Consider the following 72089-nt stretch of genomic DNA (forward strand, 5'->3'; position numbering starts at 1 on the left):
GCTGGGGAACTGGCCGGCACAGGCCTTCAGCACGCGAGGGCTGATGTGGTCCGGTCCAGCAGCTTTTCTCTGACTGAGCCTCTCCAGCTCTCTCCTCACCTGGCTGGCTGTGATGTTAAGTCCAGACTGGGGTGTGGGATGTAGTGCAGAGTGGTGACTGCTGCAGAAGTTTATAGGCAGCAGTGGGGGAAGTGCGAGGGTCCTGGGGGAGGGGGGTGTGAGACGGTCTGTGGTGGGGGCAAGCAGGGAGGTGGGGCGTGGGGGTGGGGGAGCAGGAGGTGGTGGAACCTGGTGTCTGCTGCGGGGGTTGGTGTGGGGTTGTGGGGCTGGTGTGGAGCTGTGGCGGGGTTGTGACCAGAGATAGTTGCTCGGAGGAGCAGCAGGGGGCTGCTGGGGGAGCTGAGGTCGAACCTGTTGAAAAACAGGTTAAACTCGTTGTTTATTTCCCTCAGCTGTTCCTCCTACTTTTCTCTGGAAGCCAGTGATCTCAGTCATCCCCCTCCATACATCCCTGGTGTTATGGAGGGGGATGGTGTGGGGTTGTGGGGCTGGTGTGGAGCTGTGGCGGGGTTGTGACCAGAGGTAGTTGCTCAGAGGAGCGTCAGGGGGGCTGCTGGGGGAGCTGAGGTCGACCCTGTTGAAAAACAGGTTAAACTCGTTCGCACGCTGTTTATTTCCCTCAGCTGTTCCTCCTACTTTTCTCTGGAAGCCAGTGATCTCACTCATCCCCCTCCATACATCCCTGGTGTTATTCTTGGGAAACTGGGTTTACATGTTTCCAGTCCTGTATGGGACAGGCATCCAACAAACCACTTACCAAAACACATAAATCTCACCTTTGTGTGGCTTGTTCAAGGAAGTTGACAGGTTTTGTGTCTTCAAGTGAGCCAAGCAGGAATATACTCAAAAACAAAATTTGACATGCTTTATCAGAAGTATTTTCAAACAATATATTTCATTTAGATTTCCAGTGAGAAGACAACAAGGATGAATTTATGGAGATACACTGGATCTGTTGACTCCGTTGAGCAGGAGATCCAGCAGAAAACAAAGCACCAACAAGGTAGTAAGTAATCCCGGAGTTTATTAAAAGAGTGTTTTAAAGACTTACTGGCTGTACCAACTCCTCTTGTAGTAAAGTCCATTCAAATCGATTACCAAAGTCAATCCAAAAGGAATGAGCCCATTCGTGCTTTATTTTCTGTTACTTACATTACATCAATTACTGTTAGTGACTCTCCAGGATATTTCCGTTAATAGTTGGTACGCGAAAAAAAATTGTATTGATGGCTTATTTGATGATTGTATTTGCAGAAAAAGTCCATGGGATGATTTTAGACTAGAATCAGGCTTTAAATTTCTGGATTTACAAACAAAATGTCACATCTCTCACCTACTGAAATAGTTAAATATCAGTGCCAAACAGCCCAAAAAACTCAGCATCTGCTTTTAAGACTGCACTGAACACTGTCTCAACCATCCACCTTTATTCAGCCTCCCTCCTACTCACTATAATAAATTCCTTTGTATGCTCTCATATTACTGCTGAACCAATTTATTATGAAGGCCAAAAATATTGTGGTATTCAAAATAGTTTTACCTTTGTGGTCAACTAAGATTAACCTTTCTTCATGTGACAGCTCCAGGAAGATGCTGGACAATTAAAATCCTCAAAACCCTTTGGCAGTTTAGTGTTTCCCTCTGCTCCTTTCACAATTGTCTTTTATATCATAACATAATGTAACATTTGTCTCATGTCCTTGTTATTGGACATTCATTTCTTGCTTTTGCCTCAACTCTACAGCAACATGCATGTGAACTCTTTACATCTCTGTTCATGCAGAATTGTTCCAGACAACAATACGATGTCACTAGCGGCCAGGGGTTAAGTTTGTTGTGCAAGCTTTCCCCAGGGGAGCTATTTTTTTCTTGCCACCTACATCTATACCTCTCTAATTTATGACCTGTCTGTAAATGCTTTGTGAGTAACAATACCACCCCCAAAGCTACTGGCTTAAGGATCAGAGAAGGAGCACAGTCATTTGCAAATTTCCTTTGACAAACACATAATTACAGGAATTAGCCCGCTATTTTGTCATTAGCCTTCACTTTCAATGAGCCAATAATGAAAAGAGAAAAAAGAGTCAGAGACAAAGACGAATGTCTTTAGAGGGTTTCAAGACACTTTCTCCCCCCACCTCTTAGCCCACACATTCAATTTGATGTTTTATTAATATTATTAATGTAGTCAAGCTTGAAGCTTTGAAGCCATGAGTTTTTCCTTCTGATTGGTATTGTGTGAGCACTGATGGCTCCGCTCAGGGGGAAGTCAGAGCCATTTCAAATGCACTTTGTTATTGCCATGATGAAAATGGCAGCTCGCCTTTTTAAAGCTGTATATTTGTGAGCATGATTACGGGGTGTGTATTCAAATAAATGAAGCCCAAACAATGACACACAATCAGGACTTCATAAACCAGCGAGAGGCCATGGACAGATTAATAAGTGCTTTGCATGCACACACATACAGGCACACAAACACATGCAGCAAACACATGAACATGTAGAGACCTTTTGGAATACTCATATATGTGACACATTAAACAAGACTTTTTCCGGGATCATTTTGTATCCAATGAGCAGGAGAAAGTAGTGATCTCACCATGTAATTTACTGTTGATTTGTGTTTGCACCAATGCAGCCTGATGTCTTTCAACATTAATAAGGGTAATATTTACCCTCTCCTTGTCCTGACAGGCTGTGGCAGTGAGGAACAGTCAGCTTTGTGAAGAGAGAGAAAGACAAGGGCCGCTAACAGTTGGACATATGAAGTATCCCTTGTATTGCTGCTCTTGTTGAGCCTGTTAAAGTGACAGTAATAACACTGAAGTACTGGGGGGACTATAAATAGCAATGAAGTTGTCAAAGATGTGGGCTTTTGTGTGAATTCATGTGACTGCTAAATAATAAATGGAGATTGTAAGCTTAGACTTGAGGATGCACTCCCTGATTTTGTCCCAGCTCGCCTTTTGAGAATGGACAGTGTTTGCACATTGACAAGCAATATATTATACATATCAGTTTGTGTGACTATGTCTAATTCCTGCTTTGCCTGAAAGTGGCTTTGAAGGGACTGTGTTTTGCGTGGGCACATGAACGGATGAGACAATTGGCACAGACCCCCACCCCTCCTATAGAAGAAGCAAGACTTTCATTTTCATCTTATTGTGCTAGGGTTGTGTCTCTTTGTGGTAGTTATGCATTCCTTTGTGGATGTTTTGTGGTCTTTTACATGACTTTTCCTTTGTAGTCATTTGGTGTCCCTTTGTGATCATTTGGCATCATTTTGTAGTCACATCTCTTTGTTGTCGTTTTGCAGTTCATTGGTATTTTTACATTTATTGGTGGTGATTTTTTTTATTATCTTTGCGGTCGATTTCTTAATCTCATCGTGGTGGTTTTGAGTGTCTTTGTTCTGGAGTTGGGTCCTTTAGTGCCCATTTTACATCTTTGCAGTCATTTTGCCTACTATATCTTCTAAAGTGCAAATAAACCTAGTTTTTGCCAGTTAACTTCTGTCACTCACTGCTCAACCAGATGTAGATGCTGATGGAGGAAAGGCGGGACTAACACATACTACATACATACTTCATATATACTTCCCTTTCATGATGCTCCCTTCATTATCTGAGCTTCATATAATGCACATCAAACAAGAGAGCTGAAAAGGTCTGAATGCAAAATCTTTATTGACAGACCTAGAGTAACATGGTGATGGTGGCTGTTTAAATTTGGCATGGAAGCACGTGCTGGATCGCATTCTCCACCACATTCTGTGTTCCACAGAAGAAGAAACTGTGAAAGAAGAAGAAGAGAGAAAAGAGAAAGAGGCTGAGTGAGACAAACAGCAGAGTCTCATTTAACTCACCTATATTATTACTGAGGAATAAATCCTATTTGAGCTGATTGTTTGAAATCTGTGGGTTGACTGTAAGAATGTATGTACAAATAATTCCTAAAATAAATGCTGAATTCAAATAGTTTTCTACAGTTGTATACAGTTTTGATCCTGCACAGTCAAAATCTTCACTATATCTTTATTTCTATTGATAGATTAATTGTATTGATATGAAAGTAAATACCAAAAGGAGAACCCCAGCCCCCAGCTGCCCTCACCACTACAGAGCACTGCAGGAAGTCTCTTGCTGCCCTCTAGTGGCTAAAGCTAGACTAGTACATGAATTTAGCCAAGCTCTGTTAATCAGTTATTATAAATGTAGGCGACTAGGAATGTGACAGATAGGAATGCCTGCCTTTTCATATAGTTCCCCTAACTCATGGGATAAATAAAAGTAATTCTTCTTCTTCTTCTTAACTCCTGGAATGTGCAGAGCAACTTAAAAATGATTACTCTTCCTATTTTTGGTTCATTTAAATCTACTGTTCAATTCAGATTTTTACACATTCCACTGTAACTGTTTTAACTGAACTCATTATTCGTCTAGTTTTTCTTTCCATGTTATTATAGAATTTTATATATTTAAATCTGTTTTATAATACCGTATGTCATCCTTGTAATTGTGTGTATTGTGTGCTTGTCACCACTGTAAATGAGGGAATCCCAGTGTCATTGATTGATTGATTGATTGATTGATTGATTGATTGATCACAGCTCAAAATCAATACAGGGTTTATGAAAAGCATTAAGTAAGCATTATATTATACATAGCCCATAACACTAAACTGTCTGAAATTACTGTGTAAGTTTGCCTAATTTTCACTCGGTCAACTCTTTGTTAAAGTATGAGAGGATCACCTGACAGTCTTGTTTACAGAAAACAGTCAGAAAAATATAACTTACGTCTTATTGTCTTTTCCTCTCAGCAGCTCCACCTTGGATGCACCGTACTTGGGGTTCAGGATGTTAATGATGTGGTTGTTCCACCGAAACTTCACCTCTGTCAGATTACCAACATCCACTTCAGTGTTGATCAGCCCCTCGTAAGTCCTTCCAGGCTTCAGTGTACCCCTGCAGAAATGTCACAACAGATTACAATTAAAACACACTTTAAAATAATCTTTCTCCTTGGGAGGCTTTGACAGTGCATTATGAGCACCATTACAACAGAGTTGGGTGGTGATGTGTCGCTCAAATATAATACTTCATGCAATGAAAGTACTTTAAAGACTTTGCACTTTCAATTTAGTTACTATATACATATAGCACACAGAAACTATCCAACTGCTCTTTTTCCAGCCTTGTGATTGGCTAAAATGGCCTTCCTGTTAGGATGGCCATTTTAGCCAATCACAAGGCTGGAAAAATTCAGCCGGGCATATTCCTTCGTGTGAACTGACAGTGAAGCTGAGTTACTTCTCACTGTCACACATGAATTTAAAATCAGCAAAATTCAGGAAAATGTGGTAGTTGTTGTATGAGACACACACAAAGTGCTGATAAGTTGGCACCAGTATTTTGGCTTTGTCTTCCATAACAACTCTGTCAGCTGGTCACATCTAGAGTGCTCCACACGTCTCCATGGATACAACTTACCGCTGCACAGTTTGACGTCAAACAATGGCGACCAGAAATTGCGGTTTTCCTCAGTTTTCCTGTCCACACGACACTGCTGAAACTGGACTTTCCCAAAAAGTTCAACCTGAACTTTGGTTAACAAAAAAAAATCTGGTTTCAGGAGCCCACAACTGTGGTTACGTGTGGATGAAAGGCCAAACCGTGCAGAGAAACACACAGTTTCAAAAATACCCATGTTCATGTGGACGGCCCCTTTGTGTGGAATTTGATCTGTGTGAACAAAACGCTAATAAACTTCTATATCCTTACTTTATTTTTTTTAATGAAAACCTGAAAAGCAAGCATCACATCACAGCCCTTTTTCAATCAGCTGCTCTCTCCCACAGATTAGATGGCCAGATCTGTCTTATGGTTGTCAGTTCTTGAGGCAAAGGAGTCTTAACAATAATGACAATACTATAAACAATAAACTACTTGGCCAGTTCAGCTCATTATTGTCTGTGTTTCTACTGCTGTGTTCTTTGAATGCTTCACGTCTGTGAGACAGAGCCCCAAAACCTATCCTGCATAGGGCCCCCAGATGTCTATGGCCAACCCTGCCTTCCACCTTACATTCCCTTCCTCAACTCCTTAGAAGAATTATTTTCCCTGTGGAGGTAGACAATTTCTGAAGAGTCACCACATGATCAGATGTCCCTTTCTGGATGTCTGGACATATCTGCAGAAGATTGCTGGGGATGAATCAGGCATTCAGGTGTGTTGCAGTAGCGGACATAAGGTATGATCTGGATGAGAACTTGTGGCCAAATGCAGAAAACAGGGTTGACTAGCACTGTTGTATTTATGTGGCTGTTCTATACATGTATGCATGGTGGCAATCAACGGAATCTCATCAACAGGTTTATATGAAATCAGGAAAGAAAGTTCTGCTTAAAGTCGCAGTCGCAACATTTGTTTGATCGTATTCACTGAAGCCGACACTCAGCTCTGATAGAACAACATATATCATCCGGTTTTAGAAAAAAACGCCATCCTCATTTATCAGAACTAAAGTTAGATCATTATCATGGTGGTCTGATCTGATTAACATAAAATCTCAAGAGCTAACTAACACCTTCTCGCTGGCACTGTATCTAGTGATTCTGATGGGGAAGCTGGCAGGCAGCATGCATTAGATCCTGCACTGAGGCACGATTCACGGAGCCTTTTCACCCTGTATTCCAGGAATTGCGCACAGATATGATGCGCTGTTGGCCCGGCCGCACCGATGGGAGACCTTTCCCTGGTAATTGGAGATTTGCGACCATGCTATGTACCATCCTTCTCCTCTGCGGTGACATCCATCTCAACCCCAGGCCAGGAAACAGTAGGCTACCTCAGGATGAGTGTGAACATACTCCACTGGGATTTGGAGAGAACCAGCGCGGCTGCAGTGCACCTGGCGGCCTTGGGCCTGCTGCGGAAGCCGTGGGCATATACCTCTTCAATGGCGAGCGTCCTGATAATGCCAAAGCACAAGGTAACTCTGAAATCCATCTTGCTCTTAAACTGGGTAATACGAAATACAGACTGCTCACTTCAACGTCGATATCCCATGCACAACTGGGCAGTATCGCGACCACAAAACAACAGAAAACTAGGATGTTTCAGACTGTAAATAACACTAAAGTTCTCTGGGATCCGAAGCTAAAACCCAAAGGGATCTTTGGTGGACATTTAGATGTAAGGAGCTTAGTATCCAAAACGGAACAACTCGAACACTTGCTGACAGACTCTAATGTTGATTATCTGTATTTATTCGAAACGTGGTTAAATCCATCCACTCCATCAGGTGTTTACAATATACCAGGATACCGCGTCTTCAGAAGAGATCGTAACCATGGCAAAGGGGGAGGTGTCATGATCTATGTTAAAGCATCCATACAGTGTAAACTGTTAGATCTACCAAATGATCTTGAATGTGTTGGTGTCACCATTAATCTCTCTCCTGAAATGTCTATTAATGTTATTGTTTTGTATCGACCATCTGAAAATTATATATTTTTCGATAAACTGTCTGCTATACCTAAAACATTTAATGGTAAAGACGTTTTACTAATGGGTGACTTCAATCTGAATTCACTCATCTCATCACTCATCTTCAAATGCTTATCCGGGGTCGGGTCAAGGGTGCAGCAGCTCTAGCAGGGGACCCCAAACTTCCCATCCCCGGTCCACATTAACCTGCTGTAACTGGAGGATCCCGAGGCATTCCCAGGCCAGTGTAGAGATATAATCTCTCCACCTAGTCCTGGGTCTTCGCCATGGCCTCCTCCCAGCTGGACGTGCCTGGAACACCTCCCTAGGGAGGCGCCCAGGGGGCATCCTTACTAGATGCCTGCACCACCTCAACTGGCTCCTTTCAACGCAAAGGAGCAGCGGCTCTACTCCGAGATCATCACGGATGGCTGAACTTCTCACCCTATCTCTAAGGGAGACTCCAGCCACCCTGAGAAAACCCATTTTGGCCGCTTGTAACCCATTTCTAAAATACCAAGGAACAATATAAAGGGTATTTCTAATAAATTTCACTTAACTCAGCTAATAGAAAATCCAACAAGGATAACAAGGTCTTCAAAGACTATTGGATTTAATTTTCACAAATAAAACAGAACGCATATCGAAAACATACAACTTAATCACTGGGTTATCAGACCATAATCTCACACTGGTCACAAGACAGCTGTCAAAGAAGCGTCTTAGAAATCAGAATTCACCAGAAGGGGAAAATTACATCTCACTTATATCAAAGACAGAAATGCAGCACTTCGAAAATGAAATTGGGATAATGTTGTGAAAGCTAAAAATAGTCAAAAAGCCTGTAGAGATCTACTGGATACTATCAAACATCTTATATCTAAATTCACCAAAAACATTCCTTATAAACATCGAAAACAAACCTTACCCTGGTTTAACACCACATTATGGAAACTCATTAAGGAAAGGGATGCAGCTCTGAAAAAATTCCTAAAATCAGGACTTGATATTGATCACTTGATTTACAAAAGTCTCAGAAACAAAACCACATGGCAATTTAGAAAGGCCAATCAAATTATTTCCTTGAAATCCTAACACAAGCAAAAGGTATCTCTAGGCTATTATGGAAAAGCATAGATGAGCTCTCTGGAAAAGTACAACAAAAGAATGCACCCCTACAGCTCACAATAAATGGTACTACACAGGATGATAGCTAAATAATCGCCAATAGTTTAATGATTATTTTATTAATTCCGTATTAGAATTGGGCAGCAACTCAATGGATTTGCAACTATCTAAGGCTGTAACCAATAAATCCACCTCACTGAATTTTAATTAAATAGATGATGTGAAAGTAAATCAAATTGTATCAACAGTATCTAACTCTAAAGCAAAAGATATTTGGGGTCTAGATACTTCTCTTCTAAAGAAATTCAAGGACGTCTTAACCACTCCCATTACATACCTTGTAAACAAATCATTGGAGGAAAGTACTTCTCCCAGTGCACTTAAAACGGCTATAGTAACTCCCATCTTTAAGTCTAGGGATAGACAGGAAGTTAACAATTGCAGGCCAATTAGTATACTGCCTGCCATCTCCAAGGTGGTTGAAAAAACAGTGGCGGAACAGCTGATAGCACATTTCAATGCAGAAAACCTAATGCATCCCATGCAGTTTGGCTTTAGAGCTAACCACTCAACTGACACTGCATGCTGTTATTTCATTGAATACATTAAGACTAATTGACAAGGGAGAAGTAGTGGGTGCTGTGTTCCTAGACCTATTAAAGGCTTTTGACACCGTGAACCACCCAGTTCTTCTCTCCAAGTTAGCTCATTTTTATTCGTCCCAAAATGTACTAATCTGGCTTGGGTCCTATTTGTCAAATTGTTTCCAATGTGTTAGGATAAAAGATCATCTTTAAAAGCGTGTTCCATGGGGGTGCCACAAGATTCCATCGTGGGACCACTTCTATTCAGCACTTACATCAATGATCTTCCATATGTATGCAACGGTGTGGAGATCTTGATGTATGCTGATGATACAGTCCTATTTACACATGGTAAAGGCCCAAAACAGGTTGCTACCAAATTGACACTAGCAATGCAGAATGTCACCAAGTGGTTAAGTAATTCTTGTCTCACAATGAATACTGAAAAAACCGTCACCATGTTCTTCCGAATAAATACAAAAAAAGTTAGATTCCCAACATACATGTGGATGGTAAAAAGCTAAAAAAAAATGTTGATGAGTTTAAATACCTTGGAGAGACCTTAGATTCCACACTCACTTTTAAAAACACATTAAAAAGCTGGGTTATACATTGAAATATAACATAGCTAATTTTGGACACATTCGACATTCCTTAACAGTTGATGCTTCTATGATTATGTCACATCTGCATTTCTGTATGTCAAGCTGGTCCCAGGCTAACAAGACTGCCTTAAAATCCATTAGATCACTTCACAAAAAAGCTATTAAAGTTTTAGACAAAAGATCAATGCAATACCATCGCTGTTTGGTGTTGGTTACATTTAGGCAACAGATTTAGTATTATGTAACCGGTTATGTTTAGGCAACAAAAGGCGACGGTTAGAATAGAATTAGAATAGAATTGATTTAATGATCCCAGACTGGGAAATTATTTAATTAGTTAGTTAGGGATAAGCATGAAAACAACTTGGTTAGGATTGGACAAAAAAGGTTGGGGTTTGGCTTAGTTCTTTTGGGACATGAACACCAGCAGGAGACAAACCCTGTTGAAAGTCCTGTGTTTAGGACACATCCACCACCACAACCTGCCTCCTTAAGAGGAGATCAGTGGTCTTATACTACGTCCCCTGCTGTCAATATGTGGGATACACATAAATTACGGTACATTCTTTTTTGTAGTTATATGTATGAAAAGTGAATGAGAACATCCATCCATCCATCCATCCATCCTCAACCGCTTGTCCCTATCGGGGTCGTGGGGGGCTGGAGCCGATCCCAGCTGACATTGGGTGTGAGGTGGGGTACACCAGGTACACCCTGGATAGGACGCCAGTCTATCACAGGGCACATAGAGACGAACAGAGACAGACAACCATTCATACTCACATTCACACCTATGGGCAATTTAGAGTCATCAATTCACCCATGCATGTCTTTGGACTGTGGGAGGAAGCTGGAGAACCTGGAAAAAAACAGGCAGACACGAGTAGAACATGCAAACTCCACACAGAAGGGCCCCAGCCGGGATTCAAACCTTTTGCTGTAAGGCAACAGTACTAACCACCACATCACTTTGCCGCCCTGAATAAGAACAGCCTAAGTCAATATGGTTGTGTATTACTGTAAGTACTTTATTACTTACAAGATTTAATATCTGTTATTTTCTACAGCCAGTGATATTGTGGACAACTCTGAATGGGCACAGAATTGAAAAGGGGCTTGGAGTATAAATATCTTGGTAGCTAGCTGAACCATAAGTTACATTTATATTTCACATCGACACACTTGTCAGCAAGCTACAGCAATAGATTTTTGTAGAGAAACAACAGTAGGGAGCAGACAGTTGAGGCCATCTTCTTGCCTATCTTGGATTAAGGTGAAGTTATCTATAGACATGGCTCTGCCTCAACTCTTAAACCCTTAGATTCAGTTTACCACTCTGCCCTAAGATTTATTACCACACATTTATTGCATCTCGTATGAAAAGGTTGGGCAGCCGTCTAACAGTAAGACGTGACAGGCATTGGTTACTATTTACTTATAAAGCACCTAATGGCAACTTTTCATCATATGTCACCAACTCATCAATCTCAGAACACATCGGCTATCAGTCTGGTAATAATTTAGCCTCTGGTAGCAATAGCTAATATTTCGTTGGCTAGTTTTCCAGTGTAGCCGGCTGATAGCCGGATCAAGACTTCCTCTTCCCCTTACCCGTAGTCATTGTTTACGGTCCGACTGGCAACTTGAGAAGCAAAAATGGAGTTGGTGTTAAGATCTATAAACAGATGTCTGCATGTGAATGCAAATAAATAATAACAAAAAGCTAATGAAAAGCAAAATCATTACATTACATGCCATTTAGCGAAGACCTTTATCCAAAGTGCCTTCCAATAAGTCCATTTAACCATGAAGGTACAAACCCAGAACTGCAAGAATTAAGTAAGTGTGCATATAAGTGCAGGATGTGAGTGCAACTATAATGTTTTAAAAAAAATGAGCCATCATCTTCTTAGCCAAGGCTCATTCGAAAGTGTGTTTTTAGCCTGTGATGGAAGATGTGTAGACTTTCTGCTGTCCTGATGTTGACGGTGAGCTTGTTCCACCAATTGCTTAGCCTGGAAATCCAGACCAACATCTATCCAGACGTAGGGTCTGACAACGATCAATAGACCTTCCCAACTCAAGGGGTGGCACCAACACATGCATTTTAAAATACCACTCCACACAATTGGATAGCACTACGATCGACTACGACCAATCAGAGCAATGAACAAGATGACGACTTCAATGGCGCAGCACTGTCATTATCGGTTACGCCCGCCCATAACAGGTGAGTTGGTAACAGCTGCAGAGCAAATTAAAATTTGCTGGCTGTGCGTTTGGATTTCCAGGCTACCATTTGAGAGCCAGAACAGCAAACAGTCGGGACCATGTGCTTCTCACAGTTTGGGCGGAGCAACCGATTGGCTGATGCATATTGGAGTGGGCGGGCTGGGGTGTAAGGTTTAACCATGTCCTGGTTGTAAGCTGGGCCTGATCCGTTAGACGACAGGCCATGTGTTCCCTGATTGCATGATGTCCATGTTCCTCATCTTTTGCTCTCCACAGACTGTTAAACCTGCATGCAACCAAAGCATGCTCAAACATGATTGGTCAATACTACTAGGACTACAAACAGAAAGCAACCTCCTCCGCTGCCCAAATCTTATTCCAGAATATTTTATTGTAATAATTGTTGCTTTACACAGAATATTGCCTAAAGATTTGACGTTTATATGCAGAATCTGTTTATAGAAATTACCTCTTTGGTCAATTGTTATTGATATATAAATGATCCTTCAAGATTAAATAAAGTTTAAATGAACTTAAAATGTATTTTATGCATGTGGAATTATGCATTAAAGCACTATGCATTAAAGCATATAGGAGCCTGTCTGATTAATTTCTGTGACTATACTGTGAGGTAGCACAAGCTATGCAATGTGATGAGTGTGTCTGTTGTGAGACATCTTGTCAGTGTTCTGGTACAGGAGTTGATCCTGAGATGTGTATTACCTGTCTGACAAAGTGAACTCAGTATAGAAAAATGGGTTACCCTGTGTAAAAAGATACTGTAAAAGAGGAGATGAAAGGTCCTCCAGTGGCGAAGCTGCAAAATAACACTATCAGTGAGTATCTGGCAGCAGAGAGACATGTGGTCAGATAATAGAAGGTACAGTTGTTCAAACTCCCAGGCCTGATCAACAAAAGTCGCATTTCCATTTGGGTAAAATGTGGTCGCTGGGAAAGTTTCAGGGCACGCCCTCTCAAATGTCCTTGCACTCGGCATGTTTCCATTACATAAAAAAGGACCCCAGAGGGATTTGCCAGACTCCAGAGATGACATATCACTCTGAATGGGTTTCGATCGTTGTCACATATGCGACTCACCGAAACGACGCTCTGGCACTCCTTTGTCCAAGTGAGAAAAACAGAATAGTTGTAGTTTGAATAATCTGGTTGACAGTCAGACAGTTTCATGAGCACTTCAAGATCCAACCATTATTAAAATGTAGAAGAAAGACGATGTAAAAAAAAAAAGTATTTTTTTCCATTTAAAGCTTCAAACCAATCCTGATTTGTTTCCACAGAAAGCTCAACCTTACCCTTACCACCATCTCTCATTAGTATACATACAAACAAGAAGACAGGCCAGGTTCCTACAATAACACATTACAAAAAGAAAACAAAGTAAAGGGAGCAGCCGTTACTCAGCATAGGGAGCAGAGATGTGTGTGTGCTCTACTTCATGTCCAGCACTATACACTAAACAACTGAGGCACCACCTAGTGGCATTATATATAATAATAAAATAATAAGTGTGGCCATTATTTCACCGCTTTAGCTAACAAGCACATTGCTAGAATACAATACGTATGTTGCAGACTTTGTGACGTTTGTTTGGTTTACTTGACATGCTTGGTCTGCTTAAAAAAAAAGTGCAGTGTGAAAGGAAACCAAACTAAATTAAAAAATAAAACAATGTTGCAGCTTTGGGTGCGAAAGCAACCTAAGTAACATGAGAGAAGAAACTCAGGTAGCTGCCAAAAAAGCGTGTTAGTGACATCGACAGGCTGGCACTGGACGTTATACAGCATATCTCCATTCAGGAATAGCTCAGTAGTGTGTATGTGTTTGTTTGTGTGCATGTCTGTGCCAGTGAAGAGAGACAGGGGATGAAATTAGAGCAGACAGCTGTAGTTTGTGGCAGTAAATGTAGAGTGTAGTGTTTCATATTTCCTGTCACTGGTTTGTTTCTGTAAATGCAGCACCTGAGCAAATAGAATGCAGTAATCACCAATCAGTTTTTTGACCTTCTGTGCCTTCATTTGGACAGGACAGTGGGAGGTTGACTGGAAAATGGGAGAGAGAGGGTGGTGTGGGGGCGATATGCAGCAAATCACATCACATCACGCTAAGAGTTATATCCAATCAGCAACCAGGCTTTTTTCAGGTGAGAAAAAAGGCTCTGCTCTTCAACAGAGCCAACAAAAGCCCAGTCAAATGACCACTAGGGTCGGCTCACATTCAAATTAGGGGTGTTTCGGCGAGGGAGACCTGCCTTATACCAGGTATTCGACTGGGATGGAAACATACTTAAAGAGTAGCACAACATCCCAGACAAAAGAGGCAAGTCCACCTCAACAACTTTACCTCAATCACTGATTTTACATGAACTACAACCCCTAGGCGTGTTCCACAAAACACTGTTATAATGTTCTTACACATAAAGCTGGTACTCCTCTGTGCTGTCATCGCCTCCAACAAGTGCCACATACATGAAGCCAGGGTTAGGCCAGCTGGGACCATCCAGGGTTACCACCACTCTGTAGCTGTAACCTAGAAATGGAAAGTAAATAAATAATATAGTAAGCAGTCACATCATTTCACCATAGATATGACATAGTGTAATAACACATGAATCATTTTCCATGGGTGGGGAATATTAAGAACACAGGGAGACGATATCTTTAGTTATCTGTTATCTATATATTGTGGTTGGAGAGAACACCTTGAGCATTGAGAGCTAGTGCTGCCGTAAGCTACTGATACTTACTCAAGATTTGTATGTACCTTCTCTGCACTGGTACATTCCAGCAAATAGCCACAGAATTGCACTTCAACACTCGCTTTCTCCTGCCAACTCTGCATTGATATATTACCAAACAGCAATCGAAATGGAAGTATGACAACTTTTAACACTTTTCCAAACTTGAGTACTGTGTGAAAAAGTTAGTTTGCTTTAAGCAGTGCAGGTGGTGACTGACAGATGACTGATGGATGACTCATGTTTTCCCCTTGAGGCTTACCGTAGCTGTATGCACTCTCTGTTAAGATAATTCATGTTCATTTATATGTAGCCTACAACTTAACATGGCATTACTTTCACTTACTACTGTGGCACATTCTTTTGTGTATCCTGCACTCTGTGGTTTAAAAATGTACAATGCCTAAACTTCAAAGTTGAATATACTTCCACGCAAAGGCAACATGCACTTTACTAAGATGTAAACCTTTCAGGATGTTAGAAAAAAGGATTTTTGTTTCTATGGATGACAATGCATTTCTGACTCTGCCCAAATCCCATCAAAAACGATTTTATAAGCGTAATGGAGTTGAAAATTGTACCATCCCATGGACAACTTTGTATGTTATTCTTCAACTGAGCTTAAAGTAGTAATAAGGCCAATATACCAATTTTTCTTTTCAATAATTACATGAAAATGTTGCAGTGTTTCTTCCTAGGAAAATCTATTAAGATTGGGTTCTTCCAACCTTACAATGTGTATGTCACACTTACAAGGAAGGGCAAGGTACTTACGGCCAAAGGGCTTGGAACTGCCCGTGTTGAGGAAGTACTTCGTCTTTAAAATGCCATCAGCCACAGTGAACCTTTCAGCATAGTAGCCCATCAGAGGACATTTGTTGTCCGCACATGGGAAACACTTTCCCTGTAGAGACAAGGACATGTCGAAGTGTGAAGAATGAGCTCATCCTATGATGGAGTGTGTGAGTCTTTTCCTGTCAATGAAATTTTTCAGTCAGAGAAAAATGACAACGCTAAAAGATTCCCCCCCCTATACTCCTCTTAAATGTTGCAGATTGCCACCTTATAAATATAAAGGTGGAGAATGGTGCTGGTTTTGCAGTAAGTTACTGTGTGGGAACAGGCTGACTTAGGCTGCAGTAATAACACCAGTAAGCGTTTATGAGGTGAAGGACAAGGAGGTGCGATCATCTCTCAACAGGGACATAGTCATATGAGGTCATGCTCAGCGCTCCCCCAGCCTCCTTTGATCGGGACATGTGTCCAAAGCAGGGATAAACTGTCATTAACACGAACAGCTGCAGATACAAGCCCTCCCCATGGAAGACATGAGGGAAGCCCATTTACATCGCTCCCTCAGCTGCAACAAAAATCCCATCTTGCCGAATCAACTTCTAAAACCAAATAAATGGTTCACAGCCATATCAGTGTCATACAGCAACAGGTGGTAGTCCTATACCCATGCTGGGATGGTGGAGATATGGGCCCCTTCTCCTTCTGAGTCCTTTTTTGAATTGAGGACTGTGATGCCTCCTTGTCTGTGGCCTGCAACACCAGAAGCTTTGCTGGGATCATTAAAGCTGCTCTAGAAACTATTTGTATGTACATATCTATAGGGCTACCCCCTGAAAGACAAAGGCTCCAATCATTAGTCTATGATCTGGGGACATTTTGGTCCCAAGAAGTAGCTGCAGAGCTTTCACGCAGCTGCAGAACCAGGGTGAGTCTGTAGGAGACGGTGGCAGCTGCCCGAAGGAAGGGAGGCTTTGCTGCCCCAGGCTCAGAGATAACGTTTTTCTTCTGCCTTCTGCTTAGAACTATTGAATTAACAGCTCACAACAACTTAAAGTGTAATTCTGGCGTAAAATCATCCCATGGTCTTTTTCGGCACTTACATACATCAAATAAGCCATCAAGATAGTTTTTTTTGGAGAACTATTAACAGAGAAATCCGGGAGAGTCGCTAACAGCTGTAGGTGGCTAACAGTGATTAGCTCGGGGCAGTAAGGTGAAGGCATACAAACGTCTTTTTTAACCACTAATACTGCTCAAAATGGTAAATGGACTTGTAATGTACTTGTATAGCGCCTTTCTAGTCTTCTGACTACTCAAGGCGCTTTCACAGTGTTTGTCACATTCACCCATTCACACAGACATTCACACTGATGGCAGTGGACATCTACATACCATCTAATCTTAACATTCACACCACATTCACACACCCATGCACACGGGGAGCAATTCAGTGTCTTTCCCAAGGACACTTCGACATGTGGACTGGGGGAGGTGGGGATCGAACTGCCAATCTCTCAAATGGAGGAAGACCCACTCTTCCACTGAGCCACAGTCACCCCACCAAAATAACACCAAACCTCTGCAGTAGCATGAGAAGAGCCCCTACACAAAAAACAAAGCACCAACAACGTAGTTAGTGAACCCAGATTTTATTAAAAGAGTGTTGTTGTAAGACTTACCTACTGGCCCCTGTACCAGCCCCTCCTCATTCTGAGTTGGGTACAGACCTATAAATTCATCTAACTTTTCATACAAATGTGCGTGCAACTGTAACACAGACAAATGTCCTGTTCGACACTAACTGTTTGAATCCATTGACCCAAATTAATTTGGTTAATTGGATTTTATTTGGTCACTGGTGACAAAAATCTTTACCTATACAAACGCCTATTACCACCAGCAAATAAAACAAAGAATCAATCGTTTCAGTCTTGCTGCAATTAGTGGATTCACTCGTGGAGGTGAAGTCTATCAGTGCATATCTTTCACACATAATTCAACTTTGGTGAACTTTGACATGTTTTGGCAAATTTCAAACCATCTTGACTGTTCAAAAGTCCAAAATGGAAGTTTCATATTAGCTGTGTTGCACCATCCAATTTGATGCAACCCTGTTCTGTTGGAGTGCATATTAACATGGTTTGATGTCAGTTATCTTCTCCAGGAACCATCACCTTATCGTGGTGGAGAGGTTTGTGTGTCGTGGTGAACCTGAGGGCTCTGTTGTCTTGAGCCTGGTGCTCCTGGTAGGGTCTCCCATGGCAGAGTGGTCTCAGGCAAGGGGCCGGACTAAGAATGGTTCACAAAGACTCTATGGAAGAATGAGGAAGGGGAAGCATGGGGCTCCAGTAGGGGACTCCATAGTTCTGTTGGGAGACTTCAACACCCACGTGGGCAATGATGGAGACACCTGGAGAGACGTGATTGGGAGGAACGGCCTCCCTGATCTAAATCTGATTGGTCGTCAGTTATTAGACTTCTGTGCTAGTCACAGATTGTCTATAATTAACACCATGTTTGAACATACGGATGCTCATAAGTGTACGTGGTAACATAGCACCCTAGGCCAAAGGTCAATGATCTATTTTAATCATGTCATCTGATCTGAGGCTGTATGTTTTGGACACTCGAGTGAAGAAAGGGGCAGAGCTGAAGGTGCAGCGGTGAGCTGTTGCCGCAAGGTCTTAAGTGCCTCAAGGGACGGTAACCCTTGAACACTACGGTGGACACCGGTGGTCAGGGAAGCTGGCCGACTGAAGGAGGCCTTCCGGGATATGTTATCCCAGAAAACTCCAGAGGCAGTTGCAAGGTACAGACAAGCCAGAAGGGCTGCAGCCTCTGCTTTGTTAGAGGCAAAGCAGCGGGTGAGGGAGAAGTTCGGAGAAGTAATGGAGAAGGACTTTCGGGCGGCAGCAAGGTGCTTCTGGAAAACCATTCGACACCTCAGAAGGGGGAAACAGGGGACCGTCGAAGCTGTTTACAGTAAGGATGGTACGCTGGTGGGGTAATCCGGCGGTGGGAGGAGCACTTTGAGGAACTCCTTAATCCAACTAACACGTCCTCTTTTATTGAGGCAGAGCTGGAGGCTGATGGGGAATCATTGTCAATATCTCTGGCGGAAGTCACTGAGGTAGTCAAACAACTCCACATTGGCAAAGCCCCAGTGATTGATGAGAATCGTCCTGAAATGCTGAAATCTTTTGGTTGGGAGGGGCTGTCTTGGTTGTAAGGGCTCTTCAACATTGCCCCCGCGACCGGACCCCGGATAAGCCATTGAAGATGAGTGATGAGTGATGTCAGTAATGAGACAGGAGTTGATGCTACAATAAATAAACTGACTGACCGAGACAGTTAGCAAGCAAACTAGCTTGGCTTGTTTGCTTGCCAGTATCAAATGCACCGGGCATTCAACTATAAACCCATCTGCGGCATAAAGCACGTTACCTGTGTTTAAAACAGCTACCTTAGTAGAGTGTCATCATTTGGTGTGCAGGGCTACCCAGTGCATTGACAAGTCCTGACAAAACTATGTGATGAGTTGAGTTATGTATGAGTTGATGTTTTAGAAGGAAATATTGTGTGCCTTCTTTTTGCGCCATTTATCTGACAAAAGGAGTTAGACTTCTAGAATTGCTTGACATAATGATCACATACAAAACATACAATTTAATGTATTATAGGCCTAGATTGAAATAAAGTTAGTTCACATCAGTTACAATATTATAAAGCTACTTATGTGTCGGTTCACTTGCTAATAAAACTATAAATAGCCGACTAATAATGTCACAATCTGATAATTATTTTTGAAAGTTTTGTATATATTTTGCTGATAATACTTCCATTGTTAAAAGAAGTAAAATTCTGAATGCAATAGAATAGCAAATTTAGACATTTTGGTGTTAAGGTACTGTGTTTCTTATTGCATCGGTTATTTAGGCTAAAGGAGAGAGGAAAAGAAGGATTGAAGCTATATCTCTTAGTATTTAGAGAATTCTACGTGATCCGATCATGGCCACAACTTAAATACTTCCAGATCAACTTACTTAATTATTTATAAAGAAATTGAACATGCAGGGAGGGTATTAAAGTCTGTAGAATGCAGCATTTACTGATCTCTCATTATGTAAAGCTTTCTAAAACTAACGCTTGACAGGCAATAGTGGAACTTCCACACTCTTATTTGAAACAAAGACTTACAGCAGCAAAACTGTCCTTGTCAGAGCAGGGGAATCCTAAAAAGCCGCTGCGTTTAACCATGCTCTCGCTGTAGTACTCGTAAGCTCGGACATGGTTGCAGTCATCAAACTTCATGGAACCTGGTGAAAGATTGAATCGTATCATCATAGAGAAGAGGAGGATATCTGAGAGTGACATGGCTTTAAAAGAGGGGAGGGTCAAGAGGAATAGATATGGACAGATTTTAATGTCGATGTTTGTTGTAAAGCGCTATGACATCTGCTCTTGAAAGGTTCTACATAAATAAACGTATTATTATAGATTTGAGCCTTGAATTTCTTCAAGGCTACTGTTGCACTGTTGATGATGATAGTTTATTTATATTTATTATTATCTTTAAGAGTTGTGGTCACTTCATGGATATTTATTTATTTATTTATTCATCAGGAATGTGTTGAGATCACACTGTGTGGCACCGTGTTGTGTATTACACACCATTAGGGTCATTTAAATATCTGCTGTATTGTGTCTGTATCATGTTGTATATGTTGTTTTTCATGGCTGCAGCATGGGTGAAGTGCTCAAGACAAATTTCCCACTTGTGGGACAATAAAGTTAATCTTATCTCATAACTAAGCATGAACTCATGACTCTCTGACCAGGGTCATTATGCATCGCTGAGCACAAGAAAGATGTGGGTGTTTAGAAGCCTAATAAGCTGTCACAACTGAGAGAGAGAATTACTTTAATTATAATCAAATTTCCTACCAGAATTTTGTATTTTGTATGTATGTATGAAATCAGCACTGAACATAGTTGAGGAGAATTTACAGTTTTGAAAGTCAACACCAATCAAACAATAATGAGGAGAATCAAGAATGTGTGACATAAGAGTGTCAGCGAGAGACAGACTTGGAAAGAGGTCACAGTTTCTGTTCTTTTCTCTTCTAGTACAGAGCAAACATCAGGCGTTCCAAGACCTCCAGCTATGCAGCCGTGGCTCCTACTCTCCCTCTTTTATCTATAGGATCAAAAGTGGCAGATTCAGCTGTGCCAACAGCCCCCCCCCCCTCCGGACTCAGGCATGGCACCAATGCTGCTACTTGAGCCTTGCTACTGAGCGGCACATTTCTGAAGAAGGCCGTCGTCATCCATATTAGAAAATATTTGCTCAGATAGGTCCAGCAGGAATAACTCTGCCTGGAGTTTCTTTACAATTTTTCCGTTGGGACAACTCCAATATTCCACAGGGGCTCTGCATTGTAAGTTACATGGCTGAGAAAATAGGATGTATGAGTCATGGTGTTATGTATAGGAAGTGTGCCTGTGAAGCTGGTAAACTACACCGGAAGTGTAGTGGGTAGAGGATATCAAAGCAACGTATAAAAGGTCACATCATTTTTATTGCAGTCACTACAGAAGTATTAGACACAATACAACAGTATTAGACCACAATAAGAACTTGCAATAAATTCTTCCTTTATAAAGGTTCTAATTTCAGGTTTTTAAACAGTTTTTTTTTTTTTACATGGATGTAGTTTGAAGTGCTGAATTGATATTGTAATTTGAATTGTATGTTGTATTATGTATAACTTATATATCAGTGAGGATATGCTGAATAACAGAAACACCTCAGTATAATTAAATACAGTTCAACAGCAACTACATCCACCGACCTCTACAGTGTAAAAAATATTTTGAGCTCATTCTACTTAAAAACTGAAGTTAATGATGAATAAGTTAACTGAATAATTCATCTTGAATTGTGAAAATGTAAAGTCAGCGGAGTTACTGTATGTTCACTGAACTTGAGACAATCAATGAGATGAATGGAGTCAACAACTGTTTAGTTACATGAACACATATCACAGTATTCAGATCTGATTTTAATGTTCTCAGTTTGAAGTGAAGAATCAGTTCGTTTGACAATAATGTATTTGTTTCTAGGGAATTTGTAGAAGAAATAGTGCATTAGGTTGCACTTACAAAGACTTGGACTGAATTTGTTAAACTTCATTGTGGTTTGTATTGTTTTCATGAATATGAAAGGAAACAAACGTGAAACCTTTAGGCGAAAAAGTAGCTCTTACCTTGCTGATTTGGACTCTTTAAAAATATAGGTCTCAGTTCTAATTTTAGGACTCTTAAATTTTTGATGTAAGTGTTCTGGCACAAAAATTAACTCCTCAATCTGTGAAAAAGTTAAAAGTAGTCAAACGGACTCCTAAGTCACACAGAGCAAATCACAAACAATCTCAGAAGGCTGCTGCCCGCAATCTGGCTTGTGATCCCATCAACATTTTAAAAACCTTTAATGATAGTGGGAAAGCCGCATTTATTTCCATTCATATATTTCCCCTCACTACTTTTTTGTCTTTTGTAGTCATGTGACTCTTTCCTTTAATAAAGTCCTTCCTATAATGCAAAAGTTAAAAGAATATTTGCATGTTTGCACATCTCACTATCATCATGATATGGTAGTGTGATCATTACGAGGCTTCTTCCATGGATACCTGATCATTGGGTAAACGGCTGATAATCATCACACACATATACTGCACTAGTCAGTAGTCTATTACTCTTTGTATCATGTCATCAAAATGAATTGTGGCTCTATTAAAATCATCATTGTGATAATTGCGTTCTTATTTTGTTTCTCAAATGTGTCAATATGTCAATGTATCCTACCCTGCCAGATGGCATCCAGGTCAGTGGGTCTGCCTCTGTTCGCAGAGCAGCCAGGCATTTGTTCGCCTCCATTGGGATAGAAGTCAATGTGACCCATAGACTGGGTCATCCCAAGACCTGAGAAGATGGAAACAGAAATCACTGTTGACAGAGAAATATGATTTTTTTCTAAAATCTATTGATGATGATGATAAAGCCTCAGTTCCCTTCATTTTCAACTATATCATGCAACCTTTAGCAACATAAGGAGAGTAAAATGAAACTGCTGGATAGTGTTTTTTTTATGTGCACTGCATATTGTTTTTGATTTTTTTCTGTAAGCATTGTCACATAATCAAACTACTACAACTTTTACTATTACTTTTAGAAAGTAGAAGTATAGATATTGAGGTATTTCGACATTGTAAAGTATTACAACGGATACTTCTAATTTGGGCTAGAGTTTTCCTAGATAAAGTAGAAGAAGACATTGAGCTAATGTCCTTCAGTGTGATCAACAGTGATATAATCTGTGTATCTTCCGTTTAATCCATATCCGTTTGGAAATCAAAACATGAAAAATTAAAAAATAAGTTTGATTTCATGTTGTAATTTCTATTTAATTTTTAAAGTAAAAAAAAGGAAAAGTTTTATTCAAAATACGGCTGTAAAATATGAACTTATTGTCATTTCTCATTTCTCTTTTCCATGTTTCCCTTAACATAAGAACATGGGAAGACTTACAGCAGCAAATAAACACCACAAATCCCAATATTTTATCAATAGGCCATATGCTAGCCTATGAATGGATTTTTTTGTTGATTAGATTGATCCACCACGTCAAAGAGTGTAAGATGTAGTATTGTAGGTTCAGTGCTGAACAGTCCAAGGATTTGTCTCTGCACACAGTGTCTCACAGTATAAGACTTTTTGGACTGAAAGCCCACTCTGCAGTGAGCAAACCTCTCATCAGCAGAAAGAATGAAAAGGCTAGACTTGCCTTTGCTGAGGAGCATGTTGTGTGTACAGAGGAGAACTGGTCCAAAGTGACTTCAGTGATAAGAGGACGTTCAGTTTATTTGGGTCTGATTGAAACATCATGTTGGGCGTAGGACTGGGGAAAGACTGAACCCAAAGTGTGTAAAGAGGTCAGTTAAATTTGGAGGAGGAAGTGTCTGTACAGCTTCAGCTCTTGTACAGCTACATGGCAGGGTGTATGCAAATGTTTATGTGGCAACATTCAATACCTTCACTGCAATTGTCTCACAATCAGCTGCAATTTTCATGCAAGACAATGTCCCCTGTCACACTGTAAAACAGGTTCAGCAGTTCACTGAAGCTAAGAATATTGAAACAATGAAATGGCCAGATCTAAACCCGTAGAGAATCTCTGGAAAAGCCTTGGTGACAAAGTAATGTCTAAGAAACCCACTCCAGTTACTGAACTGTGAAAGATACTGAAGAAGAATGGACCCAGATATAGAAGAAAACATTGTTAAAATCCTCTCTTCTGACACAATGGTTACTGTTCTCAAATTTAGACCTTTCTTTAACCTTTCTTTTGTGAAAAAAAAACAGTGATCTAAATGTTGAAGTGCCTTGGTTATAAAAAAAAAACATGTTAGTACAGCAGTGGTAAAGCCACAGTGGCTCAAATTCTGAAAAAAAAAATTCCAAAATAAATGAAGTATTCATGATTTTCTAATTTTGATTTCTACTGTAGATAAAATATTATGATTTGTGGTGTTTATATGTCTCAACAAAAACAAAACCACCAAGCGGCTGGTCTGACCACCTAGAGACTGGTCTGGACCACCAAACGACTGGTCCCGAGTCACTGACAGATTGGTCCGTACTACCGGTCTGTGAACAGACAGGACAGACCACTGAATTGGCTACAACCCCCTCTCAGAAATCGACAAACATCATTCTAGAGCAGTTCTGCCTACTCATCTCAGTGAGATGGACATACAGTATGTGTCTCTGCATATGTCATTCCGTTTCGGAACAGATCAATTATAGAATCAACGAAGGGTGAAAGGCATATTTTAAATATATTAGTCCTAAGAAAATCAAATAAAAATGACAACATGAAATCAAACTTGTTCTTTTGTTTTTCATGTTTTGATTTCAAAACAGATATGGATTGAACGGAAGAAACACAGACTTGATATGTACCAAGATTAGAGTTGTAAGGAAGTCCATCAGTGTGAATGACATCCACAAAGGCAGCATCGCTAGTGTCCAGGCGTACAGAGGCATCAGTGTCCTGGAAGTAAGGTTCAGCTGGGTCCAGTCCTGAGCAGAGAAAGAAAGGCATTGATCACAGAGGGATTCATAGAAGGAATTATAAATATTTAATATTTAAGATGATGATTAACAGTTTCTTAAACATGTCACTCTCTTGGGATTACTTGACATAAAACCTTTTGACATACAGATTAAACTCTTTGCAGCGCCAGCACTGATCTACCAGGGTCATACTGACAATATTAATAAATGTATCAAAAAATATATTGGTTTAAGTGCGTCACTTTTTTATTTATTCTATTTTACATATATATTTTATAATATGTCAGGCCAGTTTCTCTCCGGGAACCATCACCTTATCGTGGTGGAGAGGTTTGTGTGTACCTTTGAACCTGAGGGCTGTGTTATCTGGAGCCTAGTGCTCCTGGTAGGGTCTCCCATGGCAGAGTGTTCTCAGGCGAGGGGCCGGACTACGAATGGTTCACAAAGACTCAATGGACAAATGAGGAAGAGGAAGAGGAAGAGAGACCCTGCCCGGAGGAAGCCCGGGGCCCCCGTCTAGAGCCAGGCCCAGATGGAGGGCTCTCTGGCGAGCGCCTGGTGGCTGGGTTTGCCCGAAAAAGTGAGGTGGCACCTCCCTCTTCTCCATCCTGTGGGACACCACTCGCAGGAGGAACCACTTGGGTCGGGTGCGCTGGCTCTGGGGACGTGGAATGTCACCTCTCTGTCGGGGAAGGAGCCGGAGCTTGTGCGGGAGGTGGAGCGCTACCAGTTAGATCTGGTGGGGCTGACCTCCACACACAGTCTCAGTTCTGGAACCGTACTCCTAGATAGGGGTTGGACCCTATTCTTCTCTGGAGGTGCCCAGGGTTTGAGGCGCCGGGCGGGTGTGGGGATACTCACAAACCCCTGGCTGAGCGCCGCAGTGTTGGAGTTCACCTCGGTGGACAAGAGGGTCACCTCCTTACGCCTGCGGATGGTAGGGGGGGAAATTCTGACTGTTGTTTGTGCATATGCACCGAACAGCAGTTCAGAGTATTCGGCCTTCTTGGAGACCTTGAATGGAGTCCTGCATGGGGCTCCAGTAGGGGACTCCATAGTTGGAAGACTTCAACGCCCACGTGGGCAATGATGGAGACCCCTGGAGAGGCGTGATTGGGAGGAACGGCCTCCCTGATCTAAATCCGAGTGTTCGTCAGTTATTTGACTTCTGTGCTAGTTACGGATTGTCTATAACTAACACCATGTTTGAACATAAGGATGCTCATAAGTGTACGTGGTACCAGAGCACCCTAGGCCAAAGGTCAATGATCGATTTTGTGATCGTATCATCTGATTTGAGGCCGTATGTTTTGGACACTCGAGTGAAGAGAGGGGCAGAGCTGTCAACTGATCACCATCTGGTGATGAGTTGGGTCAGAGGATGGGGGAAGATTCTAGACAGACCAGGGTTGCCCAAACGAGTAGTGCGGGTGCAGCGCCGTCGTATAGGGGGGAAAGGTGATGACAATTCTAAGGGCCCACAGCCAGCCAGGGCCCACACACTGCTCCAGTAGCCTCTATGACAAAATGATTATGCACTGAACTAATATATATTCATACGAATGAATCCGAATTAAAACAAAGCCACAAGTTGTACAATACTCTATATATATGTTTATTCTATTCAATAACCCCCCTGGCCCCTTCTTAGAAAATGGTTTGGTCCACACCGCGGCTCTTTCTTCCCGGGGTTCTTCCTCATCGGAATTAAGTGCTAGCCGGTAGAGAAGCTAACTGCAGCAGAGTTAGTATGCCCCCCAAAAAACACAAGTCTGGACACCAGAAAAGAGTTGAGAAAGAGGTCAGGTGTAGGAACAGCAGAGCAGGGGCCCAAGACATCAAAACCTTTTTTTTTAAGAATGGTGAGAGTAAACTACCGAGGGCGGCTTAAACAATTAGCCTGCTTGCTCATTCATTTAATGTCTGTAATATTACCTTTGACGGGGCGCAGGCTGGAGCCTACGCTAGCTGTCATCGGGCCCCGCTCTGGACAGGTCGCCAGTTCATTAAAAAAAAATCGCCAGGTCATTGTAGAGCGACGGTTCCTAGAGTAGCTATAACTGAACGTTACTAATTTAGGGGCTACCACCGTGACTGTGTGTTTCGCACATAACACTGTCGGACAGTGCTCCAGTAAGCGCCCATTCAGAGGCTGCATTCAATTGTATTATGACCCATTCAATTTCTACTCAGTAATTATGAGCATCTGACGAAGGTCAGTTACGTTTTCATGATGTGTTCAATGTGGTCTTGTAAAATGTGTCATTAGTGGGACATTTGAATAGTCTAAATACAAAAAAAGTTAATTGTTCAAAGATTTGTCGTTGTTGTTCTGTTTTTTTGACAAAAACAAAGTAAAAAAAAGACTATTTAGAATTTTGGACAGTTTACACTGACTTTTGAATGGTTTAAAAATATTTTATCCATATCAGGACTTGAACCAGTCACCTTCTGGTTCCCAAGCCAAGTCCCAACGGACTGAGCTACTGACGCCCACCATTATTGTATACAATATATATAATTTAACAATAAACCTTTATCCTCTGCTGCTCCAGAATCAGCAGTGCCTGCTTCATCTGAGTTTGACCCCACAGCAGAACACTGAAAAACAATACAATTGAAGGTGGCAAGGAATAGGGTAGAGGGGCCCACACCGATATTCTTTCAGGGGGCCCAGAATTCCTAGCAACTGCCCTGTGCGGGTGAACAGGGAAAGTCTGGAGGAGGTCCCTGTCCGAGAGATCTTCAGCTCACACCCCTGGGGGAGATTTTCTGGCATCCCTGTGGAGATTGGGGGCATTGAACCGGAGTCGGCAATGTTCAAAGCTTCCATTGCTGAAGCTGCAGCGGTGAGCTGTGGCCTCAAGGTCTTAGGTTCCTCAAGGGGCGGTAACCCTCGGACACCGTGGAGGACACCGGTGGTCAGGGAAGCTGTCCGAATGAAGAAGGAGGCCTTCTGGCCTCTGCTGTGTCAGAGGCAAAGCAGCGGGTGTGGGAGGAGTTCGGAGAAGTCATGGAGAAGGACACTCAGGCGGCACCAAGGTGCTTCTGGAAAACCATTCGACATCTCAGGTGCTTCCAAGCTGTTTACAGTAAGGATGGGACGCTGGTGACCTCAGCCGATGAGGTAATCGGATTGTGGAAGGAGCACTTTGAGGAACTCCTTAATCCGACTAACACACCCTCTTTTGGAGAGGCAGAGCTGGAGGCTGATGGGGAATGATTGTTAATATCTCTGGCGGAAGTCACTGAGGTAGTCAAACAGCACAGTGGCAAAGCCCCAGGGAATGATGAGATTCGTCCAGAAATGCTGAAAGCTTTGGGTTTTGAGGGGCTGTCTTGGTTGACACGTCTCTTCAACATTGCGTGGAAGTCTGGGACAGTGCCAAGGGACTGGCAGACTGGGGTGGTGGTTCCTCTGTTTGAAAAAGGGGACCAGAGAGTGTGTGCCAATTACAGGGGTATCACACTACTCAGCCTCCCTGGTAAAGTCTACTCCAAAGTGCTAGAAAGAAGGGTTCGAAGAGAGAAGGGATTGAAGAGGAATAATGCGGATTCCGTCCTGGACGTGGAACAACGGACCAGCTCTTCACTCTCGCAAGGATCCTGGAGGGGGACTGGGAGTATGCCCATCCAGTCTACATGTGTCTTGTGGATCTGGAGAAGGCATATGACAAGGTCCCTTGGGAGATACTGTGGGAGGTGCTGCGGGAGTATGGGGTGAGGGGGTCACTTCTGCGGGCCATCCAATCTCTGTACACCCAAAGCGAGATCAGTGTCCGGATCCTCGGCAGTAAGTCGGATTCGTTCCCGGTGGGGGTTGGCCTCCACCAGGGGTGCGCTTTGTCGCCAATCCTGTTCGCGATTTTCACGGACAGGATATCGAGGCATAGTCATGGTGGGGAGGGGTTGCCGTTCAGTGGGCTGATGATCTCGTCTCTGCTTTTTTTGCAGCAGTTCGTGATGGCATCGTCGGTCAGTGACCTTCAGCACTCACTGGATCGGTTCGCAGCTGAGTGTGAAATGGCTGGAATGAGCACCTCTAAATCTGAGGCCATGGCTCTCAGCAGGAAACCGTTGGATTGCTTACTCCAGGTAGAGAATGAGTCCTTACCCCAAGTGAAGGAGTTCAAGTACCTCGGGATCATGTTCACGAGTGAGGGGACGATGGAGCGTGAGTTTGGCCGGAGAATGGGATCAGCAGGGGCGGTGTTGCAGTCGCTCTACCACACCGTTGTGACGAAAACAGAGCTGAGCCGGAAGGCAAAGCTCTCGATCTACCGGTCAATTTTCGTTCCTACCCTCACCTATGGTCATAAAAGCTGGGTCATGACCGAAAGAACGAGGTCGTGGGTACAAGCGGCCGAAATGGGTTTTCTCAGGAGGGTGGCTGGAGTCTCCCTTAGAGATAGGGTGAGAAGTTCAGCCATCCGTGAGGAACTCGGAGTAGAGCTGCTGCTCCTTGGCGTTGAAAGGAGCCAGTTGAGGTGGTTCGGGCATCTAGTAAGGATGCCCCCTGGGCACCTCCCTAGGGAGTTGTTCCAGGCACGTCTAGCTGGGAGGAGGCCTCGGGGAAGACCCAGGACTAGGTGGAGAGATTATATCTCCACACTGGCCTGGGAACACCTCGGGATCCCCCAGTTAGAGCTGATTAATGTGGCCCTGGAAAAGGAAGTTTGGGGTCCCCTGCTAAAGCTGCTGCCCCCGCGACCCGACCCCGGATAAGCGGTTGAAGATGAAATGAGATGAGATGCCAGGCCAGTCTCAGTCAGTGTCAAGCTAGTAATCAATGTCAGTAAATTAAATATAATAATATTAGGCATTAGTTCAAATACAGTTTCACAAAATGAAAATAAAAAAAGAATCCTAAAAATATTTTTCAGACCCACACACCAAACAGATATACTGTAGATATATAGAATCCAAATAAACGAATAACACACATGCTAGTTAGCATGTTGTGTAGCTAGGCTAACTACAAAACTTTTTTCACTGCAAAAGGAAGCCCACTGCAAGTGATAACGGCATGTTGAATCTCCGGCAAAAACATGTTGTGTCTGCTTACATAAAGCTGTACGTAATGAAAGGGGTGTCCCATTTCGTAGGGGTAGATATTCAACCCCTACCCAATGTTTCAAGGGGTCGGGGTACAAATTAGAATTGGGATTGAGTCCAAGCTTTTTACTGGTACTGTAAATGTTTTGTATACAAAATAAAAAACAGATCATAATTTCACAAAAACACAAATTTTCGAAATAATTGTCATATAAGGCAGAATTCAAAAGTATGCATTATTAATTGTGCATATTTCTGCAGGTTTACCTGTGATGCGTGCAAGGCCAGTGATCCTGCTACCAACATCTCCTGCAGCGTGAGCTCCAATGCTGTGTCCGATAATATGGAAGTTATCCGCCTTTTGATTGTAGTTTCCCTGTATCATGCAAAATGTCAGACTATCATACATACAACAGTATGTCCTATGTCCTAAATGACAATATTCTCTCAGCTTCCAGATGTGTCTGTCTGTGCCCTTCCACGGGTTGGTTTCGATGTGAGTGGTTGAAGTGGCACGTCAATAAAGGTGACGAACAAGTGGTTTATCCAATCATATGCAAGGATTTTTGATCAGGCCCAGCTTCCTGAAATCACTTTCCTATGGAGAGATCCCAGATGGATGGGTGAAGCAAGGAGGAACAAAATTCATCTGGCGAGAGTCAGGTTAACACATGTATACATCATGTGCTAATTTGAATGTCCATTCTAAAATATGTCTCAGTTTTATTATAATACTAAACTGCTAGAATACACCTTTAAAGAAACCTGACCAACAGTTAGGGGAATATGTTTGCATGCTGTTTTGGACTCAGATGGAATATCATTTCTATCTGACTGTGTCCACGACAGAGATAGGTCCAGGATTTTTTTAGCCTAGTGTAGGACAAAGACTGAAAGCAGGGGACACTGCTAGCCTAGCACCATCAATAGTTAAAAACTAAAACACACACCAGGCTTTTAACTGACAGCAAGCTCTCCGGCACTCAAACTAATGACAAGACTTGACTGTATATTTTCACCTGCGTAGTATTGTGAAAATTAGGAACATTATATCTCAGAAGGATGCAGAAAAACTAGTCCATCCAATTCTTACTTCTAGGCTGGACTATTGCAACTCCTTATTATCAGGCTGCTCCAATAAGTCTGTTAAGAGTCTCCAGTTGGTCCAAAAATGCTACAGCTCGTGTAATGACTAAAACAAATCGAAGAGAACATATTTCTCCTGCATTAGCTTCTTTGCACTCGCTACCTGTAAAATCTAGAATAGAATTTAAAATCTTTCTCCTTACCTGCAAAGCTCTTACTGGTCAGGCTCCGTCATATCTTAAAGAGCTCATAGTATGGTATTACCTGACTAAATCGCTGCGCTCTGAGAATGCAGGGCTACTTGTGGTTCCTAGAGTCTCCAAAAGTAGAATGGGAGGCAGAGCCTTTAGCTACCAAGCTCCTCTCCTATGGAACCATCTCCCAAGTGTTGTTCAGGAGGCAGACACTGTCCCCATATTTAAGAGTCATTTGAATTATTATTATTATTATTATTATTATTATTATTATTATTATATATGATAGTGCAACTTGTTGCTGCTCACGGGGGAATTGTTGGGTCTCTGTAAATCATGAATAATTCAGAGAGTGACCTATTCTTTATGTAAAGTGTCTTGAGATAACTTTTGTTATGATTTGACACTATAAATAAAATTGAAGAGAATTTAATTGAAATTAAATTGCCTCAACCTGACCAAGTAGTTTTAATGCCTAAACCTAACCTAATGGGTTTTTTCTGGCAAAAGGGTTCCTGTACTAGGACTCAGACAGCAAAAATAGGTATTTCCCAAAATTTCACTCCCTTTAGGAGGGAATACCCATAGTATAGGCATATCTACAGTATGCCAGTGATAGTAAATGTGATGCTGTATTTACCATAAGGAATCTGATCATGGATGCCACCTGAGCAGCCACCACCCTGGCATTATTGGCAGCCTGGGCATACTGAGTCTTCACTCCTTTTTTCCACTCCACAGCAATGCAGTTGACATTCTCCCATATCAGCACAACCTAGAAACAGCAACTCTTTAGTCAACACAGATTTCATTAAATTTGGGGTAAATAGGTCTGTCAGTTGAATTTCCTAAAGTTTCTTTTCTTACGTACGCCTAGTAAATGAGTAAATATTTATTCATATATCACTTTTCAAAATAAAAGTTACAAGTTGTCCCCATAAAAGCATTTACCATGAAATATTAAACAGCCAGGGCAGTAACAAACCCAAAAGAATAAAATGAAAAAAACAATGAATAACATCACCATAAGAGAAAAGCATTATTTAATAAAAGCAAGACAATATAAGTGAGTCTTTAAGTATTTAAAAGTATCAGTTCAATCAGATCTAATAGTGACAGGGGGATAATTCAAAAAATCAGGGGCAAAGACAGGCAATAAATGGTCTCCCTTCATCCAATAAACACTGGCTAGCCTAGCTGATAAACTTTAAGCTACTTGCTTCACCTTACAGTAATCTACTTGTGAAGACATAAATGCATTAGCATTTCACGCAACTTTTTAGAGTTGACGGATACTCAGTCAACAGTAGATGCTATATGGACATCATATACAGTACATCATCTGAAAGCTGGGAACCTGAAAATGAATTTGAGTTGCAACTTAACACTCTGTGTCAAGTTGTTCTAGTCCAGGGGTGGGGAACCCTACTCCTGGAGGTCCACTGTCCTGCATGTTTTAGGTTTCTCCCTGCTCTAACACACCTGAGTCTAAGTCTATGCTCTTTATCAAGCAGCTTAAGCTTGTCAAGCGTTTACTAATCGTAAGACTTAGGTTCTAGTCAAACCATTATCAAATTTTAGGTCATATTGCCCACCTATACAGGGAAAGGTAGACATAAGTTCAAATGTCCAGGTAGGTGGGGTCTCTAAAGCAAATGTGTGTCCACCGTGGGGCAAGTGTTGTTTGCTCTTCAAACAAAATAGGATTCAGATGGCTCCTTGTTCTGCTCAGGTGGTTTTGTGATCAGTTAGGATTCATAGGGCTATTTGTATTTGTCGTTCCTAGAGTTTCCAAAAGTAGAATGGGAGGAGAGCTGCCGTGGTCCTCCACGTTGCTTCCTGCTACTATTATAACTATTAGTCATATATACTATCACTAGTCTTACAAACTATGGAATTTGTAGCCATAGAGGCACCATTGGTGGTATGCCTCACTGTGTCGTAGCTGCTGTTTTTTTCCGTTGCCACTGTACTCTACGGAGGAATTGTTGGGTCTATGTAAATCATAATAAGTCATAGAGTGTGGTCTATACCTACTTTGTAAAGTGTCCTGAGATAACTTTTGTTAGGATTTGGCACTGTAAATAAAATTGAATTGAATTGGTCGCACTCCATGCAAACCATGTTCAAAGCCTAGGGACCGCTGGCAGCTGGTCCCTGGATGGTGAGAGGGCAAGAGAGAATACGAGAGGAAGAGGATCCAGGGGAAAGATTAAGAGAAAGAGTCAAGAGAAGAGAAGAGGGAGAAAAAATGGCGACCTCCAGTTTTATAGACATGATGATGTCATCAATCAGGAGGTCAGGTCAACCATTGGACTGAGAGTTGGGATCCTTGAACACTGAACAATCATATGTGAAATGTTGTTGCACCTCCACAGCTTTCAGGCTAAAGCAAGCAAGTAAGAATGAAGAAGGATAGGAAGGAAAAATGAAAGAAGGAAGGAGGGAAGGAAGGACATTGAACAGGATGGAGAACACTGTGTGGACATCCACTAAATGGAAGTTTGAATAATTTTATTCTTCGTCTTTGGTGCAAAACTATTTCTGTTTTTATCTTGTGTCAGCAGTATCACAATTTGCATGTTTAGGCCTCAGACTCATGATAAACCCAGGAGTTCATCACACAGAGGCTTCTTAACCTGGAAGAAACAACTTGTGCATCTAAGAACAAGGCACATTGTGTGTCTTTATGTAAGCATTATATGGATCTTTATGTGAACATGATTGTTCAAAATGTCATTATAATGTAACCCCATGATATGAGCATAACACATCTCATAACACGCTCTGTCACCATTGTGTTCTGATATGCTGTAGTAAATGTCACGCCTGCTGGCTGTCTATTCTTTTTGTATTTAAACTTCTCTGGGCTCTCTTCCGGACGTGAATGACGGCCTTCCTTGCACGGAAATCATTTTGAATAAAACTCACACGGAAAAGCCAACCATGTCTCTTTGGACCTTTGTTGACACCTTTTTTCCCACCACAATTTCTACAATAAAAGTTATTGTTAAAGGAAAGAAGAAAAATATTACTCTAACAGCTGAGTCCATATTGTGCTCAGTTAATTCCTGAACAAATTTATGCTGCATCAACTAATTCGAGAGACATGGGGTACACAGGGGCATTAGTTGGGATAAGCGGGTGGTTGGGGCTCAGCGGTGGAGTGGGTCATCCTCCATTCGAGAGATTGGCGGTTCGATCCCCAGCTCCCCCAGTCCACATGTCGAAGTGTCCCTGGGCAAGAGACTGAATCCTGAATTCCTCCCCATGCTGCGCATGGGTGTGTGAATCTGGTGTGAATGGTTAGATTAGATGGTATGCAGTATGTGTGTGAATGGTGAATGTGACAAGTAATGTGGAAGCCCCTTGAGTAGTCAGAAGACTAGAAAGGTGCTATAAAAGTCCATTTACTGCATCCTCATTTTTGGCCCAGGACCTCCTTGGGATAATATGGCCCTGAAGGCCAGAGCCATATTCAGAGTTCATCTTTTAATAAGCATAACCAAAGCTTATTTTTCTCATGAAGCCTTTTGATCAAACTTTTACTCTTACCTCATCGCCATTGTGTGTTCTTCACATTACTTGTTTACTTCAATGCTTTCTTACCTTACACATATCCTGTGGCCAGTCCTCATCTCCTTTTTTCAAATAACCAGGAATAATGAATCGGGTCTTTCTCATCCGTCCATAGTTTGATGCCTCCATGGTTTTGTCAGCCTTGATCTCCTGAAAGTTAGAAAATAGAGAGGATAGGTTTATATTTTTTCAATACTATCTTAAAACAGTTCTATATAGTAATGCTATGCCCATATGCACATTGGGTGGGGGATGCTCTCAAAGTACAAGTGGACTGCATTGGGACTGCATTCACTAACCCACCTGATGTGTATCAGGTACGGGGTTAGTGAATGCAGTCCCAAGCCTGACTAAATAATAATAATAACAACAACAACAACAATAATAATAATAATAATAACAATGATAATAATAATAATAACAATAATAATAATAATACATTTCATTTATATTGCACTTTACATTCAGCAATCTCAAAGTGCTACAGAGCAGAATAGAAAAAAAGTAATCAGTTAAAAGGAGAACGTATAAAAGACATTTAGCAAAATGCTTTGGTGAACAGGTAGGTTTTTAGGTCTTTTTCAAAAACATTTTCATCCCCAACCAATTACCTAATCATGGGCAGCTTATATAAGACACCTGCTGGCCTTGTCATTCCTCTTGCTCTTGCCATGTGGCCTTGCCAGCTTCTTTCCCAGTGTTTGAGTTTCCCCCTTGTAGACCTTTGCTCCTGCCCTGTTTTGTCTTATTTTACCAGAGTCTTGGTCATCTTTTTAGCCATAATAACAACTGGTATCTTAATTTTTGTTGAACCTTGTTTGTATCTTTTTTTATTTCTTTAATTTAGTGGAGCTTAGGGGAGACTCCTGCGGAGGCTAGTCACCCTGGGTGAGGTCCCTTCACTTTTTGCAGCAGTTAAAGGCACTGGGATGCACGAGTGGTTCACTGGCTTGCTGTGAGGTTACTTGTATCCCCCACAGTGGATACATTTATGGAGATACAATCGCTCCTTGTTACTTGTAACCAAGGAGAATAAAATAAAACCTTCACTTGCCTGGTAGTAGCGGTTCTTCTGGGTGAAGAGGAGGAAGCGGGTGCCCATCTCCTCTGGGTGCCAGGGCAGGATGGAGACTGGTCTCTGATAAGTGCCCCCCCAGGGAGGCAGGTCATCAAAGCAACCCAGCTCATTAAAACAGACCTGGGCCGCTGTGGAGATGGGAAACACACCACTAAAATAAACAATTACTCTCCCATATGGAGTTAATTCACAATGACACTCATGAAGCTCTCTAGCTAAGGAACACTTTTTTCCACAGAGTTTTCAGGAAGGCAGGTTAAACTTAAAAAACAGCGTCTTGGCAATAGGTGAAAATACCACCAAACCTCTGCAGTAGCATGATCAGAGTCCTTGCACATACAACGAAGCACGAACAACCTAGTTAGCGAACCCAGAGTTTATTAAAAGAGTGTTTTGAAAGACTTACTTACTGACCCCTGTACCAGCTAAAGTCCATTCAAGTGGATTACCAAAGTCAATCCAAAAGGAAGGAGCCCACTGGTGCTTCGTTTTCTGTGTAGGGACTCTTCTCATGCTACTGCAGAGGTTAAGTGTTATATTGAGCTGTATTAATGGCGTTTTAATGCCTTCACGGTACTGCCCCGAGCTAAACAGTGTTAGCCACATCCAGCTGTTAGCGACTCTTTTTCTCTGTTAAAGGTAGTTTCACCAAAAAATTTTTTTATTAATGGCGTATTTGATGTATATAAGTGCAGAAAAGACCATGGGAGGATTTTGTGCCATAATTACACTTTAAAGTCAACTTACCATGTGATGTACCAATGAGGAAGCAGAGCAGACTCCATATTTGTGACATCTGTGGACATAAAGTCGGTTGGTTGTAGTGAAGTAAAACAAAGAAATTAACAGGATCATGCTGTGTACTTACCTTGAGGCAAGGAGGTAGTGGATCAACCCTGCACTACTTTAAATACTCCAGCCAGATTTCATTTTGCCCAAGCAAGAGTGTGGGAAACTCACAGGTGACATGTGAGAGGTCAAGAACATGTCACTTAATAGTTAACTTATGTTCATAAATACTTTTTTATTACTTTATTGTAGTACTGTTCTTACTGGAAAATACAAAATGGATTGCATTCTTTATTTTACTACTTTTAGATTTTTTTAAACATTCAACAGTAACACCTAGGGGTAACATGGGGAAAACATCATGCAACAGAAATGGAAACAAATAAATAAACAATAAAAAAAAACTACAGTTCCAGGGGACATCTACACTGTGTGTGTGAGTGTGCATGTGTGTGCGTGCATGCGTGTGCATGTATTTGTATGCACATCCATCCACAGTAGGCACTAAAGAAAGCTTGAATTCAGCAGTTTCACTTATTTTGATTTAATGAAAATAAATACTAATTTAAATCAAGCCTCTGTCCTGTCAGACATTATGCCACCAGGTGCAGGAGGAAGGCTTCCTGCATCATGAAGGACTCTACCCACCCTACTAACGGACTGTTTGCCCCCCTCTCCTCAGTAAGAAGGCTGTGCAGCATCAAGGCCCGGACCAGACTGAGAAACTGCTTATTCCCAGGGGTGTGAAACTCACAAACTCTTCTCAGGGCTAATGCTGTTCTGCTGTTCTGGCTGTGCAATAACTGCTGCTAGTTAATAACTGGACATGGGCTATCTATCTATTTATTTATTATGGCGCATATTCCCCTCTCCCACTACCTCTCATACACTTACTTATAACATCTATTTGCTGTATTGTGTATGTTGTTTAGTTTTTTGTTTTCTATTGTATTCTTTTTATCTTTGCTCCCTACTGAGACCTGAGTGCATAATTTCATATCATGTACCAACTCAAAATCTCTTGAATCGTGTCCCCTCAGTTAACGAATCTGTGTGCCTTGTTTAATTTTAATTTGAGGTTATTGGTAATGCAACAGAAAATGCAAACAAATAAATAAACGGACATCGGACAGCTCAGACAGGCTCTTGACTGGAAGTTGGCCACAAATCTGAGATTGCTAAAACAAGCCTCAGACCAGACCTCGTGCTCTGGTCCTCCTCACTCCACACCGTGTACATCATAGAGCTTAACCGTTCCCTCGGGGGTTGCTGTGGAGGAGGCATTTAGAGGCAAGAGCCTTAAGTACACCGAGTTGGGAGCAGAAGCAAGGCAACACAAAGGGAGAGCCAAGGTTTGCCCAGTGGAAGTCGGCTGCAGAGGCTTTGTAGGCAGGTTAACCATCAGGCTGCTTAAGGATTTGGGAGTTTGAGGCCAAACCCTACGCCAAACCATTAAAGTCCTCTCAGGACCTCTCAGGTGCAGCAGAAGAAGCAAGTCGGTGGTTGGAGGGCTACCAACACCTGCAGAACATAGGGGTTCGAACAGTGTTGGTAACGTTACTTTAAAAAAGTAATTAGTTATAGTTACTCACTACTTGTTCCGAAAAGTAATTAGCAACTGAATTACTCTATAATAGAAGTAACTAGTTACCAGGAGAGTAATTTTTTTGCGTTACTGTTAAAAACAATTGCTATATGTCAAAGAATTTGGACAGTTAAAATATATAGGCTACTGTATTTCAAGTATTTTCTTCATTAAAAAAGTAAACAGTTTAACAACATGGAGTGCTTTTAAAGATTGAACTAGAGCTCCAAGATATTCATCTACCCATCCATACACTCCTTCCAAAACACTCATCTATTCATGTATCTGTCATGTATCCGGCTGACCCATGTAGCCCTACCATCCTACCCTTCAAACAACTGACTGTATCTAAGAAGCCGCAGCATTTCAAACCTGTTGTCAGACAGCCTGCTCCTTTTTGGGGGGGTGGAGGTATCAGTGTTTTTGGCCACTGGTTTCGTAGATGCGAGATGTGTTGTTGTGAGATGCTTCACTAAATTAGAGTTGACAAAGTCTTCGTTCCTGGACATAATGTACACTTTACATGCACGTTCCTGCCTTTGACCTCAAAAAATTTGAATTAGTGCTTATATCTTCACTTAGAAAAGGCCAACTTTTCATCTGATTGCTCCAGACTTGCCATTTATGCTGCTTCTTCAATTCAGTTTGTGTGTGTGGGAGGGCTCTGAATGGCTCCCATGAAATATGACTCTGCCTTAGCCAATCGCTTATCTGGTTGTTAACCCAGCCGGTCTCCTCGCTAGTGTTGCCTATGAGCCCTTTGGAGGTGTCATAGGCCTATCATTGAAACACCAGTGAAGGAGGGTGCCCACCCGATGACCCCAATGAAGCTGCCAACCCCCCCACCCCATCTAACTCAATCAGACCCGTCATCATCGTATCGCTGATACCGCTTGATGGATGTATTGTCACCACTCGTATCTCAGGTTTTGTTTTTTTTTTGTAACAGGGATTGTTTCATCTAGTCCTAAAACCTAACTAACTAACAAAGGCTCTCCAATGTGTGTGTGAGTGTGCATGTGCATGTGCATGTGCATGCATACATGTGCGCATATGTGTATGCAAATCCAGCCACAGTTGGCACTTATTAGAAATATTGAATTCTTCTAACGACAGAATATGTTATGGTTACAAGTTATTCTATTTTTAGGGCCTGAGTGGCGAATGAAAATTTTGTCCTTTTCCCAAACTGGAAAAGTTGTCTAACTTTGCATGTCCCAATGGCCAGATCCGAAATTCGATATTTTTGGATGGTCGATGCAAAATGGCGCTACCTACAAGCTTTCAAAATCCCCATAGGGAAGTCGGGTAACTTTGTCCAACACACACGGAAATCCGTACACACATGTATCATACCCAGATCTCTTGCCATCATGAACTCAAGCCAACAGGAAGTCGCCCATTTTGTTTTTAATTTATTCTGCTCAAAATGAATCACAGGTCATCTACGGACCGAGCTGAGCTTAAGTTGTGTTCTGCAAGTCTGGAGGTCAAAGGGCGTGGCTGCTAGGGCTCAACGAACTTTTGTTGCTCGCCATCTACATAAGAGTGGCTCTCACACCCACATACTTGATCCAATCAACTTCAAACTGGCTGGACATTATCATAGCTCCGCCCTGATTCGCCCGATGTATTAATATCCCACTTTACTCACAGTGCCCCCCCCTCCCACTGGTATAAGGAAGTGAACTAAAATTTCTTTAAAATACATACTTGACCCTATCAGCTTCATTCCACTTCTAAGACATGCAGAACAAGTTGGTAAAGCTACATTATGAATGCTGTGAAGCTATGAGTAAAGGCGTCCGTGTGGTGAGTCGGCGACCATCAATTTCTTGCCTTTTTGATGTCTTTAGAGGACTCGTATCATCAGGAAAATTGATACATGGGTAAAGAGTGGCCAGGTCTTTGATCACCAATGGTAAAATGCCTCTATAGCTGTGATTACCACATGTTATATCTTAACTAAACAGTACTAGGGATATTATCCAATCCATTTAATTTCTTTACAGATCATCCAGGGACCATGCTGATCTGATGTGGTTATCTGCATGTCTGTAGGACAAACAGCATGGCTGCTATGCTGCCGCTATTTTGGATCTATAGCCATGCATATTCAAGCAGCTCTCTCTCCCACATACTTCTAAACTGCTTTATGGTAAATGGTAAATGGACTTGTACTTATATAGCACCTTTCTAGTCTTCTGACTACTCAAGGTGCTTTCACACTGTTTGTCACATTCACCCGTTCACACAGACGGCAGCGGACATACAGACCATCTAATCTAACCATTCACACCACATTTAGACACCTATGTGCAGCACGGGGAGCAATTCGGGGTTCAGTGTCTTGCCCAAGAACACTTTGACATGTGGACCGGGGGAGGTGGGTTGTCCTCTCAAACAGAGGACAACCCACTCTGCCACCAAGCTACAGCCGCCCTTTAAAATGTCTGTACATGATAACAGTCCCACCCTCTATGCCTCCATATGGTCCAAGGCGATCTTGCTCGTATCACCCCCTTGAGAAAACAGGAAGTGCCATTTTATTCATCGACATTGTCCGATTTGCTCCAAAAGTCACGTGTGATGAGGGAACGCCCCTGAACGCACCCATCCACAACTGATTAGCGCCACCTGGTGGACGAATGAAAAAAATATGTTTTTTGCCTCCTTCCTGTTTTTTGATGCACCACAGACATCTTAGACTGATTACCAGGCAAAGATCTCTGCACTACTCAGTGACTCTAACACTTACAAAACTCTGAAACAAGACACTACCAGCGGTTACAAAAAGAAGGTTATGGAGTGTCTACAACAACTACAAAAAGAAGGGGTCATTGACAAATCACAATATTACAGGCTCTATCCCCAGTACTAAACCCCCTGCTTATATGGACCCAAAATTCCATAAAGAAGGGGCCCCGCTCAGGCTTATTTTCAGGTGAAGGTGGGGCTCCTTTACCGTACCCCCCGAACACCTGGAGCAACCACAAATGTTCCGCCCCACTGCTATTCAAAATAAAATGACCCCTTTCATATGGTTCTCTATATTTAAATGAAATTAATGAAAATTAATACATATATTAATGAAAGTGTCCCATAACATGTTATACAAAATAATATTAATGTGGCCATTCCCTCTCAGGGGGGCCACATGCTCCCCGACAACAAAAGTGGCTCCTGACACTTTAACCCAATTTTAACTTAAAGTCACTGTATTCTTACCAAACCTCAAACAGATAATACTCAAAATTCTCAAGTCAAATCAAAACTTAAAAGCACTTAGGAATGTTAGGTTCCCGGCTAAGTAAGTAATGCTTTGGCTTATTTGTGTGTCATATGTGCATTATCGCAGCTATTTCTTCCTAATAACTCATCTCGGCCTGCCTCCACTACCAACACCACATCATCCACTAGTAGTGTGGGAACAGTCTCATGTGCCACCTGACCCTCTCTTCCTAATTAACATCCCTCAGCTAAACCAAACAAGAGATCCACTGGAAGACGGGGCTGAAAGCAAGAAGTGTGGCGAGTAACCGGTAGACTCATGACAAGTACAGTTATACGCGTGTATAACTTGTGGAAGATCTTTCCATGTTTCTTTTTCTTTGTCTGTCAGGGTGCGCAACATCTGTAGCAAAGTGAGGTTAAAGCATTCTGCGTGATTTCTCTGGGGGTGGTATGGGGATGTTCGAGAATGACCAACCCCTGACAGCTGCCCGAGAGTTAGGAAGAGCTTGTTCTCGAATTCTCGCCCCTGATCGTGATGGAGCTTGTTGGGGAACCCAAAGCGAGGTATGAAATCATTAAAGATCAGCTCAGCTGCTGTATGACTGAATTTGTTCTTGGTCGGGTAGGCTTGAGCAAACCGCGTAAAGTGGTCGACCATTACCAAAATGTATTCGTACCCCCTCGAGATGAAGGTAGTCAATACAAACAAGTTCAAGTGGCAAGTTTGACTTCAAGCTACTCATGGGTGCACGCACATGAACTGTTGGCTTTTTATGTTTTATTCAACAGCATTTCTTTGTTACGTAGTCCTCGATACACTTCTTCATGGGAGGCAAATAGAACCTCTCTCTTGCGAGATGAAGTACCCTCTACCAACATGGCCCAACATGAAGATGTTTTAAGACCATGGACTGGTACAGGAGAGGTAAGACTAATTGTTTCCTTTCCGGTGTTCGACGGTACAAGATCCGGTTCTCAAGGTGTAATTGATCCCACTCGCGGAGGAAATTACAAGCAGATCCACGTAACAACCTCCTGATACTTTCAGTGAGTCGGACATTAGACTCTTTAAGTCTGATGACTTCATTATGGGGTCATCCCTTTGCGCCACCATCAGATCATCAGGTTTGATTTCCTGGAAGTGTCAGGGTTCTGAGGAGGACCCAGAAGCAGATCGGACAAAAAGGCAGTGTTTAAACAGTTTATTTGATAAAGGGTGAGGTGGTGAAGAACAGAGAAGCTGGCAGGCGAGGTTTGGATCCCAGAGGTGTGGAAGGTCCAGAGAGTGGCTGGCTGACAGGCGGTGGGGCTAAGCGGACTGGGCTCCCGGGCTGACTTCCTGGAGTGATTCCTGAGGCAGAGAGACACGGTTAATTGCAGACACGGATTGCAAGGGACCAGCTCCAGCAGGCTAAGGCAGACAGACAACCAATAGTAGCGACGACGAAAAATGGCTGGAAAATGCAGTAGCATACACAATACTTCACAATGATCCGGCGTTCACTGCATGTGTGGCTGCTCCTTAAGTACTGCAGGGGATTGATGAGGAGCAGGTGTGTGGGTGATCTCAGCCAGGTGTGTGAGCAGCCAAAGAAGGACACGCCCCCGAGCACTGCCAGGAAAGTGACAAACACCACAAGACATAACAAAACACCCAAACAGACCTCATGGCCGGGGATTCGTGACAGGAAGGGTGCACAAGGCTGCAACACAACTTACTGAGAGGAAGCCATAGGGACAGCCACCCAACCTCTTTCTGTTGGGCTACTCGCGTTCGCTCCCAAGCCGTGCTTACCACCTCCTGTGATAGCTCAACGATGACTGACAGCTGCACTCATGATGTATGTAAGAGGGTTGTTGTCAGTGTAAATTGTGAAAATGTGGTGCATATAAAAGATAGTCTCTAAACTTTTCGCACACTGCCCACTTAAGAGCCAGGAACTCTAACTTGCCACTGTGCAGGTGATGGTTCCGTTCAACAGGTGACAGGGTCCGTGATCCATAACCAATAACCCGAAAACTTTCCGTCCTGTTGTCGGTATAGAACAGTCTGTGCTCAGATGCATCAGTGTGCAAGACGAACGGCTGGTCAAAGTCCGGATATGCTAGAACTGGAGGATGGGTTAGCATGTCAACCAATTGCTCAAGTATCTTCTGATGTTCAGGAGTCCAGACTATGGGTGCCCAAGATGACATTTGGGGCCCTTTGGTCCTCCCCTGAAGACCATGAGCGGACTGCTCTGAAGACTTGCCCTGAAGTAACTCGTACAGTGGCTGAGCTATTCTTGAGAAGTTCTGAATGTACGAACGATAGTAGCTAAGGAAGCCAAGGACACGCCGAAGACAACCTACAGTCTGTGGTGCTTTGGCCTTCAAAGCAAAGACGGCCTTGAGATCTTTAGGGTCAACCCTGGGGCCCTCAGCACTAACCAGGCGCCCCACATAACGAACTTCATCTTTAGATTGTGAGTAGCAAAGGATGTCATCAAGGTATGGTATGCAACAGTCATCCCTCAGAGAACACAGTATCTCTTCCATTCTTCTCTGGAAGGCGGCGGGTGCATTAGTGAGACCGAACAGGATTCTCACCCATTCGTATAGGCCCCAGGGTGTGGTGAAGGCGGTGAGATGGTGGCAGCCTTCATCCACAAACCGTTGGTGGTAGGCCTTACCTTGGTCAAGGATACTGAACCAAGAGCATCCACCTAAGGTATCGAGCAGGTCTCTTATCTGTTTTCTGGTTCAATAGACGATAGTCTATGCAGAGACGGAATGAACCGTCTTTCTTCCGCACGCACACAATGGGCCTCATTTATCAAACGAACGTACGGCAGAAAAACGTGCGTACGACCATTTCTTGGCGAACGTCGGCATTTATCAATTTGGACGTGAGCGGGAGCTACGATCAAATCTCACGTCTGGTCTGAGGTCGTGTACGCACATTTGAGCCTGTGCATTTGCGGTGCAGCACAGCAAAATCTGGCAGAAAATAATTAACAAACCTCAGCTGTCATTAAGCAGAAGCAGTCACATAGTAAGTACTGATCAAAACGGATTCTTAAAACGAATAAAAAAAATAAAAATTGTGGTTGGAGCGATTGATTGTACTCATGTGCGTCTGAAGGCACCATCCATGAATGATTACGCATTCATCAATCGCCAAAACTACCACTCGATAAATGTACAGGTGATTTGTAATGCCAAGCTGTAGCTTTTAAACGTGGTGGCCAGGGGCCTCATGTATCAATGTTGCGTACGCACAAAAACGTGGCGTACGCCATATTCCACGCCAACGTTCAGATGTATCAAAAGTGAAATGACCGTGGAAATGTGCGATGCGCCACGCAAACTTCATGGCTGTCGTACGCACGTTTCTACAGCTATTGTTTCGTTGGCGACACTTAGAGGTGATGCTGGGAAACTGTTAGTTATGTGAAAACAATTCATCCTCAGTGTAATGTGCGCATCAGAGACACATTAATGGAAAATTAACACACACGTGTTTGCAATCATAAGGATGGATATAAAGCATGCGCAATTTAATGAAAAATGGCCTTGTTAGAAGACATCGCAAATGGTTATATCAGACGTGAGAGGGTGTTTAGAGAGCGGGAAGATCTGTTGGCAAATGACGACAACTGGCTCATGAGTCGTTTCAGGTTGCCGAGGCCAGTGTTACTGGAGCTGTACGCGGAGCTGCGGCCAGCCCTAGAACGACACACAGCCAGGAGCCAGGGGTTGTTCGTTTCCACACAGGTGCTGACCACTCTGGGGTTTCTGGCAACGCATGACTCGTTCAATCTAAACAATAGCATGGTTGGTAACAGATTGGAGGCTGGCACGGTGCGCGATGGGTGGCTTCTCGGTGAGTAAATTATTTATCCGTTTAATGCGCCCCGAATTTAAACCAGCACAATGCCTGTTTGGACACGCGCATTCAAATATGTGTATTTGGTTTTTTCCCTGGTGAAAAAAGAATGGCAGAGCTATCTTGTGTTCAGTATTTGTCTCAATAAACGCGTGCGTAAAGTAAACTTCAGTAGCCACGGCGCACCTCTGCAGTCATTAATATAAGTGTGATTAGTCTTGTCAATCCTTGTAATGAAGTTGTTTTGTCCTGTTTGTTTTCCCACGAACAATAGTGTGATTTATATATATATATATATATATATATATATATATATATATATGTATGGTTACCCCATGAGAACGTGGCTTTTGACCCCTCTCACTAACCCCGGCACCGACCAAGAGGGGAGGTACAACGACCGCCATTCCCGAACTCGGGCAGTGGTGGAGAGGGCAATTGACCTATTGAAGGGGCGCTGGCGCTGTCTAGACCGGTCGGGCGGGGTGCTGCTGTACACACCTGAGAAGGTGTGCCGCATCGTGCTGGCCTATGGTGTCCTGCACAACTTGGCACACCACCATGGCATACCACTGACAGAGCACATCCCCCCACCAGAGGAACCAGATGCCGGACCCGTCAACCTCGACCCACCCCGTGAAGCGGTAAGGGCAGCGTCTGATTTCAACGATGTAAAGAGGCAAGGACACAATTTACTTTGTAAGTGCATTTATTGCATGATAAATATCTCCCAGTGCATTGACAATTTGATCTAGACGATCACTGACGCCACGGATTGCTCTCACTATTTCCTCCTGTGATTCCAGCACAGCTTGTGAAAGGACACGGCCAGTCGGGCGGACGTCAGCTGGCGTGGAGACGCCAGGGTGCGTGGTGCTGGTGGAGTCACCGGGGCGCGTGGTGCTGGAGGTGCCGGTGGAGACGCCAGGGCGCAGGGTGCAGAGGGATGGGCCCTATCCTGTCTCATCGTCTATTGAGAAATAATAATAAAAAAATTAAGTAATTAAACATGAGTCAATGTGTTTATATCCTGGCAACTTAACGCACGAGCATGTGTAATGTGAGCAGCCTATTGTACGACCAGTATAATGACATTTCTGAGTTTAACACATTTACCTTGAAGATGATCTGTGTCGCCTTCATGGGCCCCCACAACTCCGCTTAGAGCTGTGTCCTCCACAATAGCCGCCACTCTCTGATCAAAAGGGGGTCACTTCCTCCCCTCCTGTCACCCCGCCCGTTGCGGTGATACTTCAGTGGTTGTGCGCTGCTCCGACCCCACAGCGTTCACTGCCTCACACACACACTCCCAAATGTCTTTTTCTTTATGTTTATCCCTGAAAAGAGGCTACCAAATAACACAGCTCTTCGGGTCTCCACTTCATTTAATACAATTTCGAGCTTAGACTCGTTGAGGTTGCGCTTCTTACCTTTACTCATCGTTTAAATCTGATGGTGCAGAGAGGGAATCCCCGTTGCAGGCCCTATTTACATTGATTTGCATATTTAAATGGGGGCGTGGACAGGGAGGAGTTTAGCACTTCTACATGTGCGCTCAATTCCACGTTGATTGGGATGTACAAAGGAAAAGTGCTTGGATCCATGCGTACGCACACTTTGATACATCTGAATTTTTTGTGCTTACGCCAGTTTCTGGATTCTAGCGTACGCCATGTTTTAGAAGGAAAGCCACGCAAGTCTGAGTACATAAGGCCCCAGGTGACCAGGGGGAACACAAGATTCTTTTAAATATCAAAACAGCTCGGCTCCAGCCCCCCGCGACCCCGACATTGAATGAATGAATGAATGTGTTGGCGCGCGGCTGCAGTAAGACACACTGCAGAGCCAAAGTCATCTCCTCGGTTCGTGGCTACCCTCGATAAATTGCATTAAATCAAACAAGGTATCAGATGATTAACATCTTGGTATGGTTCTTTTAGATGACAAAGGTATCCTCTTACGGAATACCTAATAACCCGCCGGTAGCGCCGGTGTTGTGCGTTAGAGTAGTAAATAAACTACTCCTATAGGTGGAAACAACAGCCTTCTGATCCAGAATATCACCTATAATGCGAGGGGGTGCATTTCACGGCAGGGTTGCTGAATACGGCACACCTGTCCAACAGTGCGCACAGGCGCACACGGGTCTCAGTGGAGCGCTGCCTCGGTCTGACTTCCTCCGTTATTCTTATACAGCGTTTTTATTGGCCCCTTTTATTCCACTCTTAAGACTGCCAAAAAGCTCAGCTTTATTTTGCTCCATCTCGGATGTCAGGATGCCGATCTGTGTGTCGGAAAAGTTTCTTTTCTAACCTGCATCTCCATGTTTGACCTCAGTGGGCGAGGCCTCGGAAACAGGAATATTTAGGGGCGTAACATGTTAAAGACGATCGAATTCAGCCGCCGCATTTATCAAGGCCCGCTCATTCATACGCTGAGATTGGTCGGATACGAATGTTTCAAAAATCACACGTGGGTCCTTTCCTACGACCAATTCTGCGCTCAGATCTGCACCCGTTTCCACGCAAGTTTGATAAATGAGGTCCAATGGGAGCAGCATAAGAGGACTTGGATTTTGGATCCATCCTTTCACCAGGAGGTCTTGAACATAGTCTTTAACCTCCCGCAGCAGTGGCTGCGGTATGGGAGTGTATGGTCTCTGCACTGGTATATCATCTTTTAAATTTAATACCATTTTCAGATCGGATTACAACCAATGTCATTCCGTCCCTCGCGAAAGTCATCAAACAACATTTTCTTAATCTCTTCTTGTTTCTCCTCCAAATGATCAAGGTTCACTGGCAGATGCCACAAAGGTGGTGGAGGTTCAGCTGGTTTGACTGTCACCTCGCGAACTGTTACGGTAGGTTGTGGTTCATTTGGGGCTTTGGCCTCCACAATACATTCTAACGGCTGTAAGGAGCCCAAGGCAGTCTTTCTTGTCACGGTAATGACATGTTTAGTGTCGTTACTTAGAGCGATTGTGACGTAGGGCTTAGCTTGATTTTGTATTTGAACTAACCCTGTCATGACATCTAACTGCTCTAGGGCCTGGCTGCCCTCATCAGCCTCAAACAACACCAGGCAATCAGACGGGTAGATGGTTGATGGAACCCGGCACCTACCCAGGTGACCTGTCCAGCAGGGATAACCAGGTCCCTTTCACCTGTTCTTAAGCGCCCTTGTGTCATGTTTGGCTCTACCGTCTGGATGAAGCTTAAGATCACTTCCGCTTTCTCAGGGGGAAGACGAATGGCATTGCAAAGCAAGATGACAAGAGTAGGTATCAACCGTTCTGGTTGTCCCTCAATGATCTGTTCCAGAACATTGAAACCAATCAATGCTTTGTCCATAGGCAAAGTGCTGACGAGGACCGGGGATGGAGAGTTTGGGGTCCTCACCTCCAGGTAAGTTGATCATGATGGGTATTCAGTCGTCAAATGGTATGGATTCCCTCTTGACCGCGCACACTTTCAACTCGTCCATTTCCCAGATTATCTCTGACAGAGGTCACATGACTAAGTCAGGTGAGTATTTGACTTTCCAATGTCGACTTACGATACTAACTTGAGCACCGGTGTCAAGTAATGCTTTCACTACTAAGCCGCTCAAATTACATTGTATGTGGGCTTTCTTTCCGATTAGCTCAGCAACTGCTCCACGTTTAGTGTGGAGTGACATAACACAAGACGGAGTATGTGACTCACCTTGCTGATGGTTAGCTACTGCTGGTGTTACTGACAAGGGGGAACCCGATTTGCTGTTGTTATGGCTAGGTTGGGTCATTACCTCCCTTAATTACTCACTCTGGGGAGGATACCCTTCAGTTCTATTAAGGTGAGATCATCTTTATTGATTAGCATATCTTTAAAAGTTCCAGGCTTTATTATTCTAAGAACACCACGACCTATATCTGCATCAGGAAAGCCTTCTCTAATCCCCTCGTCCATCTGTTTGCAAATATTGTTGTAGCTAATGTCTGATGAATGATCCCCAACTTGACCCCCTTGCACTGTTGTCCTCGGGTCAAAATGACCCGCCACTGTGTTAAAAAACAAAAAAAAAAATCCCCTAAACGTTTTTTTTTTTACTTGAAATTTTATGAGGTTTCCTAGATTGGCACCAAAAGTAAAAAAAGTGAAATGTTGCTTTTATTCACATTTCCATGTAAGCAGTACATGTAAGCAGTACAAAAAAAGGTACAAAGGTGAGGCATAAAGAGTTGAAATCAAGGTCACAGAGTTATTTACAAACCACAGAATGTTCCAATGTTTTAGTTGTTATAGTCAATCAGTAGCAGAAGTAAACAAGACAAATCATGTGGTCTTCTCGCGGACTGCTGTGCCTTTGATCAGTCTCAGATCAATTAGTAGTAGACGTGAACAAGACAGTAGCAGAAGTAAACAACACAAAGGTGTTATCACAGACTGCAGAGCTCTTTTTCTGTGGATTTCCAGAGATTATAAGAAGAAGAAGAATTACTTTATTTATCCCGCACGGGGAAATTGAATTTTTTCACTCTTATTATTATACATGTTACACACACAGGCCGAAATACACACATGCACAAACAGGACCTATACATGCAATTAAGGAGAGATGTTAGAGCGAGGGGGCTGCCAGTGACCAGCGCCCAAGCAGTTGGGGGTTAGGTGCCTTGCTCAACAGCACCTCGGCAGTGCCCAGGAGATGAACTGGCACCTCTCCAGCCACCAGTCCACGCTCCATACATGGGCCACACAGGGACTTGAACCAGCGACCCTACGGTTCCCAGCCAAGTCACCTATGGACTGAGCTACTGCCGCCCATAAAGGTGCTGCAGATGACAGGGCCCCAAATTCTGTCTGTGCTGAAGCCATGAGTGTGCGTTATAACGCTGAAGAGGCTCTAGAGTGGATTTTTTCAGATGTCCAGCAAGACAACTCTGATTCAGAAAAGGAAGTGGAGGATGTATCAGAAGAAGAAGATGGGGAGGAATACAACCCAGAGCATGACGAATCATCTTCAGAAGAAGAAGAAAACCCTGAAGCTGAAAGAGAGACTTTCCTTTCAAAAAATGGCAAGATAACATGGTCCTCAGCAGCATATGACCAACACGGCAGGCATGCAGAACAAAACGTCATAAAGATGACCCAAGGACCCACAAGGTATGCCGTTTCTCATGCCCATGACATTGTCTCTACATTCTTCCTGTTTATCACACCAGCAATAGAAAAAATAATCCTGGAGATGACAAATCTGGAGGGTTTTTCAGCCCCAAACCGGAAGGTGGCGCCGATCCCGGGTCCCAAGGATGAGGACCATGGTAACAAATATGTTACAGGTGAAGAGTGGAGCAATGTGACAAAATAAAAGCTATGTAAACACTACACAAGTTTTCGCTATACAATTCAGCTGGTTGTTAGTTCTTGGCCATTTACATTCAACTATTCCACAACCTCAGTGAAATATGTTCTCTTTAAGTTATTTCAGTTTCTCTAATCATCACATTTCTTCTCCTACACAGTTATATTCAATAAACAGTATCAGTAAATACATCACGTTTGTCTAATTCAGTATTGTACTAGTAGAAATCCCTATCCACAGTGTAACATGAAAATCCAGCGTTGGAATAACACTTTAAATGCATCTGTTAGCTACACAGAAGTGCTCATAGTGCTTGTGCTACACTAGCTATTAAACTCAGTCACTTTTAACTATATCTGTAAATATTCACACTAACAAAAATATATTTAAATAAAAAAGATCCAAAACATAACCCGTGGGTTTTTTAGATCGTACAAAGGGCACAGACTCATTAACGAGCACTTGACCTGAACAAACTCGGCCCGTACTGGGGGCCGCTCGGGACGTTTCTCCCGTTTCTAGTGCATTTTACCCGTGAATTACTCAAGCAAACCATCTTAAACTCTCTTGTTAACATGAGCATGGATAAAAGGCGACAACACAAACAAAATTTTCCGGTTCTCACACCGTTTACCGACCTGTAAAAGCAGGTGAAGAGCGGAGCAATGAAGACACAATGCATCTCCGTTTTCCTCCACAACGTGTCTGAGGTAGCAGCGGAAGGTGGGGCTCCTTTACCGTACCCCCGAACACCTGGAGCAACCACAAATGTTCCAGCTATTCAAAATAAAATGACCCCTTTCATATGGTTCTCTATATTTAAATAAAATTAATGAAAATAAATACATATATTAATGAAAGTGTCCCATAACACGTTGTACAAAATAATATTAATGTGGCCATTCCCTCTCAGGGGTGCCACACAAGCACATAGCCAATATCCTGGCAGCACTGGTGGGAAACACCCCACACCACATGCAAAACTCCATAGACTTTGTGAACAAAGCCCGAGACTTAAAAATGGAGTCAGATAAAACCATGGTATCCTACGACGTGACTTCCTTGTTCACCTGTATTCCAACCAGGGAGGATCTGGCCACAGTAAGAGAGCAGCTAACACAGGACAACTCCTTACACATCCGAACAAATCTCAAACCAGACCAAATTTGCCAACTTTTGGTTTTATGCCTGAACACCAAATATTTCCAGTTTAATGACACTTTTTACAGACAAAAACACAGCTGTGCCATGGGTTCACCAGTATCCCCTATTGTGGCAAATCTAGACATGGAGGAGGTAGAGGATAAGGCTTTGAAATCCTTCAAAGGAATAACACAGAGCCATGAGTTCAGATATGTGGACGACACATGGGTTAAAATATAATCCAAAGAGGTGCAAACTTTTACCGAACATATAAACTCAGTGGAAATAATTATCAAGTTCACCAGAGAATAAGTCAAGGACAATAATTTGCCTTTCTTAGACTAAGACATCTATATGGAGAATGACAGGAGCCTCACCATTAGGGTATACAGAAAACCCACTCACACAGATCAATATCTACTGTTTGAATCCCACCACCCCCTGGAACACACGCTTGAAGTTATCAGAACCCTGCAACACAGAGCTGATAACGTACCCACCAGCTCACAGGCCCAAGGTGAAGAACGCAAACACCTGAGAGGCGCCCTCAGAACTTGTGGCTACCCTAGCTGGACCTTTGTGAAAACGGCAGCTGCTTCCAGAAAGAAAACCAAAGGGGTGGAAAAAGAAAACAAGAGAAACAACGTAGTCATCCTGTATGTGGCTGGGCTATGTAGGTGCAACCGGCACCCCAAAGATGATTGTTAATTTCTGGATTAACGTGAACTTTCAGTTTGATTATGAGAAGGCTTCAGCCTTGCTCGACAAAGGGGAAAAGACTAGGCCCAAAGCCTGGCAGCCTTTATCCCTGAATGCATGCTGCCATGCACTCTTCCCCACAGGTCACACCCAGGTGTGATTCTCCAAGGTACCCCCAAACTGTCAGTTCATTGGCTGACCTGACCTCTGGTGATGACATCATCAGTGTCTATAAAAGTGTAGGACACCCCTTCCCCTCTCTCTCTCGGACTCTTCTCTTGCACTCAACTCGACGCTCTCCTGCCGGATCCAGGGACCAGCTGCCCCCTGTCCCTCGGCCATGAAAATGGCCTGTATTGAGTAGGATCATCAACCGGTTACCAACTCAACTGAGCACAACAAAGAGCGATTTGAGTCCTCTTTTGCCTAAGAGCAACAACGAAGACAAGAACCTTTCTTCAACCAGCCACTGGCATCAAGCAACGCAACTTATGGCACCTCTCATGGACTGGTAACTAATAACCAACTGGGCATTACTACATGTTATAGGACTGTATGAACGGCTAGATAGAACTGTAATTTGTTATAACCTGATTCTAACTTCTGAGGTCTTCAGCCTGCTGGCCTTTGTGTAACTTAAATGTTCACACCTTCTCTGCAGGGGTCTAAGCTCCCACCTCTCCTCTTTGTCTTATTTTAACACACACACACACACACACACACACACACACACACACACACACACACACACACACACACACAAACATTTGCTGTTAGCTTTAGTTATTTTATTGTGTTTTGTTTGTTGCATGTATTAACTTGTTAATAAATGTTTGTGTTTACCATATGTCTGTTTATTTAATATTACCCAAAGATGAATGAGCCAGCCTCTACTAAGAATATAACTTTTAAATCCTTCAACTGATTAAACTATTACCTTTATCGGTGTTCAACCCTTAATTAGTAGTTTAATATATTTAATGAGACTTTAGTTTAACCAGAGTTCCTCGGGGCACCACCGTCATAGACGGAGTGACAACTTATAGAGTAATTTTTATTACTTTCTTTGATAATTATTGGTGATAACTTATATTTACTTGATTAACGATAAGTTTATTGAGAATACTCAATCTCATAATCTGAACATGATTCAAGGCCCTACATTTAATTGGTTCTCCGTGTGAAGTTTTTAATAAATTAAAGTTATTCATTTTTAGTAATTTTTCTTTATTAATTTTCTTTATCAAATATTTCATTTGATAGTCACACCTTTGATCCAATTAACCTAAAGTACGTACAGGTATCAGAGAAACTCAGAAGTATATTAAACAACAACTGCACCCTGTGTATTTCAAACCCAGTAACACACTCAGACAGAGACTAGTACATCCCAAAGACAGAACACCACACACCCACAAAAGCAATCTGGTTTATGCTGTCCAATTTAACAAAGAACGCAAAGATCTCTACATTGGAGAAACAAAACAACCACTGCATAAACGCATGGCCCAACACAGGAGAGCTAACTTCTCAGGCCTGGACTTTGCTGTCCACTTACATCTCAAGGAGAAAGCCCATCCCTTCAGGAGATTCAACAATCTAACCTCAAAGAACAACTGTTAACAAATGGCCTCCTGTGACTCCAATGGCTGTCATTAAGACCCAATAGAGCACTAAAAAAGTCGAAACCAACTTCCCACCAACGAATGTCACTCCAACAACAGTCGTTGGCACGTGGCGCACAAAGGGTTCCGATGACATCATCGGCCTTGTGTAAGGTTAAATACCTGATTCTCCACACCAGATAGTTGGACCAGTCCCAGCCTGGTCAGATGCGTACATGAACTGATGGAGCCTCTTGGATGAGAGGTGAAACGTCTTCCTAGACAAATAACCAAGTCCAGTTGCTTTTGACTGAAATTACTTTTGAGCATCTATTACATGTTTTCAACGTCACTTATGAATTCTAAATGGGGAACTTAAAGGAGCAGTGTGTAGGATCAAGGAGGTTTATAATATTTATAATTATGTTTTCATTAGCAAGGAAATTAAACTATCAATTGTGGTTTCATTAGTTTGGAATGAGCCTGAGGTCTTTTTCCCTCACTGAGAAATATTGGATCTGTCGTTTCACCCTGCCCATCACCGCTGTTTGCACTAGGCTGACCAGCAAAAGACCAGTATGCAACAAGATGGCTAGAAACATTGGAAAGATTCAGCCGTACATGTTTGAGCATCACACTTAGAAATCACAAACAACATAAACAAATAAAAGATACTAACTACACTTACTATTCTGATACATCTGCTCGTCACCGGCTTCTGTGCACAGAAAACAGAGTCCTCATCTGAGTCTGGATCTGACTGATACTGGGTTAGGATGCCAAAACTCACTGCAGGATCACAAGCCGGCTCCCTAGCCGCAGAGTTCTACGCCTGCATTGGGGCTCTTTCCTCCTCCTGTCTGGACCCAGGAATCCTCTTTTAAATTCCTCTGACAAAACATATTTTTATAGGTGTACTCTTACAGGATATGTGGCCATAATCTGTTAAATCCCATTTTCTATATAATGGCATGCTCTTAACATTTTAATTTTATATTATTTTATTTTACCTTTTCTCTTGTGTAGCTCCTTGCTCAATGTCGTATTACTTTAAAACTGTTTAAATTGTTGTAATCATTGTGTGTCTGCCATTTGTATTTTTCCTTGTCAAGCACTTTGTAACTCTGTTTTGAAAAGTGTTAATTAAATCAAGTTTATTAATATTTCCTGTGCTTCTGTCCTGGGGCTCAGGCAGGATCTGTGTTAGCCTGGTTTTAACTGTCAGTGGCAGTGTGTTTTCGCTCTGTATTGATAGTCCGCTCTGAGCAGGAGGTTTCAGGTTTCTTTGCCGGCTTTTACATATTAGACAGTGATTGGCTTTCAAATCTGTGACGTACCAACTATAGCTTGCCTGGGATTTGAACCTCAGATTTCAGAGAAGTGTACAGACATTTCCTCATCCTGAAGAGGAATGGGAAAACACCTATTTTGTCATAAACTTTGCATAGATACAGGTCAAGGCAATGTGGCAAAAGTCAGACATTTTGGGGGACATGAACACAAGAAAAATACATTTTTGATTGGAGGAGATTTTAAAGTAGAGTGTTGCTTTATATGTTGGAATTTACCCAAGAGTCATTTGCTTCTCTTCAGTTTTTGAACAGTTTCTATATGTCCAATAGATGGCATTAAAGAGCAAGTAAACATAGCAGTGTCTCCCCATTTATCACTGAACGATGCTGAAAAATCCCTGCTTCCAGTACCTCATTTAAAGTAAAGAAAACATTCAAATGTAATATAAAAAGTACAAAAAACAACAAAATAAATCACACCAACAGCAACAATAAAAACAAAATTATAGTTATGGTAAGGGATTAGCTGAAAATGCCAGTTAATAAATTAAATTTAAAAACAGACATGGAGATAGGACATCTGATATCTAATGGCAACTGGTTCCACAGTTGTGGAGCAGCAACTACAGAGGTTCTGTTGGTTTTAGTTTTAATCGTAATCGTGATCGTACAACATACAGGAGAGATGTGTCATCAGATCTAAGAGACCTAATTTAAAATACCTTAAAAACAGTTCCTCTTGACAAGCAATGTTCAGTATGTCTAATACGACTCCTCCTAGTAACCGGTCATTGGAATATTTCTGAACATCCATTCATAGATATTGTATATTCCATATGCAATTTACTCCATACTTAGGTGACATCATAACTAAGTCATTGTCATGGCAACTGAGCATATGCCATCCCCCTATGAAGAACATGAGATGCAGTTGAAGGTCTTGAAAAAGCTACTAAGTAGACCTTGAGTCAACAACATTTTTTCAAAATCTCTCCACATAGTTCAATCAAGAGAGTCCTTGGTGATTAGACCCCAACGTGACGTCATATTTTAAGGAGGTAGTGATGCCATGAATTGTAGGAATCCCCCCTGATGGAGTCAAGCATCAGTGAAGGGTGGCAGTGAAGAGGTGAAAAGCCACTGCTGAAGATCTGGACTGATGAGATTGGGAGCAGGACTTCTGATGAGCTCACCGGAAGGCCACCGGGGAAGACAGGTTTAATGAAAACTGGAAGTGAATGTTCTGACACTGAAATGACAGCTGCCGGCAGCAGAGAGAGGAGTGAGAGAGTTTTTAAACTTTGGCAGCAACAAGATGAGTGACACACAAAGGTTGTGGCCTGTGGACTGTTTTAACTGAAAAAGTGAATGCCCTCAGTCAGCTGATTGAGATGGAAGTGGGCACAAAGGAATAGAATAGAATTAGAATAGAATTACTTTAATGATTCCAGACTGGGAAATTATTTTGTAACAGCAGTAGAAGTAGTGGGTCAGCAAATAAAAACTTTGTACATAACATAAATAGAATCCAATATATACATAGTGTATATGTACAGTGCACAGTGTGCTATAAACAATAAACAATAATAATATATACAACAAAATATGCAAATATACTATAACTACTAATATATACAACAAAACAGTAGAGAGACCAGAGTTCTCTTTCAGGCAGAGGTGAGAGAGTTATTATATACAGTGATGGATTGTGGCAGGAAAGATTTTGTCACAGTTCCTCTCTGCTTCACACTCTGCACCTGCTTCAATCTGCCAATCAGACACACCCCCCTAATCAAGTCAACTCCACTCACCTGTGCTCTCTGCTCTGGCTGCATTTAAGCCCCAACTCCACACTCATTCATTGCCAGATTGTTCTTGATGCTTGCACCAGACGCTCCAGCGTTACTCTGCCTGATCTCTCGGTTTCGACCCAGCCTGCCTCCGACTATCCTGCCTGACCGATCTCCTGGAAATCACCTCAGCCTTCCGTCCCTGACCACGATCCTAGCCTGTCCCCTTCTGGATTCTGCCTGCCGGCTCCTGTGGCTAACTGGTGGTTACCTGGTTCAGCCATGGCTAACATTCAGTTAGCAGCAGCTAACCAAGAGCAAGCGCTAGCCACGCTATCCGCCCTGGTTCAACATCTCACCGTTACACTCACCCAGTTCATTCCTCCACCAGCTCCGGTATATCCTGGTCCCGTCCTTGAGCCTCGAGTGGGAGTCCCAGAACGCTACGCCGGGGATCCAGAGGGTTGCAATCCATTCATCACAAACTGTTCAATCCTCTTTGCTCTGCAACCTCACACCTTCGCCTCCGAGGAAGCAAGGGTGGCGTTCACGATAAGACACACACATACATACATACATACATACCCTGGGCAGCCCGGACACTTTGTTTCCAGTAAAAGGTCAGGCTCACCAGTGAGGAAGGAGGTCCTGGTGAGTCACACCTCTAAACCCTCCTTCGCTTCACGTCCCCTGTGCCAGGTTCAACTACTGCTACCCCAAGGCTCTCAGACTCTTGCCACACTCATAGACTCTGGTTCAGACGCTAACATCATCGACAACAACCTAGCACTTCAGCTAGGCATTGGTCGAATTCGCCTGCCAGTTCCTGCTCCCACCAATGCCCTGGACGGTCACCTCCTGGGAACTGTCACCCACCAGACAGTGCCCATCCACATGCTCCTGTCTGGCAACCACCATGAGACTATCCAGTTCCATATCCTGCCCTCTCCTCGTCATCCACTCCTCCTGGGATTTCCTTGGCTCCGACGTCATAATTCACACATTGACTGGACCACGGGGGCGATCCTAGGTTGGAGTTCTACGTGTCATCAAGTCTGCCTTAAACAAGCCACCGCTCCTCAGTCATCTACCTGCTCCAGATATGTCGGGGGTCCCGGCTGAATACCTAGACTTCTGAGAGGTCTTCAGCAAAGCAAAGGCAACCTCTCTTCCCCCGCATAGACCCTACGACTGCGGCATCGACCTCCAGCCTGGTTCTGTTCCACCCAGGGGTCGCCTGTACTCTATATCCGCCTCTGAGAGAGAAGCCATGGACACCTACATCAATGACTCCTTGGCTGCAGGCATCATCCGACCCTCATCATCTCCAGCAGGGGCAGGTTTCTTCTTTTGGCTAAGAAGGACAAGACGCTCTGCCCCTGTATTGATTATCGAGGACTAAATGACATTACGGTGAAGAACCGTTATCCCCTGCCCCTCATCGCCTCAGCGTTCGAGCTCCTGGAGGGAGCCACCATCTTCACAAAGCTCGACCTACGCAATGCCTACCTCCGGGTCCGAGAGGGAGACGAATGGAAGATGGCATTCAACACCCCTACCGGCCACTACGAGTACCTGGTGATGCCTTTTGGCCTCACAAATGCTCCTGCTGTCTTCCAGGCCCTGGTGAATGACGTACTCAGGGACATGCTTAATAAGTTTGTCTTTGTCTACCTCGACGACATCCTGATCTTCTCCCGTTCCATAGACGAACACATCCACCATGTCCAGAGGGTTCTCCAACGCCTCCTGGAGAATTCTCTCTTTGTAAAGGCTGAGAAGTGTGAATTCCACGCTTTGTCCGTCTCCTTCCTGGGGTACGTCATAGGGAAGGGGACCATCCAGATGGACTCTGCCAAGGTCTCTGCTGTCACCTCCTGGCCCACTCCATCGATCTGAACAATTGGATGATGAGTCCGATAACCCTCCCTCAGATGCAGATGACGCATTCCCTACAGTCGAAACAGTTTTTTCAGTGTCTTCGTCTCCACCACAGCCTCCAGAGTGTCCTGTTTGCAGCCAATCACAGAGCCAGCCTTCCTGATCAGTTTGTTGAGTCTGTTGGTGTCGCTTGCTCCAATGCTGCTTCCCCAACAAACCACAGCAAAGAAAAGTACACTGGCCACCACAGACTGATAAAAGATCTCCAACATCTTGCTGCACATGTTGAAGGATCTCAGCTTCCTCAGGAAGTAAAGTCTGCTCATCCCCTCCTTGTCAACAGCTTCAGTGTTAGATCTCCAGTCCAGTCTGTGGTTGATGGTAACACCCAGGTACTTGTAATCCTCCACCGCCTCCACATCCCTTCCCAGAGAAAGCCATCTTCCTCTTCTTCCTGAAATCTATCACCATCTCTCTGGTCTTGCTGATGTCAGCCGCAGGTGATTCTGTCCAGTCCACTTCACAAAGTTGTCTACCAGTGCCCTGTACTCCTCCTCCTGTCCCTTACTTATACCCCCAACAACAGCCGTGTCTACTCCCATCACCTGCAGCTTCTCCCCCAGTAGCAGTGGCTGAATGGTGTTAAAAGCACTAGAGAAATCAAAGAATGTGAGAATAATAGTAAACATTAAGAAATTCAATCATCCTAATTAAATTTATGCTAAGCTTTATTTGTAAATAAAAGGTCCAAATAACACACTTTCGTATGTTATTCCAGTGCTAATATATTTTGGGCCTCAGTTTTAAAATTGGACCAAACCAATCCAAATACTCCTGAGTTTTTGCAGAAAAACATTTTTAGTTCACATTGTTTTCAGATTTTTGGGACATTTGTGGATTAAAAATTTTTTTTCAATAAGTCTTTCAACTTCCAATTTATCTTTCTCTATTTGAGGAGTCTTACAAAATCCCACAGTGATGTAAAATGCAGGTCCATAATCATGTAATTTATTTTTTAAATGTGTGTTGCATCGCCTGCCAGAAGACCAGCCGCTTTGAAACACACAACGGTCAGATTGGGTAAACAGGCCAGCGGGGGCAAATCTTTACCAGATGATGCAGTAAGAGTGTTGAGGTTTTCTCTGAAGTGTGTTGGGATTTGGACCTGAGTTAATCCCATGTGAAAACAGCTCTGCATGCACTCTGTGTGTGTGTGTGTGTGTGTGTGTGTGTGTGTGTGTGAGATCAGTATATGCTATGATGCAAATACAATTAATTTCTAGGATGTATAACATTCAGAGAAGATGGCAAAGGCAGAGAGATCAGTTGTCTTGAACTTACTGAGACTTAATCCTCCTCAAATTTACTACCCTCTGGACACCTTTGTGGACAAAAATGTACACACATAATCTACAATAAAATATACATATAACATCAATATGTTTTTCTGATTTTTTTTTTTTTTGCTTGATCAACTTCAGCCCTGATCAAAATGATCAGATATATCACTTCACGATTTTAACACCAGTTTAATTTTTTGAATTATTAATTTACAAAAGAAAGGAGGAAAATTCATAATAATAGGGAGGGGCTTTGGTGGATACTAGAGTCTTGGATATGTCAAAGATACATTAGCATAAGTATATTTTATGAAGTGCTAGCAGTGGCGATTGCTCCTAAGACTGCAAGGGAAGCTCAGCTTTCCCTAATGGGCTTTGTCCCGCCCATCGGACGCTCAGCGTCTCTGGGAGTCTATGGGGCAGTGTGCTGGCCCGGATGCTCGGCTTCTGCATGATGATTGGATGAGGTATCTGAGGCGGAATACTTTTTTGATTGATAGCTAAATGAGCGAATCATGAAGAATAAACATCCAGCTGAGCATTTTCAAGTATTTCATCTGTTGTTCTAAATTGATCCAGAGACTTTACCGATCCCTAGAGACTTTTTCTTTGTTAAAAACCACTAGTGTTATGTTTGGTGACTCTATTCTGTCACTCTGCGGTTTATTTCCCCAACGAGCAGTGGCAGCTGCGGTCACACTTCACAGTAGCCTGGCGCAACAGCTCCAGCTGCTAGCATTAGCAAGCTTCAAATCATGGCAGATTATATGAATGATATCGACCGGATTTTGACGAAGCCATATGATAGTCTTCCTTACGAAGAGAAAATTAGAGTTAAAAAGCAGGGCAGGTCAACATTTAGTGCAAAAGGTGGGGAAAAGTAACAGGTCTTTTCAGGTGTCCTGGTATGACAAGGTGAGCTGGCTGACTGGAAGTGCTTTCCCAAATAAATTGTACTGTTGGCCATGCCTCTTGATGAAACCATCTCAGGGATGTGTTGTCTGGTCAAAAGTGGGTTTTGGGGATCTATCTAACTTTGACAGGGCATACAAAAGGCATGAAAAAAGCAATGAACATGTGAGTGCATGTGCAAGGTTAAGTTGCCCTGGCAGAGTCAGGGTTGAACATGTAATAAATGAAGGTGCTCACATTCAAGTACCAAAAGATAATGAAACAGTGAAACAAAACAGGACTTTCCTAAACCACCTTATTGATGTGACTTCCTTGCTTGGCTGTCATTAAGGGGGCATGATGATAGTGGTGAATCATCCAGCAATGGGAATTACAGGGAGATTACAGAAACATTACCAAAATATGACTCTGTCCTGGCCACACAATTCTATTCAAAGATGAAATTCCGGCTGCTTTGTTGTTGCATGGCATCCATGCCACGGGGGAGCTACATCTGTCTGGGTGACATTTACAGAACTAGTCACATGAACTTACATTAGCTCCACCGACCGGGAGCTAGGCTAAAATAACATGTTACTAGATAAACAGGAGTGGGAGTCTCATGGCTCTCTGCTGTCTCAGGGGGCTGAATACTTATCTGAGTGCATAATTTTTTTTGCATCTCTCTCATGGTTGCCCGGAACACTACTTGATGGAATTTTACATCACAGATATTGAGCACTGTGGCAAACAGTTATGATGCCCTCCTGGAAACTTTTGAGAAGATCATTGAAGATAACATCATGGATGATGAAACATTAGATTGTGCCAAAGACTTTCTGATGAAACTGGAAGATTTTGAGTTAGTTTTCATGTTGTACACATATGAACAAATCTTCTCTGAGACTGATGTGGTGTTTGACATTGTCCAGTCGAGATCTATGAATGTTCTGCACCTCAAGAAAAACATTGAGTTTCTTCTTGCATATGTCAAAGAGAAGAGGTCAGAGGTGGCTTTCCAGGCTGTCTATGCCAAAGCAACAGATCTCACATTGGACCCGCAAACTGAACCCCTGAGATAGCACCATCTGTCACAACTACAGGATCCCAAGGAGCGCTACAGAAATCTGTACATGGCCATCCTAGACAATCTTTCAGAGCATACTATACCTCTTCGTTTTGCAAATTTGTAAAGTATGCACTTCTTAGAAAAGATGGAAAAGATGCCTAGTTGGTACGACAAGGTCACAGATCATTTTCTTGAAAAGGAACGAAGGGTAGAATTTACATATAAATAAACAAACACATTTATGCCACCACTGAGTGCCAAATACTCCCTTTGGACACCTTTGTGGCCAAAAATGCCTCATTGACTTTCATTAAAAGCATGTTTCCAATCTCACTGCCATTACAGTATAAAACCAACCAAGTAGTGATATTTTACATTTTTACTGTATCCCACCAGATTCAACATTTTTCCCACTGTAAGCCAATGCATGAAATTATTGAATGTTTGCCAGTTATACAGTGGAGATCAAAACTAGAGAACAAAGCATGAATATTTGATTTATTCTGGAATATTATTTTTTGTTGTTCAGAAACTTTTCCCCCACATTTTTTAAATTGAATTAGTATGATATTCAAAATAAGGAAAAGCAGAACTGTTATATAATATATCAACACATCTGCCTTAAAGTAAAACACAGGAACAAAAACAAAAAAACCCAACATAAGTCCCACTATGCTTCCAAACAACCCGTGTCAGATGTGGACACCACTGCTGTACTAGCATATTTTTTTTAAATAACCAAGGCACTTCAACAAAAACCTTTATTTTGTGAAAAATAACTGCGTTCAAAATTAAAGAACAGTAACCACTGTGTCAGAAGAGAAGATTTCAACAATGTGTTCTTCGATTCAATTCAATTCAATTCAATTCAATTCAATTCAATTCAATTCAATTTTATTTATAGTGTCAAATCATAACAAAAGTTATCTCAGGACACTTTACAGAGTAGGTAAAGACCACACTCAATGACTTATTTATGATTTACATAGACCCAACAATTCCTCTGTAGAGTACAGTGGCAACGAAAACCTTCCCTATAACAGGCAGGAACGTCAGACAGACCCAGCTCTGTGGAGGACGGCCATCTGTCTTGACCGGTTGGGGAGGAAGAAAAGGAGAGAGAAAGAGAGAAAAGACACACAGATGGACAGGGAGAGACAGACAGACACACTTCCAGAGATGCTATAGGATTAAAAAATTAATAGGAAGTGTAGAGGCCACAGCTTTGAATGACTTCTGCACATCTGGGCTAGTTTCTCACACTGCTCTGGTTTGATCTGGGTCCATTCTTCTTCAGTATCTTCCACAGTTCAGTAACTGTAGTGGGTTTCTTAGACATTACTTTGTTGACAAGGATTTTCCAGAGATTCTCTAAGGGGTTTAGATCACCAGTTCTCCTCTGTCCACACAACATACTCCTCAGCAAAGGCAGGCTAGCCTTTTTATTCTTTCTGCTGATGAGAGGTATGGTCACTGCAGAGTGGGCTTTCAGTCTCAAAAGTCTTAAACTGTAAGACACTGTGTGGAGAGATAGATCCTTGCTCTGTTCAGAACCATATACTGTGTATATATATATATATATATATATTAATATAGGGGGGGCTACATCCGTCTGGGTGACATTTACAGAATTAATCACAAACTTACATTAGCTCCACCGCCCGGGAGCTAGGCTAAAAGAACACATTACTAGATCTAGCATCTAGTGTATGGCCATCGATAGCAGGCTGTGTTGCAAGTCATGGTGCAAGTGCGGCAAGTATTTAATTAGCATAACAGAGTTAACGTTAACGCTGTGTGTTCCTAAACCATCTGTTTGTACAGTTGATCGAAGAGCAAACCATCTTGTCACTTATGGTAACACCACCACACGAATAACCACAGTCCAGGTCGAGTTGACAGAGTTAGCATGCTAATCCTGACAACTAGCCTCCGAGGAGAAGTCAGGGCGATGGGCTAGCTGTCACTCAAGAGGCCAAGCCCCTAATAATTCATAAAAACTAGCCTGTATATTCACCTTCCTAAGTGTTGTCATGGAGATTACTCTATTGTGCAAACTACTCCTACTGGACACTCGGGGAACTGCAGCTTTTGGCCCTTCCATATTGGATCAACCAGGAAGTCGCTGTGGTGGGGGCTTGGTGCTTACAGATTCACACACAATCTCTTACACACACTCTTACAAAGTATTCTCATTAACTGGATCCTAGGACGAAAACTTGCAAAACAATGCACCAAAAGCACCGTTACGTGACAGATTTTAGGGAGTGGTCCCCTGAGAGTGTAGAGACACTTCGTGGTGCATTTGAAGCTACTGATTGGGAAACCTTCTATGAAGCTGACAGGGAGGACAAGGACAGCCTTACGTATCTGACGTATCTCTGACTATATTGGCTTCTGTGTCTACAATTCCATCAAAAAGGTCAGATGCTACCCAAATAACAAACCTTGGGTCCAAGTGAACTTAAGATCCTACTTGAAAAATAAAAAAAAAAGAGAGCCTTCAAGTCAGGTGATAGACCCAAACTCAAGTGTGTACAGTAACAGCTGAAACAAAAATTATATGACAACGAAAACATCTACAGGAGAAAGCTGGAGGAGAAACTGAATAATAATAACATAAAGGTTGTTTGAAGTGGGATGAGAGAAATCTCCGGCCTGGACAGGAAAGACAACAGCTTGATTGGGGGGAACCATAACTGGGCTAATGAATTAAATCACTTTTTTAAATAGGTTCTACTCCTCCTCCCCTAGTAACAGTAACAGTAGCTCTGTCATTTCTCTGCAGCCCCATCAAACACTCGCCAGCAGCAGTCTGCAGTCCCTGGGTCAGACCTCTCCCCCTCACTCCCCCGACCAGGTTAGAAAAGAGTTGGAGAGGCTTCAGCCTGGGAAGACCCCGGGCCCAGATAACATCAGCCCAAGGGTACTGAAGGCTTGTGCCAGCCAGCTGTGTGGAGTCCTGCAGCACCTTTTCACCATGAGCCTACAGCACCAAAGAGTCCCAGAGCTATGGAAGACATCATGCCTGGTCCCAATGCCTAAGAAAGTACACCCCAATGCACTGAAGGACCACAGGCCCATAGCTATGACCTCCAACTCTATGAAGGTCATGGAGAGGTTGGTTCTGGCATAGCTGAGGACACAGGTATGTGCAGCCCAGGATCATCTGCAGTTTGCTTACCAGCCCCATGTCAGCGGGGAAGATGCAATTATATACCTGCCGCAAGGGGCCTACTCCTCCTTGGACAAACCCAACACAACAGTTCGCACCACCTTCTTTGAATTTTCATCCGCCTTCAACACCATTCAGCCAAGGCTGCTGAGTGAAAAGTTGGAGAGAATGGACGTGGATGCTCTTTTCATCGCCTGTCGCCTGGATGACCGACTATCTGACTGGCAGACCACAGTCTGTGAGGTTACAGAGCTGTGTGTCTGACCGTCTGATAAGTAACACTGGGGCCCCCCAGGGAACTGTTCTCTCTCCATTCCTCTTCACCACCTACACTGCAGACTTTAAGTACAGTTCCAAGTTGTGTCACCTGCATAAAACTAAATTACTTAGCCTTCAATTAGACTTTTTCATGACTGTTATGACAACATAAATGAAAAAGATTATGGTGACCCTTAGTATCAGGCAGGAAAATATTAATTCTTTGGTTTTCCACATGTACAAATAGAAACAATTCAGTGTGTCTGCATATATATCTGCAGTGCACTCACAAATAGAACTACAATCTGTGTGCGTGGCATGCTTGTTGGAGTCCATTATTAGGATGATAGGGGAGTTCTAAGGCAAACAGGAAATTACATGCAAGACAGCACAAGCTGGAGGGGCTAGGGTAAAGGACAGAAAAGCTTGGTTGGTTGGATCTGTGCAGAAGTGGCTTACTGTAGGAATGTTAATCCTCCTAATGTATTACAGTTGGAGGAAGAACAGGACCACAGGCTGAAGCGGGTCTTTAGGGCACAAGGAGGAGGAGGAGGGAAAGAAATAGGGAGAAAGATTCAAAGGTGATGGGAGCAAAGAAAAGGTATGGGATGGGACAGAAATTAATGTTAAAAGAAGAGAAATGTAGAAAAGAAGTAGAAGTACACAACAGAAACAATAGAAAGTGGCTACTGACAGTCAGTCAGTGTGTGTGTGTGTGTCCCAAATCCCTAAAACAGCATGAACATTTTGAAAGATCGTGTAGCACCAAAGAAGAAACTTTCTACACTACAATTTGAACTGAGTGCTGCTTTCACTGGTGCTTTACTGAAGTGAGTACCATAGGCTACACCGCGGCTAGCACAAGCACTATGCAAAGACACTTGCAGCACCACCTGTTAAAATCAAAATCAAGGAAAAATGAAAGTTAAAAATAGTGTTAAAATCTTGTCTTGTATCGTTCTTGTGAACTCAATATCGTGTATCGTGTATGATGTACCGTCGCGTCTCGTGAGCTGACGGTCTCGTCACACCCCTAGTACAGTGAACAACCTGGCGGCAGACATCACATGAGGCAACACTTTAAAGTAGCTTGGTGTTACGCAGGAACTCAAGGCCCTGAGTTCCTGCGTAACACCAAAGATCAGTGGTCGACTAGTCCGAGAGGATAGCAAACTAAAGAAATCAGCTTCTGCTGTAATGTGACTGTCATGCCCTGTCATCAACTCCTTGATGTCAGCACGTTACCCACATGGAAGGACATCATGCAGTAAACAACACTGTCTCTGCTATCTCATGCTCTAGCTCACTTAGTGAAGCAGGTGACTACATCAAAGCAGATAATCTCCTTCTAAAGCAAATGCCCTTGGAGTCGTACCCAGATGAGGTCAAAACACGTATGTCTGATCAATCTCTACCAACCAAGAGTCATTTGGGCTCCTTTCTCTCCTGAGTCCAAGAGGGAGACAGGACTTCTCAGAGTCGAGGGAGACTGTGAAGAGCTGAGCAGCTACAGTCAGATTCCATCCACCTGATAATGTTAGATTCCAAACATTCTCTGATGAAGCAAATCACCCAGGATTCTATTTCACGCCTTGATTCTGGACCAAAGGACGTGCTGGCTGATCTGTATCAGCATTTTTGTAGCCTGCAGGGGGGAGGGGGAATAATCAAAATGGGTAAAGATGTTGTCTTATCCCCAAACATTTAAATTAATTAAAGAGGAGCTAAACAGAAAAAATTTAACTTAAAAAATTAACACCAAGTCTGCAATAGTGCCACAAAATTTTAAAATAAAATGTGGACTTTTAAAGTATTATTAAAGTATTAGTAAATTATCTGATATCAGATAATCATATTGATTTATTCTGTCTGACTGAAACCTGTTTGTGTCATGAACAATATGTTATCCTAAATTAATCCACTCCTCCCAGTCATATTAATACTCATATTCCTCGAGGCAGTGGTCGAGGAGGAGGCGTTGCACCTATTTATGACTCAGGCCTACTAATCAACCCTAAACCTAAACTAAATTATAATTCATTTGAAAGTCTTGTTCTTAGTCTTTCACATTCAACTTTAAAAACTGTGCAGCCAATTATACCTGTACTGTGCTTTTGGTCTGTACTCTGAAATTTCTGTCTGAATTCTCAGAGTTTCTGTCAAATTTAGTCCTTAAATCTGATGAAGTAATCATTGTAGGAGATTTTAATATTCATGTGGACGTTGATAATAATAGCCTTAGTATTGTGTTTATCTCTCTATTAGATTCGATTAGTTTTAGTCAGAGTGAACATAAATCTATTCACTGTTTTAGGCTTATGGTGTGGAAATAAAGTCTTAATAGTCTTTCCAGAGAATCCTATTGTATCAGACCATTATTTAATAACTTTTGGATCACTACGAACAACACTCGACTCTGTTGCTCCTTAAAAAAGAAGATAATGAAACACAGGAAGTTAGTTTGGGGTTCGGACTTCGCGATGGATAGATGATGACCCAGTTGGCAAACTTCAGTGTGGTGATTTTTTTATTGACACCAAAAAAAAAAACAACCCAAAAATATCCACAGGTGGCAAATCAAAAGTAGTAGGATTATTTACAACAGAACACAGAGGAAAATATTTACAACAGGACAGAGAGAAAAATATCTACAACGGGATTTTACAGCAGCAATTAGGACCCACATGCCTCTCAGCCAAATGCTCCCCTCAAGTGAGCTGAGCTTCCTATATATACCCCCTTGGCCCCTCCCCCGGGCCAACCAACTATCCCAACACAGGGGTTTCAACACATAAACAGGGAAACAGAATACCTAAACACAAAAACCCCATAATCTTTTACTTCACAATGTTGCACTAACAACCCTCCATATGGCTGTGCCATTGTTCACACAGAACACCTTAATTCCCCATACAATTATCATTAATCATATTTTTAGTATAGTCCTTCTTTTTTAAAGGAGCAACAGAGTCGAGTGTTGTTCGTAGTGATCCAAAAGTTATTAAATAATGGTCTGATACAATAGGATTCTCTGGAAAGACTATTAAGACTTTAATTTCCACACCATAAGCCTAAAACAGTGAGTAGATTTATGTTCACTCTGACTAAAACTAATCGAATCTAATAGAGAGATAAACACAATACTAAGGCTATTATTATCAACGTCCACATGAATATTAAAATCTCCTACAATGATTACTTCATCAGATTTAAGGACTAAATTTGACAGAAACTCTGAGAATTCAGACAGAAATTTCAGAGTACAGACCAGGAGCACAGTACAGGTATAATTGGCTGCACAGTTTTTCAAGTTGAATGTGAAAGACTAAGAACAAGACTTTCAAATGAATTATAATTTAGTTTAGGTTTAGGGTTGATTAGTAGGCCTGAGTCATAAATAGGTGCAACGCCTCCTCCTCGGCCACTGCCTCGAGGAATATGAGTATTAATATGACTGGGAGGAGTGGATTAATTTAGGATAACATATTGTTCATGACACAAACAGGTTTCAGTCAGACAGAATAAATCAATATGATTATCTGATATCAGATAATTTACTAATACTTTAATAATACTTTAAAAGTCCACATTTTATTTTACAATTTTGTGGCACTATTGCAGACTTGGTGTTAATTTTTTAAGTTAAATTTTTCTGTTTAGCTCCTCTTTAATTAATTTAAATGTTTGGTCTGACCCATTGAAGCGCGCCAACCAGCGCTATTTATATCAGGCTCCGGAACTGCCTCCGTTCGGCCCGTGAACCCGAGACAGACCTCTGCAGCAACAGCATGTGAGCGTGTGTGTGTATGTGTGTGTGTGTGTGTGTGTGTGTGTGTGTGTGTGTGTGTGTGTGTGTGTGTGTGTGTGTGTGTGTATGCGTGTTGCGTAGGCGCCAAGTGTGCACCCTCGACGATCTATGGTGGGCAAACAGAGTTCAGGGAAATGGGCGAAAGTTTGTGTCACTGTTGTCCAGTACGTCTTCCTGTGTACCGTATGCGTGCTCCTCGTCGACTGGCCATCCCACTTCTGACACCAAATGTCGGGGTTCGGACTTCGCAATGGATAGATGATGACCCAGTCGGCAAACTTCAGTGTGGTGATTTTTTATTGACACCAAAAAAAAACAACAGAAATAATCACAAACTTGTAACAACAGATAAACAGGGAAACAGAATACCTAAACACAAAAACCCCATAATCTTTTACTTCACAATGTTGCACTAACAACCCTCCATATGGCTGTGCCATTGTTCACACAGAACACCTTAATTCCTCATACAATTATCATTAATCATATTTTTAGTATAGTCCGCGGTCAGCTGACCCATTGAAGCGCGCCAACCATAGCTATTTATATCAGGCTCCGAAACTGCCTCGGTTCGGCCCGTGAACCCTAGACAGACCTCTGCAGACCCAGCAGGTGAGCGTGTGTGTGTGTGTGTGTGTGTGTATGCGTGTTGCGTAGGCGCCGAGTGTGCACCCTCGACGACCTACGGTGGGCAAACAGAGTTCAGGGAAATGGGCGAAAGTTTTTGTCACTGTTGGACCGCGAGATGCGGTCTGTGAGAAGACAGTTTTGATGGAGCTTGGCTCCACCGGAACAATGAGAGCGCAGCATGCGATCCCAGCACCGGGAGTGACGGGCGTTCAAAGGCGCTCCATCACAGTCAAGAAAGTCTTAAAACATATAGGAAGGCCCTCCGTAATGCCAGAGCAGCCTATTACTCATCTTTAAAAGAGGAGAATAAGAACAATCCTAGATTTCTTTTCAGCCCTGTAGCCAGGCTGGGCCATGTATTTCTATAACCCTCAGTAGTAACGACTTCATGACCTTCTTTAATGACAAAATTATAACTAATAGAAACAAAAAATCAACTCGACTGGCACAGATTTTTCTTCAAACCCAGTGGTAACCCGGGGGACTATTGCAGTTACACCTGTTGTTTTGATATGCCGAACAGAAATAAAGTTCCTAGCAGAGAGCACAACACGTGTCTCCCAGAGTTAATTACAGCTTCACATACACCATAGACTGGCACCAATTTTTCTTCAAACACAGGAACCTTAGAAACAACTTTACGACCTGATATATTCTTAGAATGCTTTTCTGCAATTGACCTGAACAAATTGTAATCTACAATTCTAATCTATCTAATCTAATCTCAAATCTACTATTTCATCATCAAAGCATTCTACCTGTCTCCTATACTCTATTCCAACTAGGTTACTAGCACTCTGTACTATATATGATTAATATGTCTTTATAAGCAGGTTATGTACCACAGTCTTTAAAGTAGCTGTAATTAAACCTCTTCTTAAAAAGTCCAGTCTTGATCCTGAGTTACTAGCCAAGTATAGACCTATATCTAACCTTCCTTTTCTCTCTAAGATCCTCAAGAAATTAGTCGGCAATCAGCTGTGTGACTTTTTACATAATAATGAGTTTTTGATGACTTCCAGTCAGGATTTAGAGCGAATCATAGCACTGAGACAGCACTGGTAAAAATAAAAAACGACCTTCTAATAGCTTCAGACAAAGGACTTGTCTCTGTACTTGTTTTACTAGATCTTAGTGCTGCCTTTGACACTATTGACCATCACATCCTGTTACAGAGACTGGAGCATCTAAGGGCGCACTCACAATGTCCGTCCGTACCGGGCTTTAAGGTACTTGTCCCCCCCTCCCTCTCCCCCCGCGGGCCAGGCCCGTTTGTATTCACACTGCCTGGGCCTCGCACAACTGCTTCTTGCCTGTCTATACGTCATCACGCCGTAACATGTCACACGCATTGATCGACGTCATTGCGATGCGTCACTTTGTTTACAAATCTTTCCATAGACCTCAGAGTTTTTGTGTGTCTTGTCCGACTGTTTTTGAATATTTTCATCCGACCAAATCTGCAGTAAATACTGCATCTCCGCATCATACCAACGTCCATTGTTTTAAATCTCTGCGCATGGTCCGTCTTTTTTTTTTTCTATGTCCGAACAGGCGCACATAAAATTATGTCAGAGCCGCCGTAGGCCTCACGCTCGTGCTCGTACATGTGCAAATGTGCTTTACAAAAGCCCACCTCTCCCAAACGGTCCATGGCCAGCAAGCGGGCCGCAGCTAGGCGCGGTGTGGTTGCACTCACACTGGTCAAACGAACTAGGCTTTACCCGTAAAACGTGTTTGGGCATGGTATGGATGGACAGTGTGAGTGCTACCTAATTGGCATTAAAGGAACCGCATTAGACCAGCACTTTTGGTGTAGTGGTTAGCACTGTCGCCTCACAGCAAGAGTGTTCGTGGTATGAATCTGACAAAAGATATTGTTACTCTGGATGGTGTTGTTTTGTCCTCC

General features: G+C 42.7%; 1 protein-coding gene across 1 annotated transcript; it reads right to left on the bottom strand.

Moving 5' to 3' along the window:
• Positions 1 to 3730: 3730 nt before the first annotated feature.
• Positions 3731 to 36574, bottom strand: LOC310953454 (inactive pancreatic lipase-related protein 1-like; the record flags this gene model as incomplete). The annotated part of the gene is made up of 12 exons (XM_083922492.1): positions 3731 to 3855; positions 4862 to 5029; positions 14534 to 14648; positions 15631 to 15760; positions 19849 to 19967; positions 22516 to 22632; positions 24673 to 24792; positions 30109 to 30217; positions 31762 to 31896; positions 34731 to 34850; positions 35755 to 35906; positions 36526 to 36574. 12 exons carry the CDS (start codon positions 36572 to 36574, stop codon positions 3786 to 3788), a joined length of 1404 nt encoding a protein of 467 aa, XP_083778618.1. The 3' UTR covers positions 3731 to 3785.
• Positions 36575 to 72089: the final 35515 nt, after the last annotated feature.

This window comes from Echiichthys vipera (genome assembly GCF_963691815.1).
Source record: "Echiichthys vipera genome assembly, chromosome: 11".
Taxonomy (NCBI): Eukaryota; Metazoa; Chordata; class Actinopteri; order Perciformes; family Trachinidae; genus Echiichthys; species Echiichthys vipera.